Raw genomic sequence first — 72,089 nt, forward strand, 5'->3', positions numbered from 1 at the left:
AAAAAATAATTAAAAAAAATGTTGCACACTATTTTTATTTTTTGTGTGTTCTTCCCCAATTATGTTTAGAGAAATTATTATTAGTCCAATAATTTTTGGAAAAAATAGTTTTTTGTTTTAGAGTCATGTTTAGAAAGTTATGCTACATGGGTTCAAATTAAATTCTAGACAAAGATTAAAAAATTAGTGCCCTTATTAAATAGAAAATGCGAAATGATAAAAAGAATTTATTATAATTTTCACAAGTCTGACATTTGATGTGCACGTAACCATAAATGTCATAAATGTGTTTTCTCGTAATACGAGTAAAAATTATGTATGCATGTCTACGTTAGAATTGAAAGAATCACAATAAATGCTTTGTGTCACCTCAGCCCTGACTCTTATTAAATTGAAATAAAAAAAGAACACGAACAAATTTAATCATAAAACATGATCAAAATTAATCATAAAACATGATCAAAGTAAAACAAGCACGAGAAAATAATACAAATTACAAGTTAAAATAAAACTTAATCCCTCAAAGATTAGGTATGAGGTTATAAAAATACAACTAGTCTGTCGCATACTGTAAATGCCTTCCCTGATAAACGTGGGCGTGGACAGTTCCCTTGGCGTGTTTCAACTTTGAATCCTCTCCCATGTTTCACATTTGACCGAAATCACACCGTCCATCCCATCCTCTACAAAACCCCACACCGATCTTCCTTTATTTAAACCTATACTCAGTCGGTCACCTCTTCCAAGTTGCCCACAATACAACCAACCACTTTCAGTTTCAGAGCGCATCTATCTTCATTCTTCTCTTCTACCTTCCTCGATTCAAAATCCTTCATCAATGGCTGCTGCAATTTTATCTCACAAAACCATCTCCTCCTCTTCTTTCAAATTACCCATCTCATCATCGCCCGTTTCTTCACAAACCCAGAAATACTTAGGCTTTAATATCTCGGAATCCTTCTCAACCCAAGGTCTCAAACTCACAACTACCCATCAAAGAAACACCAAATGCATCAAAACCAAATCTTTCTTCTTTAAAAAAGAAAAACAGAGCACCACTACCCCTGATTCTTCAAGACCTAGTAAGTATATCTCATTAATCTCTCCATCACAAATCACAATGCTTATAACATTATTTACATACTAAAGATTACTTTTATTGTTATTGTTGGTGTGTGAAGCTAAGGTTCAAGAACTCTACGTGTACGAAATTAACGAGAGGGACAGAGGAAGCCCAGCTTATCTTCGATTGAGCAAGAAAGAAGTCAATTCTCTTGGCGATCTCGTACCTTTCAGCAACAAGGCAAGTCCTTTACAAGAAAAAAACCCAAAAGTTTTGTATTAGTTATTATATCCCTTAGTGGTCTAATTTTCGAATCCAAATTTGCAGATTTACAGCGGAACATTGGAGAAGAGATTGGGGATAACTGCAGGGCTCTGTATTCTGATCCAACACGTACCCGAAAAGAAAGGGGACCGATACGAAGCCATTTACAGCTTTTATTTTGGGGATTATGGGCACATATCGGTTCAAGGGGCGTATCTGACTTATGAGGATACGTATCTGGCGATAACAGGTGGATCGGGAATTTTCGAAGGGGTTTATGGTCAGGTGAAGCTTCAACAGATCGTATTCCCTTTCAAGCTGTTTTATACTTTTTATCTTAAAGGGATACATGATCTGCCTGCGGAGCTTCTTGGTACACCCGTTTCTCCATCCCCTACTGTTGAGCCATCTCCAGCAGCCAAGGCGGCTACCAAACCAGAAGCCACTGTTCCTAACTTTACCAACTGAGAGTCTGAGACTTGGAGTGGGTCCCATTTCCAAAGATGCTTTCAAAATTTTTAGAGTATTTCTGTATTTTATCATTTTATCTTAGTAGATAGCACTAAATGCCAAATTTTATCAAATCTTCATTTGGAAAAATGAACATTGACTGTTGGGTCATTGGCGTTGATATGTAAATGTAATGTGTGATGAGTTGAAATTCCACTTGCCAATTTTTTTTGTTTTAATATAATGATTTTATTTTAAGGGACATGGGCATTGATCTTTCTAATTGAATCTATTTATAAGTAGAACGGTGTCCTGTTCCTATAACGTGTGGGACATTTTTATTGGCTACAACTTGATTAAGAGCTTTATGTGTTTCAAAATCTAACAAAAATGTGTCGTGTAGACACCTTACCTTTAGAAGTTATGAACTAATGATAAAACGATTCCCCCACGTGGCATATTCAATCAACCCTTTTGATGTGACATGTGCATTGAACAGTAGATTTGTCTCCCCAGGATTCATTTTATCACGATTCTTACTTTTATCATAGGAATGGTATATATCGTATTACATCCGAGTTTTATAAGAATTGTAGTCCATTGCCCTCTTTCCGTTGTGTTTTCCCTCCATGAGAGTAAAGGATTTTATTTTGGGAAGTGCTTTATTTATTTTTTATTTTTATAAATTATTCTTATTTTATGTGCTATGATTGTAGATGGACTGCTTATATGTAAAATTGTTGTGAGATTTATAAGTTAAACCCTTTCCTTACTAATGTAGTAAGATTTTAGTCTTACTAAGAGTCAATTTGCTCAAATGGATTACCACATCAGAAATTCAACATCACAATCCTCTACGTTGTAGGAAAAACAAATATAATAAAAAAAAAAAATTTTTAAAAATTTCTTTTGAACTAGATCTAAGATTTTGAAAATAAGCGTTTATCGGACTTCCACATAACTCCCAAACTTAAAAATGAAAGTCAATGGTGAAAAATAACCTTTTAAATTTTTTTTTTTTCAAAATTCATAAAATTTTGTCTTCTATAACCCTGAAGCATTGGATCATGTTTTTGAATGCCAAGAGGTGAGCCCAAGGACCCTTAGTAAGGGTGAAATCCTTACTAACTTAGGGGGACTAGATTTATAATCGTTAAGATTAGGGTTAATAGATGGCAATTGGGAATGATGTAGTATTAGCTTGGTAACCTATAAGAGTATATACAAGAAGAAAAAATATCCTACTAAATTTAGATCAGGCACTTGGGATCAAAATTACTTGTCTTTGACTCAGTACAAAGGATGATGAGACCGAGTCCATGTAAGACTATCCTCATTCTCAAACCCTAATCGAACATGGATGAGGGAAAGGTTGAGTACACGTGGAACTCTCCAAACTTTGGGCAAACCTTGAAAGCACCCTCAGAACCGTAGGATAGCGGATCCTTTTTGTTTTTTGTTTTTTTATTTTTTGTCTTTTTTAGTTGTCATCTAGTTTAGATTTCGGAACCAAAAGTTGACTTTGAATGAAAATCGGGTCGGTCTATGACAAAAAATAGTGGGTTAAGGGATCAGATTACAAAATTCAGAAGGTATTAGGCACTGTTTTGCCAGACACTAAGTTAGTATCTACTACAATCCAGGACTATCTTATGGTCAATGGATAAGACTACAACCAAACGAACGATTAAAGTGACTTTAAAATCAACTAGGGGTAACTAAGTCAAGGTTATCCTATGGTCAAAGGTCAACCATTATCATCATAAAATATCAAGCCGACTAATCAAATCCCATGGCTATAATTTTCTCAAATAATAATAAAACAATCTTTTCAAATCATATCAAAATCCATAATTTCTAATTAAATCTTCACGAAAAATCAATTGATTTACAAATTAGTTCTCACGTGGCAAAGACTAACGCGTTAACTTACGCTCCTTATTGTGCTGCCAATAGTGTTGAACCCTCTCCTTACGACCGCACAAGTTAAGAACAATGCACCAATCCCAAATATGAACCAAATGACTAACCCACCCCCTTTCTATATCCCTTATCAACCCCCTGTCCAGAAAAACGTCATTCAAGAAGATAAGTCAAGCTGGGTAAGGCCATCGGAAAGGAATCACGTGGAGGAACGACTGGGTAGCTGTATTGATACTTTAATAGAGGAACTGAACCATATGAAAGGGATTGATTCACAAAAGGGAGTAAGATTTGAAGACCTGTGATTTTACCCTGACTTTGCACCTCCAACAGGCTTCAAATGCCTAGAGTTAGAGAAATACAACAACATTGGATGGCTTTTAGCTCACCTAAGACTCTGTTGGAGGGCCATATTTCAATTCGGAAGGAATGATAAGTTATTGGCGTAGATGTTTCAGGGAAGGTTGATAGGACAAGCATTGAATTGGTTCACTTAGTTTGATCATAACAAGATTCAAAACTAGTAAAACTTAGCCGATATCTTCATGAAAAATTATCGATTCAATATTGACATCGTCAAGGAGTAGAAAAAATAATGAGGAAGCCAAATAAGACCAACAGAGAATACGCCCAAAGATGAAGGGAGTCGATCGCACAAGTAAAGCTTCCCATGAATGGCATTGAAATGAACACCGCCTTCATTTCTATATTGGGACAACATTATTACACCTATCTTATAAGGCACACTACAACGAGCTTTGCATCATTGGTACAAATTGTTGATAAGATTAAAGATGAATTGAGGTTGGGTTTGATTTTTGATTAGTCAGCCAATCAACAAGAGGTTTCGACTAGTGGTGCATGATAGAAAATGATAGTAAATAAGTTGAAGAAGAAAGAAGACGACCAAGTTAATTACATTCAGCTAGCTAAAGTGAAATCACCTCAACCCATTTTCATTAAATAGTGAAGAAGAGTCCGATTGGTAAATGAGGGATTTTTAAAAAAATGGAAGTTGCCACCTAGTTTAGGTTTAGGAAAAAAAACTCCAAATGGATCTGGATCGATCCACGAATAAAAGAAATGTGTAAAGGGTTAGATTATGGGTTTCGGAAGGTGTTAGACACCGAACCTGTTCGATCAAGATGATCGATCTCTACTACGATCCAAAACTATCCTATAATCAACGGGAAAGACTAAAGTCAAACTATGGTCCAATCATCATCAATTTATATCGGATTTGCTAAACGAATCTTATGGCTAAAATCCCTCAAAATATTACATGATTTTTTGAATTTCTCAAAAAGGAAAAACTTTGAAAAAAACCCAAATCATATCATATGTTCTAGAGTTCATATGGTAATATTTTCCAAATCATCTGAAATAGGAACTTATGAAAATTCTCCAAATGGAAAAATTATGAATATGAATTTGCTAAATTAGCAACTTATGAAGTTTTTAAATTAGAAATTTAATTTTTCCTAAATTAAAAATTTTAGAATATATGATGAATTCCCAAATTAGAAGTTTATAAAAATAAATTCTCCAAAATAGAAAATTTCAAAAAAATATAAAATTTTCGAATTAGAAAATCCTGAATTTCCATGAACATGAAATTTCTAAATAGGAAAATGCAAAAACTTCTAAATTTGAAAATTATTAAAATGTGAAATATCTAAATTAGAAATTTATGAATATGTGTTTTCCTAAAATCGAAAATTATGAAATTCTCATATTAGGAAATTTCAAATACGAATTTTTCACAATATAAAATATGAATCTGAAATTTTCAACAAGAAAATAGAAAATATGAACATGGAAATTTCAAAATAGAATATTATAAATTTGAATAGAAAATTTCAAAATAAGTGCAATTTATGAATTTCTGAATTATCAAATCATGATCATGAAATTTCTAAATCGATAAATTACTCACATAGACGAAATTCCAAAATTAACAAGAGATAGAGATATGCCAATTTCTAAATTTTCCAACATTCGTCTTGACTATTCATCAACTTAGTGAGAAAATTATCGCATGTCATTATTTTCAAATCATTGCACAAGTATCACTTATCCCAATCCATCAATTTGAGTAATTATCCATTTTTAAACATGAAAATTATCAAAATAATTTAAATCACTCTAATTTGCAAAAAAATTTAAACAAACACAAAAAAATCAACTTAAGAATGGTGATCATGAATTTCATAAAAAAATATAATTCATAATTCTACTAATATAAGAAAAAATAATGAGAAAGAATAAAAGATCAACAATTTCCTATACCTTAAGCTACATAATGATTATTATTTTAAAACAATAGAAAACACTAATATAATAATAAATAAAATAAAAAAAATAAATGGAAAAGAACAAAGCATGAGGAAAAGGAGAAGAGAAAATAAAATAGAAAAAAAATAAAATTACGTCAGACTTACCTTGATGTCGGAATGGCGGCTAGGTGTAGTTCCTTCAAACAAAACTCATAATGACTTGCGAGTATTGTAGCAATCAAAGATAGGAATTGTAAGTGGTTGTGTGAAGGAAACAAATGAAATGATTCCTTTGTACTCTCCTATAAACTCTTTTTATTATTTTTGTGAAATAAGGAGGTTAATAGGTGAAAGTTGAGATTGAAAGGTAGCTGAGAGTGATGGGTGTTATTGTAATAATGGTGGATGCTGTGGAGATTTGTAAAATGAGGTGGAAGACGTGGTGGATGCTGCCGTGGAGAGATGGATGACAGAAGATGGGATAGTAGAGACTTGTGGGGAGAAAGAACTGGAGGACAGATTTGTTGGAAAAGAAGAAAAAGGAGGACAGAGAGACTATTGGTTTGTTGGAAAATAAGAAAAATGAGGGTAACAGAAAGTTGTTGGTTTGTTGGAGAAAAAAAAAAGGGATGGCAGCAGAGAGTTGTTGGTTGGTTGGAGAAGAAGAAAAGAGAGGGTAGCAAAGAGTTGCTAGTTTGTTGGAGAAGAAGAAAAAAAAGGGCAGAGAGTTGCTGGTTTGTTGGAGAAAAAGAAAAAGGTGGGTAGTAGAGAGTTGCTAGTTTGTAGAGAATTGAAGAGGATGAAGAGATGACTGTTGTTGTTGCTTTGGAGAGTTGGAGATGATGAAAAGAGAGAGAAAGAGAGCATTCAGTTAAAGAGGGAGGTGACTCCAAGAGAAAATATCTGAGAGAAGAGTTTTGCTGAAGCAAAAGAAAACGTGAGGGAATGTAGAGTGTTCCCAACGTGGGCAAAGAGAAAGTCGAAAGAACAACCCCCTCAGCAGTTCGTGTAGAGAATCCCCTTTTATAAAAAATGTTTCTAAATTTTTTATTTCTTTTTTCTTCCCACGGTTTTTTTTTATTATTTATTTTCCTTTTTCTTCTCCTCACTCTCACATTTCTTTTAGGATAATTGGAGTGGCGATCCCACGATACTTGCGACTTAATTGTCCTTATGCGATCGATTCAATTTTCAATTTTTAATTTGATAGGTTAGCTTTAATTTTTATTTTTATTTGATTGGTCAATTTTTAGTTTTGTTGATTGGATTTTAATTCGATTGATTGGTTGGAATTTGATTTTAATTTGATTGGATTTGAATTTCAATTTGATTGGCCGATTGGATTTTAATTTTGCTTTATATGGTCGATTGCATTTTAATTTTACTTTCAATTTATTTGTTGATTGGATTTTAATTTAATTTTTTAAAATTTTTATCATGTTTTCCTAAGAATCAGGTTCTCTAGTTGGACATTGAGAGGTATTTTGATCATTTTTGTGATTTCTCATAAATTTCTCTATTTTCTTCTATTTGGGTTCCGTTATACTCGAAATTATATTCTGAGTGCAATGATGATACTTTCAAGATTTTTCGGAGGTCAAAAATTCATGAGGAGTATTTTCATCATCTTGTTGATTTTTGTAGATTTTTATGAATTTTAACGTGAGGTTTCTTTCAGTCCCAATGTTATTATTTCTAAATTTCAAGGTTGTATTTTCCTAGCGTCTGATGTCTCTAACTTATTGAAATGTGTAGCGAATCTAAGCGTACGTACTTGTTAAATTGGGTGTATGGTGCAGTGATCCTAAGTGTGCGTAAACTTCTATGTCAAATCGTAGCGAGTAGGAGAGATGAAAAGACCAGAAACGGGAGAAATCAAGGACATTACTCACAAGCCTTCGAGTTTTTTGAGCTCATCATTAGGAATACATCGTGACCGGGTGAAAAATTAGGCAGATGCAAAAATGGGGTATCTCTAGATGCCCCTCTTTGGTAGAGGGTGGAAGTAAATTAGGTGGCCAATATATTGTGGTAGATAGTATGACATTCGAATACCAAAGCCAGTGACAGTTCATTTTGTAACCTGATTCGATAATTTGTCGAGGTGTCTAGATCTTTGAATTTTGAAAAATTCTCCTTAACAAATGCAAATACAATGAGAGTGCACGTGTGGCAACAGTGCAATGATGATTTTGAAAAGTCATGCCTCCATTCTACGAATTCATGCTGAGAGGATAACAAACTTAACGATGAAAAACTACGCAAAATCTATATAAAATCTGAGCAGAACCCGAGAAAATTATAAATTAAAATTGAGTGAAATTGAGTAAAATTTGAGCATAAATTGAACATAACCTGAGTATAACTGAGTAAAATCTGAGAAAATCTCAACGGGGTTTGAGCAAAATTTAAAAACAATCTTAACAAGATCTGAGTAAAATTTGAGAAAAATCTTAGTAGGGTCTGAGCAAAATCTGAGAACAAATCTTAGTAAGGTCTGAAAAAAATCTCAATGGGATTTGAAATTTTTTTAAAAATAAATCTCAATAAGGTCTGAGCAAAATCTAAGCATAACTGAGCATAATTTGATAAAAGGTCTGAGAAAAAATTAAGAAAAATTAGAGTACAATCCTACTCCATAGGAACAATTTTTTTGAGAAAGTCCTTAGAAAGAATCTGGGAAAATGTTGAGTAAAACTTGAAGGTTGGGAAAACCTATACGAGACTGAAAATCATGTTTTACATGTTTCAAAAAAAAGTCTGAGTTACCAATAGTTTGAAAATACTTTATCTCCAAACATGAATTTGAATAAACACTTGAAAAGAAAATTCAAAAGCCTTAGAAATTTCTGTTCAAAACATATTTGGCATCTCATTCAATTTTGTCATCTGTTTCAAATAGACATTGGATCCTTCTCTTTTTTCTTTAAATTAAAGAATATCTAGGTTTCTCACATTTTGATAAACCTGATTTGAAATTTTTTGGATTTATTGAGATGGTCAATTTTTATTAGGTCAAGATTGCTCATCAGACAACTTAAACACACGAAACATTACTAACATAACAAGGATTTCTACGATTAAGATGTAATGAACTTTTTCTTAAAAAAGTGCCTTTATTTTGAGATGACAAAGAATAAACAAAAACGCTTGACTCGAGTGAGATCATCCTTTGAAATTCTAAGACTCTTAAGAGCATCATATGCACAATAGATGAATATTTTTGAAAAACTCAAAATTTGATGAACATTGAAAGTTTAGATTTTTCTTTCAATGTTTGAAATTAATATGTATTTCTCATTTTTAGATCATTTGATCAAATGAACTTCCTTTAAAAGTCAGAGATTATTTTTATATTTTATGAGTTTTTATCAGTTTGGGCCTCGATATTTTCCCTTGTTTGAACCTTATATTGTGGCACGAACTTCAAAGGAAGTTTCTTAGATTGCATTTATGAAATCTTCTTTGATAGTGTCTTAACTTTTGCCTAGATCGCCCTTCCTGGTTTTCTATCTAGTAAACTACACAAATTTTTTTATGCTCTTCCTTTTTTCAAATCGCCTTTTCGATTTTTTAGCCTAATGAATTTCAATTTTTTTATTTTTTATTTACCTTGACTTGACTTTTGCCTAAGTTGCCTTTACGGGTTTTCAACCTAGCAGTCTTTTACTTTTTTTTTTTTTCGAGAGACTCTTCTTGGTGATAGCACGAATTTCCCTTGACCATTTTGCGTGATACCTAAGAGGACCTTTTAGGTGGGCTTAGGACATATTTAGAAAGAAATGATATAAGGTTCAAAATTTTGAAAAATGCCTCTAGTCTTACATGTTCTCCATTAACTTTTTTTTTTTTAAATGCCTCTAGTTTGGCATTCTTGCTTTTTTATCTTCTATACATTGGATGAAAGATTTTTCTTTGAAAAATACTTCATTTTTTTTTCTAATTCATTTTTATTGTTCATTTTGGCGAGTATAGATTTTTATATTTTTTTGGAGAATAATATATTTTTTGAGACAGAGCCTGAAGTAACTTCCCTAGTTGCCTACGTACCCCAATTTAGTTTTGAGATCAATTTTGATCATAATTCAAACTACCTTTCCTTAAGTTGGTTTGTGCGGTTTAGAAAAAAAGGCTATCTTTCCATTTAGGATACGAGGGGCTAGTAAAGGAAATTTTTTGAAAAGGGTAAGATTAGGAAAATGCATCGGCCAAAGAAAGACCTCCTTAAATGAGGTATCACATAATCTGGTCTAGGTTGGTTAGTCTCTTTGTCTTGTAAGGTCTCTTTGACGATGACTGGTTTGCTGGGTTGGGCTCAAACTTTCTCTGGTAGAACTCTACATTTTTGGATGAGTGATTTCCTTTTCAACATTGAGTTCTTTAGTTGGCCTTCACCTATAGTGCTAATATTTAATTTTGGCTCTCAGAGGGAGTATTTTTATTTATTTATTTATTTATTTTATTGATACCTAGGATGATAGATTTTGACTATTGTGCCTTGCATCTAAGATGATAGATTCAATGTCTTGAAGTACTTGATCCAATTTGCCGGATTAACTTTGAGTATTTGGATTCATTGGTGATATTCAATTCTTATGAGTACAATTTGTGTTCTGAATTTCCTATCTCTTGATCATGACACCCTCGAGGTATGATGTGTTTTTGAACTGTCAGAGTAACCTTCGATTCTAGGGATACATGTTGTACCCATAGGTGAAATTTTTTTCTGAACATAAATGATTATTGGGCAAGAATATTCACCATTGGAAAATATTGGTGCTTACACTTGGCATATCCTCATAGGATCATGCGAAAACATCTTTGAACTCCTTAAGTAAGTTCATTATTTTCTCATATTCCTCTGGGGATTGGGCAGTTTTAATTCGCACTTCTCAAGAATTATCATTAGTTCAATGTTTGATCAAATTCTTTTTAAAATTTTGAGAATTTGTTACGCACATGATAATTGAAAGATTATTTTATTTCATTAGAATAAAAAGAATCGATTGATAAACCAGAACAAAGACTCTTGTAAAAAGAACTACTCTTTGAAACTTGACACAACTTGAAGACAGACTACATAGGTTGGACATGACAAGACAAAAAAATAAAGAAAAGACTAGGATAACTAGACGGTGCTTTACCCAAAAGACTCAACATTTCAGTTAAAAGTTGTCTTTCCTTTGTCGATGAGATTTTGAATAGCATGGCAGAGAGATATATATCTGTTGGAGTAATGACTTGTAACTTGGTGAAACTCGTAGAACTGGTGACTTTCATGATTGTTTTGAAGGGCACTGGGTACAGACTTAGGCTATAATGATAAGATCAATCATTTCTTTGTCAACATCTTCAAGACGATACTTAAGGTCATCCCAAGATCATCAAATTTTTTTCTAGGCTTGGGTCATTTAATGACATTAATTGTCTATTGTGTTGGATTTGAGTTAGTAACTTTCGGACTAAACTGCTTTATAAACTCTTCTACGATTTCTTTTTAGGTGTGAAGGCGATATTATATTAGGAGGATAAGCCATTCAAGAGCGGGTCCTTCGAGAGTGGTGCAAAACAATTATGCCATTTGTTCACCCCCAAACCTCGAAGATGCATGTCCCTGACATACGTACATAGGTAAGTTCTTGGGTAAGAAATTCCGTCATATTTGGGCATGCTTAGTAATTCATATTGCTTCGAAGGATCGATTCTAATTGTTGGATCTCCTCCATGTCTATCTTTGTTGTCTTGGCATGTCACAATTGGATGGCATTGGTGTACACGATTCATCTGGTTCACAAAACCTTGCATAATTTGACGTAGATTGGCCGTGTTTATGACTGATGGTCCTTGGAAAAATAAATTAAAGATTACGATCAATAAGGGGCAAAACATTTGACTAAATAGACTACGTTAGATGATTCGTTAAATGACTTGAAAGAATGACCTGGGTAGAGATGTATTAGGCAATCTCGACACAAAATGGGATGGCATAGAATGTTTTTGGTTATTCGTCTGGGAGTAGGGCGGATGAGGCCAGTACTTCTCATAGTTGTCCGGCCGAGGACTTGCCAGGCGACAGTGGTGGGAGAGGCAAACGTAATGGCTGAGGCCAGGCAGATAGGGCTGTAAGTGCTGGCAGAGTAGGCCATGATGTTCCTAGGGTCGAGATCCCTGAAGAGGAGAGTGAGAGGGTTCTAGATACCTCTCTTCTTCGTGGGTTAGGGAGACATGTTTCTATGCTCGTTCGCTTGGATATCCCTACGCCTTATCCTTCAACTAGCTTCAGAGGAAGATAGAACGCATTCCTTTCTATTGCTATCCTGTTCTCGGATGACATCAGGACACAGTTTTCTACAATTGTCTTTGGAGCTTTTCTTCAGATCCCCGTGCTTAGGGCGGACAGACCTTTGTTTTTAGCCATGGTAAAGAGATGGTTCCCGGCAACCCATTCCTTTCATATGCTAGAGTCCCTACCTCAATGGTGGGGAAGATGTGGCGTATTAGCACAGAGTTTTGATGGGGCTTCTGCTGATAGAGGTAGAGGACGGAGCTCTGCCCACTTATAGAGAGAGATCGGCCCGCTTCGGTGACCGTGATTTAGACATCATTTTTCGCATCTGCTTTCTTCTCCTCATTGGCAGTTACTTTTTTTTGGAGGATGATTCTTCAGTTTCTACCACCTTCCTTTCAGTTATGCACGACATCAACCACATTGGTGATCTTGACTGGGGGAGCTTGATTTACGGTACCATTTTGGCTGGACTGGATTGAGTGGTGGAGGGCATCACTGTGTCCTGTGGAGTTGGTATCTGCACTCGATTCTTTTGGCAGTTCATGAGGTAAACTAGATCCTGACTTTGCTCTTCAGTTGTTTCTTTCCTAATATCCTGTTTATGGTCTGACATTCTACACTATTTCTTTCAGATTTTTGTCATGTGTATTTTTTGTTTTATCTGCCCACCCGTAGTCATCACGACGAGGGTTATCCATTGGGTGCTTTTTGGCCTACTAGAGACGCTAGGGCTATCGGGAGCAGCCCTAGGAATGCTCGAGCCCACATTGACCGATGTCGTTTCCGAGATGTGAGTATCTGAACCTTTTCTTTTTATTTTATTTTGAAGCTGTTTGTATTTGTTGTCTGACTATTTCTTTTGTAGATCTTCTCGGTTACGTTTTGAGACCTTCCTCGCACTGTCAACGGGAAGCAAGAGGTGCGGAACGCTTACAAGCGTAACACCAGACGACAGCGTTACCCCTACTTTATTGGCGAGCATAGATACACATTCTATCTAGGGGAGCGTCTGTTTTTCCAGCACAGTGGGAGCCTTCGCAACCTTGTCTCTCCACCTGAGCCTATCTCGGGTGCTATGACGGTGGATGAGTATCTTGCCCAGGCGAGGGGCGTAGATGCTGTTGGGCTGGTGAGGGGCGGTGACTATCAGGCCTGGTTCCGAGAGGCCTCTATTGGGTGCATCATGCCTGCAGTCACTGCCCGGGCTGGGATTACTAAGATTGGAGGGGTCCTTCTTCAGGAGCACGCTGTTACGGTATGCATTCTATCATTGTCTCCTTTCTGTAGGGCTTTCTGGTTCTTATCATTCTCACTTGGTCGGTGTTTTCGCTTTCAGGCCGATGATCTTCGTCGTCTTCGAGAGGGCTACGATGTGATCAAGGCCCAGGCAGCGAGGGCTGTGGAGATGGAGAATAGGTGGAGGTCCTCTAGGGTTAAGGTAGAGGAGTAGGCTGCTCTTATCGAGGAGCATGAGGCTCGTATAAAGGTGCAGGCAGCCAGGATCCAAGAGTTAGAGCTGGAGATGTCGCTGCGATAGTCACGTCTACAGGCTGAGATGGTATGTCGTTTCTTTTCCCTTTCCCTTTCATTTCACATATTGTAGTTCATAGGTATTCTGTCTTGATTGGTTCTTCTTATAATCTTTTTAGGACTATCATCGACGTCGAGACAGAGCGAGCACCTTTGCGCGGCCTCCAACACCTCCCAGGGTATGTATTTACTTTTAGTTGTTCATTTTCCTGCATATGCTGTATATATTTCTGCCTATATTTTGATTTGTTCTATTTTTTCATTTTCAGGCTTCCCCTCCCACTGGCCCTTCTGTCCCTGGCGCTAATCTCGCGGGTACCACAGAGCAGGATGCTACCCCTGGACACAGAGCTATTTTTCACAGATTCGGAGGGACGACTGCGATTGCACGGTCTACCTTCTTCTGGGGTGTCTGGCTCGGGTGTAGTAGCTGGATCTTCTTCCGGAGCGATCCCAGAGACTTAGAGTGCCTGGGACGATGCTCCCCCCTTGTTTTGATTTTTTTGTACCTAGAAATTTTATGTTAGATTCAGACATTTTTGTAAACATTTTAAACTTTTATATGTGTATATATATATATATATATATATATATATATATATATATATATATATATATATTTGTCAATTATTTCTTATTGTTCATTATGATAATGTGTTGTAATTGACTCGGGCCCTAACAGGCTTCTTGGGCGTGATCATCAGGGCTTTTGAGTCCCCTTGAGTGTTGGTAAGCTTATGAGTGGGTAGAGGGTGCGATTAGAGTCCCAATGACCCTTCGAGTATGTTCTTGAGTGGTGTGAGTCGTTTGGGGTCCATGGTGAGTGAGGCGGCCCTTGGAGGTTTTATCTGGCCTAATATGATCCTGACGAATTCCTACATGCTCGGTATACATCTTGAGAGTTTTCGAGAGTTTTGAACGTGTTTATTGAGCATGTAAGAGTTCCTGCTATTTTTTATGTGATTTTGAGGTTTCAAGATATGAGGTGCCTGTTATGTGGTCCTGAATCTTTTAGAATTCACCTGATCCATGTCCCTAAGGCTAAAACCTTCTGGTCCATGTTCTCAACGCGGATAGATTTTCCCAGCTTCATCTGTGCCAGGAGCACGGATGAGTCATTTTTGCTTTTATCTGTGCCTTAAGCACGGATGAGTCACATTTTGCTTCATCCATGCCCCCAACACAGATAAGCTAATGTTGATTTTATCCGTATTTTGGGCACGGATCCCTTAACATTTGTCCTTATCCGTGTTTCAAACACGGACCAGTATGATTTACTTTCCACTTTAAGCCTGTTTTAGCTTCATTTTACCCTAACATTTCACTTTTCACGATTTTTTTACTTCCCTTTTTCACTTTTGGCCGATTTTTACTCTCTTTCTTCTTCAAAACTTCTTCTCAAGCTCCATGGAGGTGCCCTCTACTCTTCCCAACTTGAAAAGGTATGGCATTGTTGATCTTTTCTTAAGTAGTTGGATAGAGAGTATGGATAGTGATGATAGAGCTCAATGGTGTTTGAATAAATTGGGGTTCACTCTTTCTTTGCCCAAGGTTCCATTGCAATGGGGTTTGATTGAGGAAATGTTAGGGTGTTGGATCCCTGAGCTCAATCTCTTTCAATTCCGGGAGCATGAAATGACTTCCACCATTGAGGAGTTTGAAATGTTATTGGGGCTTGAGATATCGGGCCTAGTTGTGATTCCACCATTGCGTGATGGATACCGAAGTGAGGCTTTCGACTTCTTGGGGGTAAGCCATAAGTTTTTGAAGATTCTGGATGGTGGATCGATTTTGAAGACCATGTCCAAGTCTTTCTTGATTGAACGCCTCACGGATCCCTCGAAGCCATTGATTCTCTTTAATGTTTCACTTTACTAGTGGTGAGTCAACTTCTATTTTTGGGTGGCGGCGACATCATGGACCTTTCTCTCATTCACGTGATTCAACAAGTCCGAGAGGGACGCCGGTTGGCATCAATGTTTTTGAGCGAAATGTTCCAATATCTCACGGCTTGCTTTTCTGGTCGTGATCGGATTTTTCGAGGATGTGCTCCACTCCTCCAAGTAAATCCCAAACTTAGCTTAGATTTAAATTTGAATTTGAATTTACTAGTTTCCAAAGTTTAGAATGCTCCTGTTATTGTAGCTTTGGTTTATGGATTATCTGGCTTCAACTGAAGTGGTTAATTATTCATTTTGCGTTAATGCCAATCTCGTACTCATGATGTCGAGACGAGTTGCTCCATTCGTTTCGGGTGGCAAAGAAGAGTGGTACTCCTTTATTGGCAACTTTGATGATGAAGAAGTGAGGTGGATTGGTACCTTCCAACCTCGAGGGTCTCCCGTGATTGCATTTGATGGTGCCCGTTTCCTTGTTTTGATTGGTCTTCACGAGGCAACTCATTATGTACCACTTCGGGTTCTTCGTCAATTTGGTTATGACCGGGGTGTGCTCATCCCCGAGAATTTCAATGAGTTGGTCAGTCCTTTGTCGACTGCACTTTTGAGTCGACTCGTAAAAGAATGGGGTCGAGTTGAGGTTCTGAGTCGATCCATCTTTGTAGCGCACCTATTCCCGGCATACTTGCATTGGATTCGAGAACTCGTTTCTGGGAGACCCTCGGTGTTGATAGTTCCTCGAACGCGCCCTGGTGCTTCATTTTTCTTTGATTATCGAGATCGAGTTGAGGAATCTTAGACTGATCATCATCGAATTCAGGCTATCTGGCTCAAATCCGATAAGAAAATACAGAAAGAGATTGTTCGACTGACTTCTGCCCTTACCTAATCCAGATGTAATGATGGTGGCGAAGTGGCTAGGCTTCGAGCTGAAGTCGCTGAGGTAAGGGATTGGCTTGCCCAATGTCCTCATTTTGAGGACTTTGCAGCATATTTGGTGAGTCGCGATGCTTTTGATGCCGAGAAAGAGATGATGAGCCAGGCTGCCCGGATCCGTACTTTAGAGGAACGCCTTGACTCTTTTTTCATTTCTCACCATGATGTTTGATTGACTGTGTTGTATTCACTCTTTTTGTATTTTATTTTCATTAAGTGAATGTATGCCAAAAAGTTGAAAGATTAATGCAAAGAAAATATGTTTGTACTAACTTGGCCTCAGGTGTATCTATTGTTCCTGAAAACACGAAGTTTTGAATAAGTCCTAGATTTTTCATCATCAGCCAAAATAGTAGTTTTTGAAATCTAATGAAATGTCTTTATCAAATGAGTATGATAAATTCAGAGTTTGCAAAATCTTTGGTTGTGACGATCCTGGTGTTTTTGCCACATATAAGGGATATAAGTGCCAATTATCTTTTGGTTCCTTTAGAGTCATCCCTAGTGCCCTAGTATTGGAAGACTGTTATCCACTTGGACCACGAGTTTTGGGAAAGATTTTTACTGTTTACAGTTTATACTCTTGCGGGCCAGGAGTTCTTTTTTTTGTTTTTGTTTTGTTGTTGTTTACCCTAATTGCCCCTGGTGCCAATTACGATTTTCACCATACCCGGTTTCCATGTTTTTGCGCATCGACGTCCTTTTTAGGATTTTCATCATGCCAGTGACTTTGATCTTGTCATAGTTTGATTCTTTTAATCATAGCGTCCTTTCAGGCTTTCACTATGCCCTTTCAGACTATGCTTGTATTTTTAGATTTTTACATTACGGTTTTATTTGGAGCCTTTGTGTCTTTTTGGCTTGGTGATTCAAGTTGAGCTGCGAGATTGGCGACTCTACTCTTGTAGTAGCACTTTTTCTTGAGTAATCGATCTAGATTCCCCTATCGAGTTTGTTGACGACTATTCGTGATTCGGCAACTCAAGTTGAGCCGCGATATCGGCTACTCTACACTTCGACTACTTTTTTTTTTCGAATATCCGACTTGGATTCCCTTCTCGAGTCTTCAAACAACTAATAAGACTTGATATCCGGACCAAGTCGCAAGATCATTGGTACTGCTATTGTCATTATATTGTCCTAGAACATTCCCTGATCAAAAAGGACTTTAAGTAGGACGAAATGTTGGCTTAGGCTAATGGTGGTGGAACGATACAAAAAGGTTAAGGTCTGGATGTATTTAGAGTGGTTTAGACATGGGGCTTGTCTATTTTTATTTTGAAAAGGTGATCTATGTCTCCTTCCAGCGTCTCTCGAACTTGTTTAGATTGGAGATTTGGGTCGAGCTTAGATCAAGTGTCCGAGTTTTTGACCTTTTTGATTTTTTTTGTAGTTTTAGCCGTTTACAGTTTATCCTCATGTGGCCAGGAGTAATTTGATACTTTTGATTTTTCTGATTTTCTCTTTGATTTTCTTTTTTTTTGTCACCTTTTTTTTGTATCATTTTGTAGTTGTTGACTTGCCCCAGTCTTAGGTTAAGAAATGAATGTGATGGCTCAAAAGGGTTGACTAGGGTTAGATAGTTTATTTAGGATAGCAAAGATGGCCTTTTGTCATCTCAGGATCAGTTCTTAGGCGTAGTACTTCTTAACAGTATTAGCATTGATTGGTTGCGGGAAGAATTGTCCGTCCATCTCCGTAAGGATCAGAACTCCTCTTGTCATTACCTTCTGCACGATGAATGGTCCCTCATATTTCGGTTTGAATTTTCCTCTAGCATCTTCTTGGATTGGCAAAATTTTCTTCAGAACAAGGTCTCTTGACAAAAATCTCTAGGTTTGACTTTCTTGTTGTAGGCACGAACTATTCGTCGTTGATAGATTTGTCCATGGCAAATGGCTGCAAGACGTTTTTCTTCAATTAGATTCAGCTGATCAAACCGAGCTTGAATCCATTCAGTTTCATCTAACTCTGCTTCTTTTAAGATCTGGAGGGAGGAAATCTCAACCTCTACGGGTAAGACTGCTTCTATTCCGTAGACCAATGAATACGGAGTTGCCCTAGTTGAAGTTCTGAACGAGGTTTGATAAGTGTGAAGTGCAAAAGGCAACATGTCATGCCAATCTTTATACATAACTGCCATCTTCTCGATAATTTTTTTGATATTCTTGTTGGTCGCCTCGACTGCTCAATTCATCTTAGGTCTGTAGGATACAGAGTTGTGATGAGTGATCTGGAAATCTTTGCACATCTTAATCATGTCTCTGTTCTTGAAGTTCTTGGCATTGTCAGTCACTAGTCCACTGGGAAGCCCATATCTGTAGATAATGTTGTTCTTGACAAACTTCAAGATGTTGTCTTTTATAACATTGGCGTAAGAGGCCGCTTTTACCCATTTGATAAAGTAATCAATAGTGACCAGGATGAAGCGGTGCCCATTTGAAACTTTTGGCGAAATCTGCCAGATGACGTCTATGCCCCAGAGCGAGAAAGACCAAGGAGTAGTCATATTATGGAATTCTGATGGTGGAACGTTGATCTTGTTGGCATAAATCTGACATAGATGGCATTTGCGAACATGCTGATAGCAGTCACTCTCCATTATCGTCCAGTAATATCCCATCCTTTTGATTTTTTTTGCTAGCATATGACCATTCATGTGGGATCCACAAACTCTCCCATGTACAGTCTCAATTAGTCGTTTCACTTCTGTTTCTACCACACACCAAAGTAAGACATCGTGGTGTGATTTTTTATACAGGATACCATTGCTAATGAAGAATTACCCTGCCAATTTCTAAATAGTCCTTCGATCATTTGGCGTTGCATCTGAGGGGAGGGTTCGATCTTCGAGATATGCCTTGATGTCTGAGTACCATGGCTTTTCTTCAGATTCTTCTACTTCGACGGGTAGACAGTAAGCTGGCTCGTCTTGAATTCCAATCTCGCTCGGATCGATGACCAAGTCTTCCGAAATACTGATCATAGAAGCAAGCGTAGCTAGTGCATCTGCAAACTGATTCTTAGTGCTTGACATGTATGTGAATGAAATTCTATCATTCCTCCAGATACTCTTGGTAAGGGACCAATCTCTGCTCTCGGGTCTTCCGTTCTCCAGTCGTCTGATAGACTACTAAGATTGAATCTCCGAAAACATCAATCTCATCTACCTCGAGATCTAGTGCTGTTTTCAACCCTGCTATGCATGCTTCGTATTCAGCCTCATTGTTAGAACATTGGAATTTCAATTTAATGGCGATGGGCACGTGAGATCCATCCAGTTTGATTAAAACTTCCCTATTCCATTTCCTTTCAGATTTGTTGCTCCGTCGAAGTACATTTTCCAGCCCGATTCTTCATCATCATCATCGTTTTCAATCTCGATAAATAGTATGGCTTCATCTGGAAAGTTCGTTTTTAATGGCTCGTAATCAGGCAATGGGTGCTCGACTAAGTGATCGATGATAGCTTGCCCTTTGATGGCTTTTTGAGTGACATGGGTGATGTTGAACTCAGATAATAATAATTGCCACTTCGCTGTACGATCTGTTAATGCCGATTTTTCGAATAGGTACTTCAGGGGTCCATCCTGGCTATAAGCATAGTTGAGTAACTAAGCAAATAGTGACGTAGTCGTTGAGATGCCCAGACTAATGCGCAACAAGTTTTCTCAAGCATTGAATATTTTACTTCGTATTCGATAAATTTCTTGCTGAGATAGTAGATGGCCTGTTCCTTCTGTCCCGATTCATCATTTTTTTTTTCTAGCACACATCCCATTGACGTTTTTTTGCACTGAGATGTACATCAGTAGAGGTCGCCCTGGAGTATGAGGGACTAGGACTGGTGGATTGAGTAGATATTACTTGATTTTATCGAACGCTTCCTGACAGTCCTTGTTCCACTTCTTTGGTGTGTCTTTCCTCAGTAGCTTGAAGACTGGTTTGCAGATAGGTGTGAGTTGAGCAATAAATCGACTGATATATTGTATTCTCCCCAAGAATGCCCGAACATCTCTCTCTGAAACGGGTACTTTCATCTCGAGGATATACTTGGTTTTCACCGGATTATCTCGATGCCCCTTCTACTGACGATGAACCCGAATAACTTGCCCGATGTTGCCCCGAATACACATTTTGCTGGATTGAGCCGTAAATTGTACTTTCTCAGCCTGTCGAACAACTTCTTTAGATTCACCAGATGGTTTTATTCGATGCCAGATTTAACAATCATGTCGTCTATGTAGACCTCTATTTCCTTATGGATCATATCGTGAAATAGTACAATCATTGCCCGTTGGTAAGTCGCCCATGCATTCTTCAGCCCAAATGACATGACTTTGTAGTGGAACGTGCCCCATGGTGTGATGAATGCTATTTTTTCTTGTTCTTCTTCTACCATTTTTATCTGGTTATAGCCTGAGAAGCCATCCATGAATGAGAACATGCTGTGTCCCGCTGTACTGTCGACTAGAGTGTCGATGTGTGGTAATGGAAAATCATCCTTAGGATTGGCCTTTTTCAAGTCTCGATAGTTAACACACATGCGCACCTTCCCATCTTTCAGGGTACGTAGATACTGTAAGAAATCCTGCTTCGAATTGCTTCATAATCTCATCTTTGACTTTGAGGGTCCATTCTCGCTTCAATCTTCTTAGTTTTTGCTTGATTGACTTACTTCTAGAAGCAATTAACATTTTGTGTACAACAAGATCTGTATCTAAACCTGGCATATCCCTGTACGACCATGCGAAGACGTCTTGATACTTTCATAAGATTCGACCATTTTTTTTTCTGCTGTGATGTTAATAAGGCTCCAATCTTGACAATTCGTGGGTCCTCTTCGGTACCAAGATTGATTGAATCTATATCCTCGATGTTTGACTGAACACCTTTCTTGTGACATTTTACCAAGTCTTTGATTTCTTTAAGTGGGTATTCTATTTCATCCTCAGATTCTTCTTCGATCCCCATGAGGTCGAAGTCGAGTTCAAGATCGAAATCATACTCGTCCCTTTCAAATTCTGTTTTATCAGGATACTCATTTGATTTAGACAAATCCCTTGAAAACTCTTTTTTTTTTTTTTTTGGAAAATATCTATTTTTTTTTACAATTTTGAAAGATTTTTGATATTTTTGTCTTTTGAGAAATTTTTGATTTTTTTGGTTTTTGAGTAATATTTATTTTTTTTTGTGATTTTCTGGATACCTGAAATAAGAAGAACAATCATGTAAATTCGTTAATACAGATAGGGAGCCCCCAAAACAGTCTTTACCCTAGGACAAGGGCTCGTTATGATCCTCGGGCAAACTAGATTTGACTAATGGCATTTTTTTTGGAGGCCTTAACAGCCTCGGTTAATGGGAATTGCTCCCAATTGTTTAGGATTTTTCCTTCTCTGAGGGGGTGGATGAGATGAAAGAGTGATTTGTTGGGTGATTTGATCGTTGGTTCATCAGGATAGGGCATAGCCCTTCCCAAGCTTGGCGGGATGACGACGAATGCCCAGTCGATTCCAGTGGGAAAGGGTGATTCTTTATCTAGGCTTGTGGTGATTTCCACTTTTGCAGGCTCTTGGGTAGTCTCTGATAGATTTTCGTTGGAATCCCCATTGAATAAATATCAATGCCTTCTATGAAGGATGGTTGGGATTCTACAACTGAGTTTTCATGAATGTGCACAGGTTTGAAATTTACCACTTTTGGCCTTTTTACCGATCTTGTTTGCAGCGATTCTGATAAACTGTTGGGCCTAATCTACGATTTTGGGAAGCTGACACTGATATGAGGAACTCTGCCCAGGTTCCAAACATTCGGTTTTCGGTTTTGCCTTCTTGCTAGTCGAAGCTCTCTCTTTTTGTCGTTCATTTCTGCTATGTCCTTTTTCGTGGGTTTAAACCCCAAAAAAAAATAAGGATCGTACTTTTTTTTCTTCAACCGGTGTAGCTTTCCCTCTTCCTCCTGGTCCCAACCCTTGCCTGGGTCGGTAACCTACTCTTTTGAAAATTCGACCAATCATTAGATTTGTCTATGATAGTTCTGCCTTTACTTTCTCCTTCCCTTTTTCCACGTGGTTGACAGTAACAAATTGATATGAATGATAAAGTGCCTTGTCCTTCATCATTTCGATATCGAAAAACGGCATATCTAGAGCTCTTTCAGTTGGGATAAGATTTTCTGCTAATACTAATGTCATCCTCTGCCCTATGATAAATTTGACTATTTGATGCAACGAGGAAGGTACAGCCCCTGCTATATGGATCCACAACCTGCCCAGTAATAAATTGAAGGCTGTCGATATCTCCATGACCTCAAACGTTACCTCGAAGGTGCAAGGACTTATTGTGATTGGTAGGTCAACCTTTCCCAAGGAGTCTCTTATTGAACTGTCGAAGCCTCCGATAACCTTGTTGTTGGGCTTGCCATGTGACCAATCAGCATTGAGTTTTCGGAAGGTTTCAAACAGACAGACATTGAGGGTCGAGCCGTTATCAATCAATACCCTGGCAACCATTTTGCCTTTGCACATGACCATGATGTTTAACGGTTCTAAGTGTCCCCGCCCTTCAGGCACAAATTCACTTTCAGTGAAGATAATGGGATTGGGGGCATGATCTGACCAACAGTTTGCTCCAACTGTGCTGGTGAGGTAGTTGCAAATACATGTGATTTTCTCAGAACTCTCAGTAATGCCTCTTGATGTTCCTCCGATTTTTGCATCATGCCCAGAATACTGATTTGAGCTGGCTGTTTGTTCAATTATTCTATTATATTGTGCTCACTCTTACGAACGAGCTTAATGAAATCTGCAGCTTCCTTGTCCGTCACCTTCACTTTCTTTTCTATCTTGTCATCTTTGTACAACTTACCCTTTCCTTTTGCTTTCCTTTTTTTCTTCATCTATCACCTTTTTTGCAGTCTATTTTGTTTCTTCCTTGATGCTTACCCCCTTTTCTGGTATTTTTGACATCTCCCTGCCCTTATCATATGGCCGATATCAGCCACCATTACTTTCTTCATGGTTTCAACCCCTGTGGTTGTGGTGATAGTAGTCTCGTAGCTCCAGGCACTGCTTGGTTGGAGCTGTAAGAGAATGGTTTAGGTGAGTTTATGGTCATGGGGGGTGGATCGGGGTTTACATTGAGAATGAGGGGTGGTGGTGATGATTGAGAAGTAGTGGTGGTAAGAGGAGTTATTTGAGGAGTTGATGGAGTATATGGAATGACGAGCGGTGGATGTGAAGATGAAATGTATGGTATATGAAGGGAGTTCGAGTTGATCCTTGAGAATATGGTAGTGTGTAGGGTATAACCAAAGGAGGTCGGGTCGAATTTTGATGGTTTGGTGATCCGTAAGGCATAACTAAAGGCGGTCAGGTAGTAGTATTTTGATGAGTGGGATGGATAGTGAGATCGGCCATTCTGAGAAGTAGCTGTGAATTTTACGATGAATTTGTTGTATAATGGTTGACTGTGTTAACCGTTGACGTCCTTTGGTTTTTTTGTGAAGTATACCCTAATTTTTACCCCGATAGGCACTATCAAATCCGAGGGATTGAAGTCGAGTTTTCCGCAAACGACGTTTACCCTATTCCCACTCCTCTCCCCATTATGAGTAGGTAGGGGGTTTTGATTGATATTCTGTTGTTGGGGAGGGTTAGCAGGTCTATCTAGGATGAGAACCTTTTTATCGATCAAATTCTGTACTTAATGTTTGAACAGCCAGCATTGGTCTATAGAGTGGCCTGGTGCATCTATGTGAAATTCGCAGAACAAATTGGGGTTGTACCCTGGCCCTTTAACAACCTCAGGATTTGGCGGATATTTTGCAAGATACTCACCCCTGAGCAAGATTGGCAGTAACTCCAATAGTGTCATAGGTAACCTAGTGAACACTCTATTTACTCTGTTGGGCCGTGCCTGCTGATTCTGCCTATATAGTGGTGCCTGCTGTGCAGCTGGTGGAGAATTTGCTCGAAATGGATTCTGAGGTGGATGGTTCCATGTCGGTGTTGGAGCCCATGAAGTTGATGGTGCTTGTGGTCTTGGTGCTGGTGAAGGGATGAAGAGGGGTCGGTTTGGCTGTACGTTGTTAACTTGTGGTTCTTCCTTCTTCTTTCCCGTAGGCATTGGCATTCTTTGAGAGGGGATTCCTATTGTTGCCCCTAAACTCGTGAAATCAAAGATCAGACCGGTTCGGATCCCATCTTCGACTCGGTCTGCTACCTGTACCAGATTTGAGAATGTGCCTGTGGTATGCCCCACCAGATGAGTATAGAAGGCGTGCCTAGTATTAAGATAAACATGGTGTTCATCTCTTGCTCGGTCATTGCTGGCCTTACTTCTAAGGCCCACTCTCGCCATCTCTGTGCATATTATTTCACCGTTTTCCGTTGCTTTCTTGTCATCTTGGTGTAGACACCTCATTTTTGCACTCACCTGATTAATCAACTCGTCAACCCGATCGCAATGATTCCCAATGATGTATGTTATTTCCATTGCTTTATTTTGTTACTAGAAATGTTTCAGAAATCCGGATGAGGTATCTCGAACTGACAAAACCTTAGAAACCACACTACGCTAGGAAAATACGACTCCAGAAACATAGAAATCATCATCTTATAGACCCAAAAAGAAGCTCACGATAAAAATCACTAAAAATTGATCAAATTACCAAAATACCCCTAACATCGAAACAATCCTAAAGCCTACGTTACGATTAGGAAAATCCATTTAAACACATAAAACAACAAATCGAAACCAAATAAATCATTTCGCCAATTTTCACAAAATTTGACAAAATTATTAAAATGCCCCTCATAAAGTTCATGACCATTTCACATAAAAATTTCATAAATGACACAAACCAATATTTCCATTGAATTTCTTACGAAAAATTGATTCTAAAACATCGTGGAACATAAAAAACCGACTTAAAACGTGAAAAGTCCTCTTCAGGGGCAAAACGGTAATTTCATAATTTTTATAATTAAAATTTTTGAAATTAATAAATAAAACATTAAGTAATTAAAATGAAACATTAATGAAATTAATTTAAAAATTTGAACCTAAAAAATCGATCAATCGGGCTCTCATGAAAAATTGTTGAGGGTTCGTGAGATATTTCTTTAAGGACCCCTCCATTTGGGGGTCTAAAGAATTAAAGATATAATAGAGGGGGGTTCTCCAAAAATTTAAAGTCAATCAAGCAAGACTAAAGTCAAGGTATTAAAGTCAATCAAGCAAGACTAAAGTCAAAATTAAAGTCAATTAAGCAAGACTGAAGTCAAAGATATAAAAAATCAATCAATTAAGACTAAAGTCAAAATATTAAAAGTCAATCAAATAAGACCAAAAGTCATAATAGAGTTCTAATTAAATAATAACTCAATCTAATAGAGTTCTAACTAAAACACAACTCCACCTAAAACAATTCTAATTAAAACACAACTCTACCTAAAACAATTCTAATTAAAACACAACTCTACCTAAAACGAGACTAATTAAAACACAACTCTAATTAAAAGAACTCTAATTAAACACTAACTCTATCAAAATCAACCCTTAAAAAAATCTATAAATAGGGGTGCTCACACCTTATTTTCATATCAAATCATAAACCCTAAGAGAAGTAGGTCTAAAAGCCCCCTAGCCTCCCATAAACCCTAGTTTTGGAGCCCCAACTCCTTACCTAACATCCCTTCTTCGATTTTAGCCTAAAAAACACATACAAACCCTTTAAAAATACCCCAAAATCCATTAACAAACTCGAAGAATTCAGATCCAAGAAAGAAGAGATACCTTGTCTCGGAGATCGAAAATTAAATCCGGAGACAGAACGAAGCAAGAAGTACGGTACAAGGAGCAATTTTTGTCGGATCTAAGGGAACAAAGTCTTTGCTATCGGAAAGGTGTAACTTTTATTTTTTATTTTTTTTATATCTAGGTTTTTTTAACAATATAACCTATTTGGAAAGTTAGTAGAGATCGGCTTTGGCCGGGTGGGGTTAGTGCCTAACACCTTCCAACCCCGTAACATGATCTCCGAATTCAGTTTTTTCTGTTCTAGATTAGTTCTTTATTTATTTAGAGTCATTGATCGGTTCCTAGACCGTCATAACTAGGTGGCGACTCCCAAACCTCAAGGGTCAAAAGTGGATCCGTGCACCCCACGGATCGATGGCGCTTTGAGTGGCGACTCCACTGGGGATCATTGAGGATCAAACTTGAAAAACCCCAAGTATGGGATGCATTGCTAGTAGGACCTTTTTTTATTTTATTTTATTTTTTATTTTTAGTTATTTGTTTATTTGTTATTTATTTATTTTTATCATTCTCTTTGACATAATTATGGATCATTTGTTTGGATTTCGAATACTTTATTTTGGCACATTTTCATGGTTCAAGGTATGATCATTCGGACTAACCCTAAATAATGTAGGATGTCAAGAGGATAATTGTGTGAAAAAATGGTTGTTGAACCATTTTCATTGTTTGGTTTATTTACTATTTTTGGGTTGTATTATTTTTCTTGGCATTATTTGGATTGCTTTTGCGTATGTCATTTTTGAATATTACTTTTTAGGATTCAATCTAGGGTCATTTTGGGATGACCCTAAATAATGAAAGATTCAAATTGACATAAATTGAGGATAGAATGATGGTGGTTGGGATGAGAGTTATGACTTTTTTTTTAAAAGGAAGAAAAAAATAATTTTGGATGATTTGTTTTAGCACGTTACTAGGCATATGTGGCGAATTGTGAAAATAAATTATTTGTGAGTGATGTGGTAAGAAATAAAAAAATTTCTTTTTTAATGTTGTTCATGATGAGGAGAGGATTTCAAGAAAAAAAAATCAGAAAAAAATCGTAAAAACAAAAAAATCACGTGGTGTGCCATTAGTAGAAAACAACTTTTGCTGTTTTTATCATTTTCTCCATGTGTTTAAAAACGAAAAAAAACAGCAAGAAAATAGGCGTTTTTTCCTCTCTCTCTCTCTCTCTTTGATTTTAATGGAAACATCACAACAAGTGATTAAGCCTACAATGGCAAAGAGAGAGGGAAGGAACAGTTCTTGATCCCAAAGCTTGAGAAATATGGACGGATGGAATCCAATCTGGAATACTTCATGGGAGGAAACCAATACATATTCTTCTTGAAGGGACCATGCATAGGTGGAAGAAGAGGCCCACTCTACTGTAGCAACATAACATCAGATAACCCAGGATGGGTTTTGTGATAAAATGAAGGTTACATACTATAGTGGTCCCACAAGGACTGCGGCATCACAGTCTTGTTCGACTCGTGGAAATCTAATCCATGGCTGAGTTACGACTCTACTCGTTTGCTCTCTCTTCTTGATATTCTACCAATACATGGAAGATCGATGGATCAGATTCAAGATCATCATAAAATAAAAGCCAACTCCTCCATTGATCGGTACTCCTATGTGGTTCTTGAGGATCAACATTGAGTAATCTGATGAGATTTGGATTGGCTGTTATGTTTGGGGTCAACTCGGCTATTGGATACCTTCTAACGTTGGTGGTCATGTCGTTTAATGAAGGTATTTGTTGCAGTTGTTTTGGCACTCACGTTTGAGTTTTTTTTTGTATAGGAGCAGCGATGAAGATCTCATTGTTCTAGTAAATCCATGTGCGTGTGCTGGAGAAATTGAGAAGATTTCGATCTTGATCTCTCTAGATCTATCGATTGATGGATGAATATTTGGATTTTGATCTGATTCTATCAATCCGAACCTTTTTACTTGTGCTCATCGTTTTTTAGTTTTTTGCTTTTAATAATTTTTCATATATAATATATAAAAAATTTCTTTTCTTAAAAAAAAAATAAAATTGCTGCATGTGTGTTTTGCTGGCAGCATATTGGTTGGATTGGCAGCAACAAAATTGGCGTGTATTAAAAAAAAACAAAAAAAAAAAAAGAGAGAGTCTGTGCTATTAGCAACAGCAACAGTGAAAAAAAAAACTTTGGTTAGAACTAATTTTAGGAGACATGCTATCATGACTCACTTAGTAAGATAGTAAATCTTACTAGATGTCATTAGGTCCACTTGGAACATCAAATTAGAAATTTGACGCGGTAGCCTTTTAGATTTCGTGAAAAAAACTTAGATTTTAAAAATAAAATTGATCTTAATCTTCGATGTTGAAAGTGGATGACTATGATCTCCCAATTTGAAAATCGAAATCCAACGGTGAAAGTTGATCATTTTTCAAAATTCTTAGAATTTATCCTTTATGATTGTATATTTCATAGAATTTTAATTCTAAACTAGGGATTTTGATGGAATTTCTTAGCCACCCATTTTCAAAACTTGGATCCAAATATTATTTTTAAAAATTGAATTTTATTCTCGGATCCAAATTTTTTCCATCAAATCTAAGAAGACTATGGTATTGGATTATCAATGAGGGAACCACGTGGCCTAATGACCCTTAGTAATTTTGAAATCTTAATGTGTTAGTCGAGATAACCCAAGTCCTCATTGAGAAATTTGTTGAGTCCTAAATTCAAAAATGCAAATAAATTTCTAAAATTTCAAGGAAAAAAAAAAAGAATTTTTTGTGCATTGGATCTGATCGATTATTCTATGTTATGTTCATTGATTGATTATCTGAAATGCCATGATCTTAATGGATATATACATGCTTTGATTTTGAATTGGATATTTTGGATATTTCTGTATTTTGATCAATATTTATTCGATATCCATATGTTGATGGTTTGATTGGTTTGATCTAGCCCATGGGCCCATTTATTCAAAAAAAGGCCCCGGGCACACCCCACCCTGTTTTTCACACACCACATGCACGTTTACTGTTTTGCACTCTTGCACGTCCTATATAGCCAACGTGGCACTAGTGTGTGGCCCGGTCTCTTCTGAGATGCGACGTCATTCATGAAAACCACAACTCTAGTCACGTACCTTAGGGTATATCAAACTGGGGCATCAATACCGTTTGATCAGGTGATTCTGAGAGGTATATTGATACACCTAGGCTGGAGCGACCTAAGCCTTTGACCTATTGTAAGCCACACAATCACATGTCCTGATTGCCAATGTAGTACTAGTACGTGGTCGGTCCCCTCGTGGGATGCCAAATCATTTATGAAAGCTACAATTCTATATAAAAGATAATATAAGTATATCAATTGCACTTCTTGGTCAAAACAAGTGCCTAAGCGAGATCTTGCCCCACTATTCCCTACTGTACGAGGGGGATAGACTATGTCTATTCTAGACGAGAGGTATTTAAGTGGGCCCTTGCTCAGCATTGTGCGCCACCTCTCAACTGGAGATCGAACTGACTGTTTTTGGTTTCAGAGAAGTGAGTTGAGGTTTCAGATTATCACCTATACGGTATATCAAACCAAGTCACCACGTATCGAGAGGTATATAGGTGTACTTGGGCAATGGTGGCCAGATAAAAATGCATTGCACATAGTAAGCTTAGAGTCTAGAAACCTTCCCTGTATGTCACGACTCGAACTTATCGTGGGTGTTCCCGGGTTGTTTATTGAATGAAACCTTTTAATTGATGAATGTCTAAGAATGATGAATGTATGGTTGTCCTCAAGGATTAAAGTTTTTCTTTTACCTGATTAAAATGGGTGCACCAACCTAATAAAGAATCCATTTTCATAATGACCCAGTCCATCTCGATCCAACAATCATGATGGGTCAAACCATTCAAATCAAAATGGTATTCAAACTTTTTGGTGAATTCGGGCTTCAATCCATTTGTTTTTTTAAAAAAGTGTGGTTTCCAAAAGAAAATATTTTTCCAGAAGAAAAGTGTTTTCTAGAAAAAATATTTTCCAAAAGAAAAGAGAAGGAAGGAAAAATGATTTACAAAAGATATATTTTTGCATGAACCTTGGAAATTTTCTTATTTGCATGGATTTTGAAAAATTACTAAAATATGTTTTTCTAAAAAGAAAATGATTGCAAAAAATAATCAGAATTGTGAAAATTATTATTCAATAAGAATATTATTTTTCAATAATTTTCAAGAGTGTAATAAAATTATTTTCCTTCTGAATAATCATTGAATGGATGAATTGTTTGATGGATTGAATTCAATAAAATCTCAGGGTTTGTTTAAAATGTTATCAAGGGGGTGACACTGAAACTGATTAAATTCACCTTCAATGAGGTTTAAAGGTTATCATTGTACCTAAGCTCAATCGTCCATCATCTAGCTAGGGTTGTAAATCTGGTCAGTTACAGTAAACGTCAATATCAAGTCAGCAGTCAGAAATGACCTCAAAATTTTTCAACATCGTCCAATTGTTCTTTGAAGATCATAGTGCTTCAATCCTACCGGTTGTAAGCAATATCTCAGTCCTCAGTCCTAATCAAACTCGTGTGGGTACTTGTCTTGAGTTTTCATGAGTCATTTGGGTTAGCTCGAGTCCTTTTTTCCAGCAAGGTCATGTCTTCCTTAGATTGAGCTTACTCTTTCCTATTGAGTCAAGTTAGTTCATCGAGTCTATAGAGGTGTCTGTTGCCCCATCTGAAATTGATCGAATAAAAGAAATTTTTTAATACCTCGAGCGCATTAACGAATTAACTAATAATTTGATAAATTTCATTTTTGAACAAGAAGATAAGAGTCGGGCTCAACTTTTAATCGAGAAAGGAAAGGTCTTTGATCTCGAAACAGAAAATAATTCCTAAAGAGATTCAAATAGAAACCATCTTATCCCTAGTAGAACACGAGGGGATAATGAATTTACTCAGAAATTTCAAAAGACTTGTTCTCGTGATCATATGAGGGTATGTTAGGTACAAGCTTGGGTGTTGTTCAACATGAAATAGATACTCGTCTATATCAATGGAATCAAAGAAGATGTTATAAAATGTATCAGCGCTATCCTCACAACATCTTGAGTTGCAAATCACATATTATCAGTCAATATGGGGATACCTTTTGAACTGATATCTGATAATGGGTCGTACTTCAAAGCATAAATCATTACTCTGTGTTTAAAGTTGAAGATCCGGAATCACAAATCATCCCCCTACCGTCGTCCTCAGATCAATGAAACGTTTGAAGCAGTTAGTAAGAGTCTCAAGACTATCATCAGGAAAATGTGTCAATCACATCAAGATTGGTCAGAAAAATTATCAATCACGCTTTGGACATATCGAATTCCAATTCGATCCTCTATTGGAGCTACTCCCTACTCCTTAGTGTATGACATGGAAGCAGTCTTGCCAGTTGAAATGAAAATTCCGTCTCTCAGGGTCTTGTTGAAAAATCATTTGTTAGAAACAGATTGGGTTCGTCAACAGTATGAAGAATTAAACTTGATCGAAGAAAACGAGTTAAAGCCTTGTACCACGTGCAAGCTTATCTAAGAAAAGTCACCCGTGCATTTGACAAGAAGGTCAAAGCTCATCATTTACAAGTCAAGGATTTAACTATCAGACTTCAAAAAAAATGAACACTCCTCCTCAACTATAGGAGAAAGTCTGAGCACAATTGGAGAAATTCATTCATTAAGGAAATACTGTATCGAAAAGTTGTCAGACTTCAAAATCATTAGGGAAGTGAACTACAAGAACCAACCAACCTTGACCAGATCAAGCAGTACTACATTTAAGGAGGCCATCTTTGGCCGAATCAATTCTCCTATTACCCAGTTCAATATAACCTTTCTCAACCCTTTTGCAATCTTTTCAAAAAGAAAAAAATTATGCCTTCTTCTTTCTCAGCCCGATCACCTAACTTAGGGGAGGGAAAAATTCGAACTACGTTTTGCTCTGATCCCAACAATTTGGGGTACGTAGGCAACCTGAGAAGTTTCTTCAGGCCCGACCACATCAAAAAAAAAAAATAGATTTCCTGACAAAGAAAAAATCTAAAAAGAAAAAAAATTCAAAAGAAAAAATTGTCAAAGTAGGGAAGAAAATTCAAGAAAAAATAAAATAATTTAAAAGGAAATACCACACAAGAGGCATTTGGGTTTTTGAGCCTCAAGATTCTTTTCTTTTTATGCCTAGTCCTAAGTCTACGTATAAAAGTCCTCCTAAGTATCGTGTGAAAAAAGTTAAGGAAGGTAGCAAAGCATGATCAGACAGCAACTCCAGAAATTCAGACAGGAAGAAAAAAAAAGCCTGCTAGGTTGAAAACCCAAAAGGGCAACTTAGGCAAAAATTAAGGCAAGCTCGCAAGGTTAAAAATCTGAAAGGATGACCTTGGCAACAATCAAAGCAAGGAAAAAAGAAAAAATTGTAAGCTCGCTAGATCGAAAACCTAAAAAGGCTATCTAGGCAAAAGCTAGATCATGCTCGCTAGATTGAAAACCTGAATAGGCAATCTAGGCAAAACTTAGAGCTATCAAAAAATAAAAGAAAATCTCCGTTGAGTTGAGAAGCTGAAAAGGTAGCCCGAGCCGAAATATCAGAAGTTCGAATGATCAAGTTTCAATACCCAGTTTGAACCAAATATAGACTCAGTGGATACAAGTATCTCATCTATGATCTGAAGAGTTTCATGTTTCTAAGCGAACCGACGGGGAGAAAGAACAAATTCTATGATGAATTTCAGAAAGAAATATTTTGTTCCAATTTTTTTGAGCCTGACTCAAAATCTTCAACATAAAAGGTCAAAATTAAAAGTTAAACCTTTATTGCACTTGCGGTAATCAAGGATTTCAAACTTTCATAACAATGGCACTTCCTTTTTCTAAAGAATATAGTTTCCCCCTATACTAGGGGCATTTGTTTTCAAATTATGTTCAATTATCCCTAGTGTAATATTCCTGTCAATCTAGGGGCATTTTGGTTCTGAAGCCTAGTCAATTTCAACCCCAAAGGATAAGGTGAACTTTGAATTAAAGGTTACCCTCTTAATAGCAATTTTGAAAACTCTTTAGATTCAAAGAGAGTTAAAATGTTTACCGGACCTTCATAAATTCAATTTTTTATTTAAAAAAAAATCAAATGCGGTGTAAATCCCCCATTTATCCCCAAAAAATTAGTTCATTACTCTTTACCTTGAGCAGGTAGAGTAGGACTCCCAAAAAAATTAGTTCATTACCCTTTCACTCCGAGTAGGTAGAGTAGAACTTTCCCAAAAAAAAAAAAATTAGTTCATTACTCTTTTGGCCTGGGTAGGTAGAGTAGGACTCCCAAAAAAATTAGTTCATTACTCTTTTACTCCAAGTAGGTAGAGTAGAACTTCCAAAAAAAAAAATTAGTTCATTACTCTTTCACCCTTAGCAGGTAGAGTAGGACTCCAAAAAAATTTGTTCATTACTCTTTCACTCCGAGTAGGTAGAGTAGAACTTCTCAAAAAAAAAATTAGTTCATTACTCTTTCACCCTGGGCAGGTAGAGTAGGACTCCTAAAAAATTAGTTCGTTACTCTTTCACTTCGAGTAGGTAGAGTAGAACTTCCTAAAAAAAATTAGTTCATTACTCTTTCACCCTAGGCAGGTAGAGTAGGACTCCCAAAAAATTAGTTAATTACTCTTTCACTCTGAGTAGGTAGAGTAGAACTTCCCAAAAAAAATTAATTCATTACTCTTTCACCTTGGGCAGGTAGAGTAGGACTCCTAAAAAATTAGTTCATTACTCTTTCACTCCGAGTAGGTAGAGTAGAACTTCCTAAAAAAATTAGTTCATTACTCTTTCAAAAAAGTAGAGTAGAACTTCCCAAAAAAATTAGTTCATTACTCTTTCACCCTGGGCAGGTAGAGTAGGACTCTCAAAAAGCTTAGTTCATTACTCTTTCACTCCGAGTAGGTAGAGTAGAACTTCCTAAAAAATTTAGTTCATTACTCTTTCACTCCAAGTAGGTAGAGTAGAACTTAAAAAAAAATTAGTTCATTACTCTTTCACCCTAGGTAGATAGCGTAGGACTCTCAAAAAGCTAAGTTCATTACTCTTTCACTCCGAGTAGGTAGAGTAGAACTTCTCAAAAAAATTAGTTCAGTACTTTTTCACTCCGAGTAGGTAGAGTAGAATTTTCCAAAAAAATTAGTTTATTACTCTTTCACCCTGGGCAGGTAGAGTAGGACTCCCAAAAAAAAAAATTCATTACTCTTTCGCCCAGAGTAGGTAGAGTAGGACATTCAACTTTTTCCCAATTTTTGTTTAGATTTGTCTCAAATCTCATTCAAATTTTCTCGAGTTTTGTTTTACTCAGATTTTGCTCAGTTTCACACAATACATACATTCACACTTGCAGTTTTTAGTCAGGGAGAATTCTCTAAAATTCAAGGATCTGACACTGTCAGTGAGAGCTTACGCTCGAGGACCTGACAACTTTTTAGTTCGGAGAGAGCTTTACGCTGAAGGATCCGAACACCTCGACGAATTGCTAAATCAGGCTGCAAAATGAACTGTCACTAGCTTTTGGCATTCGGATATCGCACTATCTACCAAAATAGATTTGCTATCAGTTTGCTTCAACCCTCTGCCAAAGAGGGGCATCTGTAGACACCTCTTTTTTGCACTCGCCTGATTAATCAACTCGTCAACCCGATCGCAATGATACCCAATGATGGATGTTATTTCCATTGCTTTATTTTGTTACCAGAAATGTTTTAGAAATCCGGATGAGGTATCTCGAACTGAAAAAATCTTAGAAACCACGCTACGCTAGGAAAATACGACTTCAGAAACATAGAAATCATCATCTTGCAGACCTAAAACGAAGCTTCACGATAAAAATCACTAAAAATTGACTAAATTACCAAAATACCCCTAACATCAAAAAAACCCTAGAGCCTACGTTACGATTAGGAAAATCCATTCAAACACATAAAACAACAAATCGAAACCAAATAAATCATTTCGCCAATTTTCACAAAATTTGACAAAATTATGAAAATGCCCCTCATAAAGTTCATGATCATTTCACACAAAAAATTTCATAAATGACACAAACCAATATTTCCATTGAATTCCTTATGAAAAATCGATTCTAAAACATCCTGAAACATAAAAAACCGACTTAAAACGTGAAAAGTGCTCTCCGGGGGCAAAACGATAATTTCACAATTTTCATAATTAAAATTTTTGAAATTAATAAATAAAAAATTAAATAATTAAAGTGAAACATTAATGAAATTAATTTAAAATTTTGAACTAAAAAAATCGATCAATCGGGCTCTTATGAAAAATTGTTGAGGGTTCGTGAGATATTTCTTTAAGGACCCCTCCATTTGGGGGTCTAAAGAATTAAAGATATAATAGAGGGGGGTTTTCCAAAAATTTAAAGTCAATCAAACAAGACTAAAGTCAAGGTATTAAAGTCAATCAAGCAAGACTAAAGTCAAAATTAAAGTCAATTAAGCAAGACTGAAGTCAAAGATATTAAAAGTCAATCAATTAAAACTAAAGTCAAAATATTAAAAGTCAATCAAATAAGACCAAAAGTCATAATAGAGTTCTAATTAAATAATAACTCAATCTAATAGAGTTCTAACTAAAACACAACTCCACCTAAAATAATTCTAATTAAAACACAACTCTACCTAAAACGAGACTAATTAAAACACAACTCTAATTAAAAGAACTCTAATTAAACACTAACTCTATCAAAATCAACCCCTAAAAAAGTCTATAAATAGGGGTGCTCACACCCTATTTTCGTATCAAATCATAAACCCTAAGAGAAGTAGGTCTAAAAGCCCCTTAGCCTCCCATAAACCCTAATTTTGGAGTCCCAACTCCTTACCTAACATCCCTTCTTCGATTTTAGCCTAAAAAACACCTAAAAGCCCTTCAAAATATCCTAAAATCCATTAAAAAATTTGAAGAATTCAGATCCAAGAAAGAAGAGATACCTTGCCTCGGAGATCGAAAATCAAATCCGGAGACAGAACGAAGCAAGAAGTACGGTATAAGAAGCAATTTTTGTCGGATCTGAGGGAACAAAGTCTTTGCTATCGGAAAGGTGTAACTTCTTATTTTTTATTTTTTTTATTATCTAGGTTTTTTTAGCAGTGTAACCTATTTGTGAAGTTAGTAGAGACCGGCTTTGGCCAGGCGGGGTTGGTGCCTAACACCTTCCAACCCCATAACATGAACCCCGAATTCAATTTTTTCTATTCTAGATTAGTTCTTTATCTATTTAGAGTCATTGATCGGTTTCTAGACCGTAATAACTAGGTGGCGACTCCCAAACGTCAAGGGTAAAAAATGGATCCGCGCACCCCGCGGATCGAGGGCACTTTCATTTGGCCATGTCGTTCCGATCTAGACCAACATCTGTATTGAACCGGTAATTTTGCCAGAATATCTCCGCCAGGTCCTGGCAGTTCTTAATGAGGGTGTGGTCCAACCTGGAGAACCATTTGAGTGCCGGCCCTGTCAAACTTCTCTGGAACAACTGCACCAATAGCCTGTTGTCCTCGCCATATTGGCACATGGATGCACAGTATAACTTTAGATGCGACAGAAGACACCCTACTCCATTATATTTCTCGAATTGTGGACACTTGAACTTAGCCGACAACTGTGCATTTGGGTAAAAGCAGAGGTCCTTAAATCGAGTCCCGCTCATCGTGTTGAGGCCCTTCATTCTTCTCATCTCTTTTTGCAGAGACTCGATTTGTTGAGCCAATTTTTCGTCTATTGGGCTTTTGGCCTCTGTGGTCCTGTACTCACATTTGTCGTCAGGAATAACCATAGGGGGTGGTCGATTCTGTGGGATATAGAGCGGGTCCCCTTGGTATTCAGGCATTGCAGGAGGCATTGTGGTCTGTGGTCCCTGTGGAGGTTGCTCGTGTAGATCTTGATTTGATCCGGACGCATGCTATTGTATTGTTTGGACTTGTATGATGCTGGCGTTGGCTAATACAGTACTTACTATCTTTTTTTGTCTCTCGATTATCTTCAATAGTGCTGTTATTTGTGGATCAATACCTGACGTTTCGGTTACTGGGAGTTGTGCTGGTTCAGAAGAACTCATGGTCACTGTAGATGATCTCAAAAAATATGGAGGTACCTCTGGCTGCTTGTATTTCTTTCGCTTGGCCACCTGTGGGTACAGAAGACCAAACGTTACTATCTTGTTTAGAAAAAATGAAGATGCATGATATTTTATTAAGTCGGGTAAAGTTATTTATTATGAGTTTTAACGAAAAAGTAATTTCTCGACGCGGAGCCGACATCAACACGGAGTTGGTAAAATGTTTTACAAAAGAATTACATCAGCACGGAGCTGGCATCGACACGGAGTCGGTAAAATATTTTTGAAAACGGAATTAACTCAGAGCGGAGCTGGCATCAACATGGAGTCGGCATCAACACGAAGTTGGCATCAGCACGGAGATGGCATCGACACGGAGTCGATAAATTATTTTGTTTAAAAAGGTAAATTCATCAACACGAAGTTGGCATCGACACGGAGTAGGAAAAACATTTTGAAAGTGGAATTATCTTAGCACGAAGCTGGCATCGACACGGAGTCAGGAAAGTATTTTGAAAATATAATTTTATCAGCACGGAACTGGCATCGACACGGAGTAGGGAAAACATTTTGAAAAAGTAATTTCATCAGCACGGAATTGGCATCGACACGGAGTAGGAAAAATATTTTGAAAAAGTAATTTCATCAGCATGGAGCTGGCATCGACACGGAGTCAGGACAATATTTTGAAAAGGTAATGTCATCAGCACGGAGTTGGTATCGACACAGAGTCGGAAAAATATTTTGAAAAGGTAATTTCATTAGCACGGAGCTGGCATCGACACGGAGTCAGGAAAATATTTTAAAAAAGTAATTTCATCAGCACGGGACTGGCATCGACACGGAGTCGAGAAAATATTTTGAAAAAGTAATTTCATCAGCACGGAGCTAGCATCGACACGGAGTTGGGAAAATATTTTGAAAAGGTAATTTCATCAGCACGGAGTCGAAAAAATATTTTGAAAAAGTAATTCCATCAGTACGGAGCTGGCATCGACACGGAGTCGGGAAAATATTTTGAACAGCACGGGGCTGGCATCGACATGGAGTGGATAAAATATTTTGAAAAAGTAATTTCTGAGATAAATCGAGTTGAAATAACTCATGTTTTTGGCAGCCTCCAATTCAGTTATCTGAAATCACCGTCGGTCAGGCAGATCTCCAAGGAAGAGGCGGCGCATAATGGCATTCTTAAATCACCTTATTCTTTTAATAGATGTAGTCTATCCCCCTCGTATCAATAAGGTTAGATCTTTCTAGGCACTGACTTTGATCAAGGACTGCAATTGGTGCTTTTTTAAATCTGTGTTTTTTTTGAAAGAATTGAATGCATTTGAGTTGATTGGTCGATTGTTATCTTTGTTATATATGAACTTGGTTCGAAATTGGATATGGATTCGATTTGTATTGGATTTGGGTTTGAGACCCAGTCGAAACGGATTTGGGTTGTGGTCTCAGTTAAATATGGATATGGGTCGTGGACTTAGTTGGAATGGATATGGATCTAGGTCAAGGACCCAGTTGGAATAGATCTAGGTCGTGGACCTAATTGACATGGATATGGATCTGGGTCGTGGGCCCAGTTGTAGTGGATTTGGGTCGTGGACCCAGATGAAATGGATCTGGGTCGTGGACCCAGTTGTGATGGATTTGGGTCGTGAACCCAGTTCTAAACAGATACAAGTCAGGACCCGGTTCACAAAATCGTTTTGATTTGGGAAAATCCGCAAGTTCTTCCCCTTTTCTTTTCTTCACTCTATTTTTTTTGAAATCATTGATTAACAAAATCCATTTCGCTTAATTTTTTCAAAATTTGGGATTTTTCTAAGGGTACCATCACTATTTGATCAATAGTAAGTGGGCCTCTTCAAAAATGGATTGTCGAGTTCATTCTGTGGGCTCGAGTTCATTCTGGTCCGTATTAATGGCACAGATGTAATTATCCTTCTGCTATCCGTGTTTTGGACATGGATGAGACATTTACTGTTTCAACCGTGCTCAAAACACGGGTAAAGTATTCATTGCTTCAACCGTGCTCCCAACACGGATGAAGTATTCACTGCTTCAACAGTGCTCCCAACACGGATGGGGCACATTTTTGTCTATCCGTGTCATGGACATGGACCAGAAAGAAATCCAATTTCTGAAAATTCACAGAACTGTTTTCTTTGCCCATGTTTTTCATGTCTCCCCTGTTTTTAAGTTTTTGGCTCACTATTTTTCTTGTATTTTGAATGATGCCATGTGCACTACTCCCTTTTACCTAAGGGAGGATAAAAATAATTTGAAAACATCTACCTAATGATCTGAGGGTGCCCCATTAGGCTTATAACTTGGGCTTCGAGGCCCGACAATAACTTGTACAATTACAATCTTGCTTGGGGGCTGATGTAACATTGAAGACTTGTGTCCTAGCATTGACTAATCAGGCACATGCATGCGGCTAGTGGGTGGCTTTATGATTACCCGATCTTCAAACCTCAATGCATATCGAAGTACGTACGTCGTTGGTTGGTGATCGGATTTGATGTGTTCATCCCTGACACTTAAAATAACGATCTCAAGTCGTAGAACTACTAAGCATCGGGGCTAAGTATATTGAGGGTGGGGTGGCTTGGAAGTGAGGCTCTGCTTGCAAGTGCACACGTGCATTTTCATTTATTATAGATCGTGTAGATACGTGGTTTTCGTCATTACGACGGCCACATCTACTAAGAATTGGAGTCGCCACCATTTATGTTGTAAGTGGGTGTGAATGGTCACCCGATGTACATTTTTCAAAAAATGATATTTTTGGCTTATAGTGACTCGTGATGGATAAGGAACTAATTGAACCTAGGGATCGGGATAAGCGACTCGGTTAGAGAAAAGGGAAGGTGTTAGGCACCCTTATCTCCTCGCCAAGTGGCGATAACCTCAAAGAACTCGATTATTTTGATTTTTAAAAAAATAAAAAATTAAGTGCCACGTGTGTGCATTTGTACCCTAAGTAGGGATTTACTTTCGGCTCGATCATAGGATCATCTCATTGAAAGAGATGCTCCTTATGAATCATTTTCCTTGAGGTCCATTCATCCCAAGTCCATTTAAAACAAAGTGAAGAGGAGAGGAGATGATAGAAGAGGGAGGAGGAGAGGGTAGAGAGAGATGGGGGTTATTTTTGTTGCACCCACCTTGTATCTTCAATCTTCTTTTCTTCTTCTTATTCTTCTTTTAACTTCTATGTCTTCTTGAATCCTTAGAGGAATGTGAGAGAGTGTGTATATCTTTTTAGAAGATTATTGTGAGAGTAGGAGAGTAGATGAGAGATAAGTAGAGATTATATTTTTTTATTATGTTTATTAAGACTTAATAACCATTTTTGGAAGGAGGGGAGGGGTATTTATAGATGCTTAGAGGATGTTTAGGGGTATAATGGGGTGAAGGTTGGGATAATAAAGAATGGCATGGATTTTAGAAGTGAAGGATATGAAATTTGGAGTATAAGTGAGGGTAGTTGTGTAATGAGGGAGATGAGTTGTATTTTAACCCAAATGGTTTGGATCTTACCCAAATCCATTTAGGTAGAGTGTTTGGTGGGATGAGATGAGTGATGGTTGATAGGAGAATGGGGGTGCAAGAGGATTGTTTAGAGAAGGAGTGTTAGGTTGGTTGAAGTGGTGATGTGTGCAGATTTGGGAGAAGAGGTTGGTAGATTGATTTTTGGAAGGATTAAGAGGATGAAGACATGTGGCAATCATGATGAGAGGGTGAGGTGATGAGATTTGTTGATTGGTTGATGGTGATTGTTTGATTATAGAGAAGGGTATGGGTTAGTTAGTTGATGATGATGGGGGTATGGGTTGAGATGATTTTGTTGGAGTATTTTAAGGAAAGTGATGGATAGAGATATGGGTTGTGATGTGGGTGGTTGATGATATTAGAGAATGATGATAGGTTAGGGGGTGTAGGGTATGGGTTGTGATGTGAGTGGTTGTTGATGTTAGAGAATGGGGATAGGTTAGGTTTGGTTAGGGTATGGGTTGAGGTGATTTTGGAGGGAAGTGATGTGGGTTAGATGAATTGTTTAGAGAATGGTGATAGGGGTAGGTGATTTGATGAGGGAGGTGAAAGGGGATGATGACATTTGTCATCTTTTGATGTTGAGAGGGTGATTGGTTGATGTTGGTAGTGGTTAATGGGTTAGGGTTGTGGGTTGGATAATGAATTGGGTATGGATAATAGTTAGTGGGCTTTTAGTGTATTGAGCTTGGGTTTAGGAGGGTTGTGGGTTATTTTGGCTTGGATAGGGTTTGTCTTGGATTTGATTTTTGAGGGTGGGTAGGTTTTAGGGTTTAGGTGATATGGGATTAATTTTAGGTTAGGGTGTAAGGTGGAAATTGGTTTTTGGATAATTACAGGTTTATGGGCTTTGAATGGGCTTGTGGATTTCGGAAGCGAAGCGGTGAAAGTAGATGAGGGGTAGGCATCCCAAGTCTCACGTTTAATAATTTTTTTTTAATTAATTTTTTTGAGATTTTTGCAATTGTTAATTCGATAAAAAATGCCACGTGTTGGCAAATTGGGCTTTTTAGGCCCGTGAGAGAATTTTATCGAAAATTTGGTATTTTTTGATGCACGGGCGGAGCGGTGAAGGTTGTGTTAATTCCATATTTTGTCAATTACAAGACATATGTTGAGTGTCGGATCGATTTACCATTGAAGACTAATGAAGACTCCGGTAAAGCTTCTCAACTGCATGTGGCTCGACAAAAACCTCTATTGTGTGTACAAGAAGCCCAAAAGGTAATGAGACCACCCAAGACTGTTTCCCAACATTAAGATGAATGATAGGTCGACCCATAATTATTAGGAAAACTCGTTTTTCGACCTATTCTATCATCGAACTTTTCGGGAACCAAATAGCCATAGAGGGGACATTAAAGATTTGACCACCCTAAACCCAATTTCTATCCTTGGTACTTTATATGTGTCATTATATAGGTAATACCTAGCACACCTTTGAACCGTTTCAACCGTTTCAACACCAACCTTCCCGATAGCTCGATTTGACCCAAAAAGGTAAAAAGGCTTTTTCGAGAATCGAAAAAGACTACAGAGGGGACATTAACAATTTAGCCATCCTAATCCCATTTTCTGACCTTGTTGCTTTTTAGGTGGCATTATATAGATAATATCTAGTACACCTTCGAGCCGTTTCTGCACCGGTTTTTTTGAAAGTCCAATTTGACCTAAAAAGGTAAAAAGGGTATTTTGGTCATTTTACTCATTATTCTTAGATCTAACCCTTACTTTCTATTTGGGGATGTTCTACATAGTAAGATCTATCACCTTCCCGAAAGGCATGCAAAACAGACTTACCGTTTGGAAGTTATGGCCAAAATATCCCTCCAATGGCATTTCTGTACTTTTCACGGTGGCATTGTTCATTAGGCACGGTGGCACTGGCAGCAACTACCATTCGAAAATGACTTTAAAAAGGTATTTTTGCCTCATTTCTCACTTGGATTTGATCCCTAGAGAACTTGTGCTCTCATCTCTCCCATCTAAAGAGCTTTCTCTACACTTTGGAAGGTGCAAATATTAATTGAAGCTTCATTCAACCTATGCCCTTCTTTTGAATCAAACCCTAGAGAAGATTGTCTCTCCACCCTCCATACTTTGAGAGTCTTCTCTATTCTCATAAGAGTCTAACTTAGGTGAATCCCTATCAATCTTTCTAGACTTATCTCTTGATCCCTCTCCAACCATCAAACCTCACCTTGCACACACATTGGTACATTCTTCAAGCAAAGATCAAAAGAAGATGATGGTAGGAGTAATTATAAGGAGCTGACAATCTCGAGAGTTTGATTGGAAGATCCAACCGTCGAGACGTACTTGTGAGCTCAAGGACTCGAAGAACTTAAGATCTCCATTGGCTAACCTTATAGAGTTGAGTGAGTCTTTGACTTTGTTTTTAATTTTAAAAACATATGTATGTGGTTACTTGGTTCAGCCCATCAAAGACCAAGCTCTTGTTAGAATCAAGAATTCTTGACAAGAGTAGAGGTTCGTGAGTTTCCGAGGAATAAAACTCATAATTTCGAGAGGATGCGTTCTCTCGATGTTAAGGTTTTAGAATTTAGCCTAGGTATAAAAATTCTATGTAAAAGGTTCGAGGTGAACCATAAAGCTCATTGATAGTGAACACCAAGTTTTTATGTAAGAACCTTGGGAATGGATGTAGGCACGTTGCCGAACCACTATAAAATGCTTGTCTCATGTTTGTGAAAATGCCTCTATCAACTTATACTTACATGAATGCATGTTATGAATGAACACTATACTATGTATGTCATACCATGAATGTTTAGATTCTAAGTAAACTTCAATTACATTGCAAATTAGAGAATAGTTGTGAGAATGGATGTAGGCATATTGCCGATCCATTAAATGCCTTATGTCTCGTGTATGTTTTCATAACTCCGCAATTTACACTTGATTGTTTTGAATGTCATGAGATGCCATGAATGTCGAATAGGTAAATCATATTTGAATGTGCCATTGAATGACATGGTTAAATGAATGTTTAAATTTCAAGTGTATTTTCATTAAATGCAAATTAGAGACATGAGTGCAAAATCGAGGTTAGGTGAATGACTTAGAACATATAGTTAAGTTATCAATCTAAGTTGAAATTTGATAAATTGAAATAAATTTTAATTATCCTATTCACCCCTCTCTAGGACTAGATATGGTACGAAGCACGTATTTTCAGGTTGGACAAGTGTAGGATGGCTCGAACCCCTTTGGTGGGTCCCTTAGACCATTGGGTGGTCTTAGGGGCCTTGGCTCAATCGAAAATGTCATTTTTCACTGATTTGGGCCTTTGAGGCCCATTGACAAATTTTGTTGGGAAATTGATATTTTTGGATTTTGAGAGTGGAGTGAGGTATATGGAAGTATACCGGATCTTTCCATGTGGGCCTGTTAGACCACGAGGTGGTCTTAAGGGCCTCAACTCGATCAAAAATGTCAAAATTTTGTGATTTGGGCCTTTGAGGCCCATTGACACCTTTTGTTTGAAAAACTGTTATTTTTTGGTCCCTTTCGAGTATGGGCCCGTTCAAATTTGGGTGTCTCCAGCTCTAAAACCTAAAAAGGCTATTTAGGCAAAAGTTAGAGCATGCTCGGTAGATTGAAAACCTGAAAAGGTATTCTAGGAAAAAGTTAGAGCAACTAGAAGAAAATCTTCGTTGATTTGAAAATCTATAAAGGTGGTTCGAACTGAAACATTAGAAGTCCGAATGACCAAGTTTCAATACCCAACTTAAACTAAACAAAGATTCAGAAGCCACAAATATCTTGTCTATGATTGATCTAAAAATTTTCACTTTCCTAAGTGAACTAAGAGGGAGAAGGGTGGATTCTATGATGACTCTAAAAAGAAAATATTTTGTTTTCTTGAGTCTAACTTAAAATCTTCAATGTAAAAAAGTCAAAAATTAAAAGTTAAATCTTTATTGCGCTTGTGGTAGTCAAAGATTTCAAACCTTCAAAACAATGGGCACTTTCCTTTTATAAAGAGTATAGTCCCCCCTTACACTCGGGACATTCGTTTTCAAACTATCCCTAGTGCATTGTTTTTTGTCAAACTAGGGGCATTTTTTTTTGAAACTTGATCAATTTCAACCCCAAAGGATAAGGTTAATCCCTGAATTAAAAGGTTACCTTCTTGATAGTAATTTTTGAAATCCCCTAAGGTTCAAAGAAATTTAAGATGTTGACTTGATCTTCATAAAATCTAACTCTTTGCTTAAAAAAAACATCTTGAAGCAGTGTTAATCTCCCATTTGTTTTTCGAGAAAAAAAGTTCATTACTCTTTCACTCAAGGCATGTAGAGTAGGACTCATAGAAAACAAGTTCATTACTTTTTCACCCAGGGCAGGTAGAGTAGGACTCCTAGAAAAATAAGTTTATTACTCTTTCACCCCGAGCAGGTAGAGTAGGACTCCCATAAAATTAGTTCATTACTTTTTCACCCTAAGTAGGTAGAGTAGGACTCCTAGAAAAATAAGCTCATTACTCTTTCACCCCGAGCAAGTAAAGTATAACTCTTAGAAAAATAAGTTCATTACTCTTTCACCCCGAACAGGTAGAGTAGGACTCTTAGAAAAAATAATTCATTATTCTTTCACCCCGAGTAGGTAGAGTAGGACTCCTAAAAAAAAGTTCACTACTCTTCCACCCAAGGCAGGTAGAATAAGACTCCTAGAAAATAAGTTCATTACTCTTTCACCCTGAGTAGGTAGAGTAGGACTCCCACAAAATAAGTTCATTACTTTTTCACCCACGGTAAGTAGAGTAAGACATTCAACTTTTGCTCAGATTTTTTTCAAACCTCATTCAAAATTTTCTTGAGTTTTACTTTGTTTAAAGTCAAATTTTTTTCTTAGGTTTTACCTAGATTTTATGTTTTATTCAGTGATTTGACTCGATTTTTTTCATGAACGCGCTAAATGAAGGCGTAGTTTTTCAAATTTATCATTACACTATTCCATAAACATGCACATTCATTACATTTGCATTAGTCAGGGAGAATTTTCCCAAAATTCAAGGACCTGACACCGTCAGTAAGAGCTTATGCAAGAGGACCTGACAACTTTTAGTTTCGGGAAGTTTTATCCTCAGAGATCTGAATGCCCCGACGAATTGTTAAATCAGGTTACAAAATAAAAAGTTACTAGTTTTGGCATTCGGATATCGCACTATATACTAGAGTATATTTGCTATCTAGTTTGCTTCAACCCTCTTCCAAAGAGGGGCATTTGTAGACATCCTACTTTCGCACTCGCCTGATTAATCAACTCGTCAATCCGATTGCGACGGTTCCCAATGATGGATGAATATTCCAATGTTTTTGTTACAAGATGTGTTTTTAAAGTCCAGATGAGGTATCTCAAGCAATCAAAACTTTAGAAACCACGTTATGCTAGGAAAATATGGTCCAAAAATATATAAATCATCATTTTAAGACAAAAGGAAGTTTTACGAAAAAAATCACTAAAAAATGACTAAATTATCAAAATACTCCTAATATCAAAATATCCCTAGAGCCTACGCTATGATTAGGAAAATCTTTTCAAACACATAAGACAAAAAATTAAAATCTAATAAATTGTTTCACCAATTTTCACAAAATTTGATAAAATTATAAAAATACCCCTAATAAGGTCTACGATAATTTCACGTCAAAAATCCATAAATGACACAAATCGATATTTCCATTGAATTTCTTATGAAAAACTGATTTCAAAACATCCCAAAAAGTAAAAAAATCAACATCTCTATTCAAAAGTCGTCTTTGAGGGAAAAATGGTAATTTTTCAAACACTAAAAATCAAAAATATGAAATAAATAATTAAAACATTAATTAACTAAAAGTGAAATCTTAATAAATCAAACTAAAATTTTTAAACAAATAAAATCAATTAATTAAGCCTATGGGCCAAATTTTAAGTGGTGTCCCATTTACTTAATGTGGCTCACAAGATATTTAATAAATATCCCAAAGAATTAAAAATATAATTAGGGGGTTCTCCAAAAAGTTAATTCAAAATCTTAATTAAACAACTTAACTTTATCTTGAAGAAACTTAGTCAAACTGAAAAACTCTCAAAAAGTTCAATAAGAAGGAGTCTCCACTACCAAAATTCACAAGTCAAGAATAATCTTAGGAAAAAGAGACCAGATTCTCTTCCTAGCCTTCCCAAAATCCTAAATCTTAAGTCTTAAGTCCTTATCTAACACCTAGACCCCATTTTTTACTCAAAAAACATCCAGAAATATTCAGAAAATGACTAGAAACCCTCAAAATACCTAAAAAATTAGAAAAATACTCAGATCTAAGAGGAAAATACCTTATCTTGGAGATCGGAAGTAGATCTAGTAATGGAGACAAAAATAGGAAGACTCACATGAAGAACGTTCTCTGCCAGTTCTTAGGGTATCGATCGTCGCAATCACCCGGGTATGTTAGGTTTTTTATTTTATTTTATTTTTTAGGTCATTTTTAGCAATGTAATTTGTGGAAAAAGTAGAGATCGACGTTTATCGGGTAAGATTGGTGCCTAACACCTTCCAATCCCGTAATGTGATTCTTGAAGTCATAATTTCTTTTTCGCAGTTCAGTATTATTTATTTATTTAGAATCATGATTCAATTCCTAGACTGTAAAATTAGGTAACGACTCCCAAATACCAAAAAATGGATTCATACAAGTGGATCGAAGGCGTTTCAATCACAGAATTCAATGAATTGACTATTCTCAAACTCTTCGCCATAATCACTTTATATCTGTCCAACAACGGACTTTATTTATATTTAAAGTTGCTTAACAACTTTCTTGAATTCATCAAATGTATCTAATTTTTCCTTCAAGTAAGCAAATCCAACATAATATGGAATGATTATTAACCACTACTAGAAAGTGTCTCTTAACTCTTAGGATTTGAGATAGCGAGAGTGTTTGTCTTTTTGTGGGTACTTCGAAGTTGTTTACCAACCTAGTTTTTCCCACATATATTTCTAGTTTTATTTTCTAGTTTGAGCAACTCTTTGGTTAATGTTTTTTGAAGCATGTCGAGACAGATTCTTGTAGTGAACATGGTTAAGATGTTGATGGCACAACTGGATCTCGTTAACTTGAATCACATTACACAAACATAGAATGGTGGTTTTTTCTATGTCTTCGATAATGTAACAATTATTGGATATGCTGAGACCTCTCATAATCAATTTCCTATTAAAATTGGAGATCTTACATATTTTGTTCTTGAAATTCACCAATTGTTCTTTGTTCTTTGTCGCACATTTGAGATATGTTGAGGATGTTATGTTTCAAACCATCTACACAGAGGACATTTTCAACCTTGGGCATCCCCAATCCACTGATCGTGCCACACCCAACAATCCTAGCGTATTACCCCCACCAAAGGTGATAGAGCCTCCATTAAGCGCTGCCAAGTAACTGAAATAACTTCGATAATTGGTTATGTGTTTGAAGCATCAGCTATCTAAGTACCATTGTGTGAAATTTCTCACCTTATGAATGGTGTGAATCACGAGGTACTTGTTATTCCTAGATTTAACTTTTCAGTTTAAAATAGATTTTTGAGATGGATGATTATTTTTAGGAAAAAAAGGAATTTTTCTATTAAACTTAGATTTCTGCTTCCTTGGTGAGTTTTTAATGGGAGACCTACATTTCTTAGGTGAGCTTGAAGGTGATTTCTTTTTCGAGTTCCTTCCTGCACCTTGATTACTTCTACTTAATTTAAAAGACTCTTGGGCTTTTAGATTTAGGAAAACAACCTGTTTAAATAAGTTCCTCAAATTATTGTTCACTATAGGAAGTGAAGAATTCCTCACTTCCTTGGATTTGGAGGGCTCATCTTTTTTTACAAATAGTTCAACTATCTGTAAAGGAGTGTATCCTATCTCATGCAATTTTTTTTTCTACTACTGAAAATTTACCAATAGGGATTAGGGTAGTCTTGGAGTAAATGGTCTTGTTTATCTTCAAATTTAATGTGACCAATTACTCTATAGAAGTTGCACGTGCTCACTTTCTTGGAACCTTTATTTGAGTAAGAAAAATCTCTAAAAATGGTGACCTTCTTGGAGTCCTTCTTAGGATTTGAAGTGTCTCTAGAAGTGATTGCTTTCTTGGAGCTCGAAAAGTCTCTAGAAACAAACACTATGGAATGAAAGGAGACATAAAATTATACCTATCATAGCCCGGACTTCCCTTATCCCCAAATGATTTTCCTATATCCAAGATCTTTTCATATTTTTCATTATCCTGGGTATAGTTACGCTCAAGTCTAGCATAATATGATTCTAACTCAGAGATAACAAATTATAAGATTCTATTTTCATCTTATAGATTTACCAATTTAGTATTTTGATGAGGTATAGTTGAGCTTGCCATGTTGAGTTGAGTTCACAAATGCTGAGATTTAGAGATTAAGTCACCCCTCTCTCTCTCTCTCTCCAGCAACTCATGTGTGCTAAAATCTCTTTGAAGGGACATTTTAAGTTTAACTTTCTAATTTTATAACTCAATCCCTAAGTAACGTTTTTCTACAACCACTTACTCTAGGAGATCCATTAATCTCTCATTTTCTACCTAGACTATATTTTTTAATTGGTGCAACATGTTTCATAAACAATTAATCGAAGGAAGATTAGAGGTCCAAGACATCTTCTTTGACTTCCTTATTTTTATCATCAAAAGAGGAAGCTACTTGAGGAAAAGATTGATTTACCAATATCTTTTCCTGTTCAACTTCATCCACATCAGGGATAGAGATCATGGTGGATGCCATATGGGTCCTAAAGGTATTACAATCTTCAAAATTTGAAAAAGTTTGTTTCTCACCCTCTAACTCATCTGAGTCATCCCACGTTGCTTTTGCAACTACTTTTTTCCTTGCACCTAGATTTTAGAAAATTAGTTATTCTAGGTTTCGAGGGATACATTGTGGAAAAATAACCAATGCCTCCATAGTTATAGCCTTCAATATCATCCTTTGATCGTCTTTTGTCCTCAGGATTACTCATTTACTAAAGCTATGTGATCCTCTCTACTAATAAACTATCTTATAATTTTTTTTCCATCAAAGCCATGTTCTCAATATCTAGGTTACTCTCAATATTTTCTTCATGGATAGTTTTATGAGTTTAGAAGGAGGAATGAGATGACATGTGATTTAACTATTTAGGGGATGACTTCGAAGAAGAAAATCAGAACCACCGTCTACCCTTTTTAGGGAGGACCATCAAGATGGAGCTCAAACTTAATGAGTAAGCCAATGAGTTCTTCAATACTCATTATTTTCACATATATGAACTTCAATTGAGGTCGCATTAGAAGTGAACCTCTTAGGAAGGGACCTAAGAATTTTAATGTAAATTCTTCCTTCTGGAACAAGCTCTCCTAGAAAGTACATGGAAATACAAAAGTCTTTAAGATTTGTATACAAACCTTGGACATAATTGTTTTATCCCATCCTAATGTTCTCAAAGCAGTTTATTAATATTTGAAGTTGAATTTTTGACAACATAGATTTCTAGGGTAAGCCAAGCTTGTTTTGCCGACCACCATGAACACATTCAATTAAATTCATTATGTGATATGACCGTGTAAATTGTATTTAAAACTTTCATGTTTTTGAAACTTTTGGTCTTCTTTTGATTAGGTGGCTCATACCCTTCCTCTACTATGTTCCATACATCACGACATAAGGGAATTGATGTAGATTTTCATCCTAATTTATAAATATGCATAATTGAACTAGTGAATAAATGGGAGGTCTAAAGCGTGACCATATGTTGGAATTAGACATGGCTTGAGCCTATCACTATCAAAGAGGTTTATAGTTCACCTCGAAACTTTTGCATAGAATTTTTATACCTAGGCTAAATTCTAAAAATCTTAAGATTGAAAGAAACACATCCTTTCAAAATTATGAATTTATTCCTTAAAAATTCATGAACCTCTTATCTTTTCAAGAGTCCTAGAACAAAAGCTTGATTTTTTATGGGATTAACTAAGTAACCTCATACATAGATTTAAAAATGAAAAGGCAAAATCCAAGGACTCACTCAACACTTAAGGTTTTGCTAATGGTGATCTTGAGTTCTTCAAGATCTTGAGCTCACAAGTGTGTCTCACTAGTTGGATCTTCCAATCAAGCTTTCGAGTTCATCGACTTCTTGTGATCACTCCTTCCATCTTCTCTTTTTTCTCTTTGCTCTATGAATGTATCAATGTTTATGCAAGGTGAGGTTTGATGATGGGAGTGGGATTAAATGAGAGGTCTAGGAAGGTTGAAGGGAATCACCTAAGTTAGATTCTTATGAGTATAGAGATTTTTTTCAAAGTATGTAGAGAGGAGAGCTCAAGTGCTCTAGCATTTAATCAATCCAGAGATAAACTCAAGGGTTGAGTTTTAAAGACATTTGAGGGTCAAGTTATACATACCAGTGGCGTCGGTAACTCCAACGATCATATTTTTGAATTTTTGCACCATTGGAGAGACTCTACCGGTGGCCCTGGTGTAACATGGGTGCTTACTGCTGAGGGCCTTGAAAAAATACCAAGGGCGCTTAGTTTAATTACCAAAATGCCCTTCTAGGCCATTTTGAGCTCCTAGGAGGTCCCATGAACAAGTAGTTTGGAGATTTTGTAAATCTTACCAATATAGGATCATCAAATACTCACAAAAGGATGAGACATGGCCTAAGGGTGGTAGAATTACCAAAATGTCCTTATTGCCATTTTGACTCCTGAGAAGCCATTTTTGACTCCCGAAAGATCTGATGAATCAATGAATCATGGAATAAGATTTCTTTACCAATATAAGTTGACTTAACAATCATCTAAGTATTGGGAAATGGTCTAAGTGGTCTTATTACCTTTTAGGCTTTGTGCACACACATTTGGTGTATTTTGTTGAGGTGCTTGAAATTGAACGACTTTACTAGAGTCTTCACATGTTTTCAAATGCAAACCGGTCTGACATAAAACTCTAGTCCTGGGATTGAAAATATGTAACTAACATTTTTATGTTCTTATTAGGATATGTCGAGACTCAACATTGACCTAGTTCTTCGTCGTTTACTGATCCTTCCCGATTGAAGGCTTATTAAGTAAAAGCTTCGTTGCTTAAAACTAGAATGGCCAATCAAAGTAAAAAAATGAGGTTGTGAAGCAGTTTTAAGATAATTTTCAAGCAGTGTCTAAGTATTTAGAATGGCTTGTGAACATAGTGCATGTACCAAAAAAAGATGGCAAAGTCAGATTGCTTGTTGACTATAGAAACTTGAACAAAGCTAGTCCAAAGGATGATTTCCCACATCCACATATCGAAGTTCTCATTGATAATACAATATGGCATTACATGTTCTCATTTATGGATAGATCCTTTGTATACAAAAAGATGAAAATGGTGGAGAAGATCAAGATAATACAACTTCATTACACCATGGGGAACTTTCCATTATACAGTGATGCTTTTCAGTCTTAAGATTGTTGGGGCAGCCTATCAATGGGCTATGATTGCACTATTCCACAACATGGTACATAAGGAAATGAAAATTTTCGTGGATGACACGATTTCCAAGTCCAGCTTGGAAGAATACCACCTCATCAATCTACACAAATTTTTTGAATGACTAAGAAAATATAGCTTGAAGCTTTATCTTTCGAAGTGTGTTTTTCGAAAAATCTCTAGTAAATTATTGGGCTTCATTATAAGTAGAAGAATTTAAGTAGATCCAGCTAAAGTAAGATCGATCATTAAGATGCAAACACCTAAAATAGGGAAGGAGATAAAAGGCTTTTTGGAAAAGATTAAATATATGAATAGGTTCATCGCACAACTTACAACCATTTGTGAACTTATTTTCAAGCGTTTTAGGAAGCATGAACTGGTAGAATGGAGTAACGATTGTCAGGAAGCATGTAACAAGATCAAAAAGTACCTTATAAGTCCATCACTCCTAGTTTCTCCTACTCCAATTACTTTTCTTGATATAATTTTTAGTTCTTGAAATGTCAATGGGTTGCGTACTAGAGCAACATGATGAAAATGGATGCAAAGAAAGGGAAATATGTTAGCTCAATAATAGGTTCACTAATTATGGGCCAAATATTCTCCATTCAAGAAGACGTGTTGTGCCCTAGTTTTGATATCTCAAAGACTACGATACTATTTACTTAGCTACAAAATGTTACTCATTTCCAAAATGGATCCATTGAATTATTTGTTCGAGAAACTCATTTTCACTGGTTATATTGCCAAATGGAAATTTTATTACCAGAGTTCGACATCAAGTATGTCACTCAAAATGCGATCAAGTGGTAGGCCATTGTAGTTCATTTGGCAGAGCACCCTCTATTGGATTATGAGCAATTAAGGATGAATTTCTTAGATGAAGCTATAGTGTTTGTAGAAGTTGATGATGAAGAAGATGAACCAAGGTGGAAGCTATACTTTGATGGTGTAATGAATTAGAAAAGTAACAGAATTAGGGCTGTCCCAGTCAAGCCAGACAGTTCTCCAGACTACCAGGGAATAGTAAACGTGATTACAAAAATTGATATCGTTTCACGAATACATTGAAGAATTAAACGCTAACTTCTTTTGCATCACTTTTAGTACATGCTAAGGGTTAAAAACTAATTTGCAAAAACACTTGCAACTCTCGCATCTATGATCAATTTATCTAAGGAAACAACAATCGATCCCTTAGAAATTGTGATTCAAGATGAACCAGCCTACCACTTACCTATAGAGACGGAGAATGAAGAAGAGATCCCAAGGTTATTTGATATCAAAGCTTATCTCAAAGATATAACCCTCCCTTTAAAAGCTTCTAAAATAGAGAAGAACACGATCTAGAGATTAGTCGAGTAATTCTTTTAAGTAATGGGACACTCTACAAAAGGTCACACTATAAGGTTTTACTTTAGTGTGCGATAGAAATAGAAGCCAATCACTTTATAAAAGTTGTCCATAGAGAGATTTATGGTCCTCACATGAATGGATATATGTTGGCTAGAAAGATCATGCGTATGGCTTACTAATGGAGAGTGATTGTTTGAAATAAGTCAAGAAGTGCCATCTCTATCAGATTTACGTCCACAAGATCAATGTACCATTGAAGGAACTCCATAACACCATGACCCTTCTCATCATCGGCCCAATCAATTAGAAAGCATTAAATGGTCATAGAATTATCCTAGTTATGATATCTACTTCACCAAGTGGGTGGAAGTTATGTCTTATGCAAATGTAATCAAGGGACACGTTACCAAATTTGTCAAAAGAAACATTATCTATCGATATGGCCTACCCAGCTATATCGTATCTGATAACGCCCTCAATATGAATAAGAAGGATATGTGGAAGCTTTATGAAGACTTTCAAATTACATACCATAGTTTAGTAGCTTACAGATCGAAGATGAACCGAGTCGTTGAAGTAAAAAATAAGGATGTCGAAAAGTTTATTGAAAAGATGGTAATGACCTACAATTATTGGCACGAGATGTTATCATTCGCTCTTTATGCTTATAGGACATCAAACAGAACCTTTATTAGAGAAACGCCTTTCTTTCTAGTTTTAGGGGATGGAAGTGGTTTTACAAGTAGAAGTTGAGATTCCTTCTCTCAGAGTACTCATTGTAGTAGAGTTGGAGGAAGCGAAGTGGGTCATAGTGCGATTTGATCAATTGAATCTAATCGAAGAAAGGAGGCTTGTAGTTTTTTTTCATGGCTATCTTTACCAAAAACGGATGACATGGGTATACCACAGGAAAGTCAGATCAATAGAGTTTTAGCCAAGTGATTTGATTTTGAAGACGATCTTGTTGATATAAGAGGATCCAAGGGGAAAGTTCAGAACAAACTACGAAGATCCTTTCGTAGTAAAAAAAGTAATGATAAGTGGCGTAATGATTTTAATTGAGATGGATAGCAATGTATTTCCTAAGCCAATAAATGTTGGTACAGTAAAAAAGTTTTACGCCTAAATTTCGATACTTGGAAAGATGAAAGATCATCTTTCACTTCTCATAAAACCATTATACCCCTATTCAATCCATTTTGAGCTTAAAAAAATTTTCATTGACCACCTAGCATTGGAGTTTGTCTCAAAATATAATGGGGCAAATTCAAGTAAAATGGGTAGTTTTAGGGTTATTAAAAAAAATTCATTACTTCTGACTAGCACTAGGATAAATTGTGAATGGCTAAAAATACAAAAAAAAAAAAAATCGAAATAGTAGAAAAAAGTAGACTTCTCAATCTCGGACTCAAACTTGCATCTCAAACTTTGAGAAAGCTGATAGGATAACTTGATTGATTATTCTAATCAAAAAAGGTGTAGATTAGGAAAACACAATAAACGCATGCTCCAGTCTCTCCTAGTTCATCTTAGTTTATTTTCAAGTTTTCATTCCTTTTTTTTCTTAGCCCTAACCATAGCCTACAATTCTTTCCACAAGAAAGACCTCTCTGACTGGGTAGAAGATTAAAGGTCATCAATTAAACAGTCAGTTGGTCGGTAATGACAAAATTCAGGTAAAACTTTTGACAATAGAAAAGCAAAGGAGATCTTGGTTTCATGATTTGCCTTGGACTCAAATCACAAGATTTGTTGGAAGAGTTGAGAGGGGAGACTAGATTGAAAATTTGAAAGTATAAGTAACTATAAGAATAGAAGTTCGATCCTATAGCTCAAGTAACGTTGTAAGAAGACTAAATGAGGAATCAAGTTAAATTATTAAAAAAAATGTATAGCTACAAAGTAGCTTTTTCGATCTCGTAGCTCCATTTGAATCATTGGACTATTAGAGTTGTTGAGATTTCGAATAAACACCAGTTGCGTATCTTAAAAAAAAGAAAAAAATATATATAAAAATCAAAACATAGTTTAAAAGGGCATAGTGAAACCTATTAGGGCACTATGAGTAAAAATATCAAACTGTGGCTAGATCAAATATTATCGACACAATGAAAACCCTGAAAATAGCATTAATGTGCAGAAAAGGATAGAAAATCAGAATTGATGAAAATTTTAATTGGAGCTAGAGGCAAAAATGGTAGAATAAATAAAAAAAAAGCAAAAAAAGAATAAAAAGAGTAAAAACAGCCAAAGTTTCCCAAGTTCCAATCCTACAAACCCTAATGTACCTTCGTTTTCAATTACTCCAAAAAAAACTTTCCTATCATTTTAAATCCAACTTCCAATTTGGCTTGGGGATGAGTTTAGATGGCCTAGATAGAGACTAGAGGATGAATCCAAATTATTTGTTCGATACACCACACCCCAACTCTTACAGATCGTATAGAAGAGTTCCCATGTTCATACTTTAAACATTATAATTTGTGTACTTTTCGCAAACTTTTGAAAAATACCAAATATATATATATACATTTCCTTTTGGTTTTAATTTTTTTCATATATTCAAGCTTTTCGTTCTATCATACCTTCAAAAAAATATATAAAAACAAAAAATGCAAACAAAGATTATTTTCAGGCTATGATGAAAGATCTAGGATTTTGATTAAAACAATACTTTTCAAATAAAATATAGATATATCTGAGGCCAATAAGATAAAAAAAACTATTATCTTCGTGTATTGCATAAATTTTACATCATTTGCTTAAGCGTGTATGAAAAGATAAGAGTGCAAGAAAGCAAAAGTTACGTGAAAAACCAACATATCTTTTTCTTTTTTTGTTGAAATTACTACAAAAGACATTCATCCCAAATGAAGTATACTCTATAAGATATCAACTGATTTGCAATTACAATCACAAGTGCCATGCAAGTCAAAATATTCATAGATATGTGCCATACATAATAAGGTTGACACAAAGAGCTCTGAAGTTATCGTTGTCATCTCATCAGAAATTAATATTTACACTCTCCTTAGGTTGTGGGCAAGTGAGGGATGGAACCCAAGAGAAAGGGGGGGTGTTACCAAGTTAGCAAGGAATGAAGTTAATCTAGGTTATAATTCAAACCTATTTTTGTATTTTTTGTGAAACCAAATGGAGACTAAAATATTGTTGGCAATTAAAACAATAGGAGAGGATATTATACTACGTAAAAAAAAGATAAAACATTCATTAGTGATTAGAGTAACTTAGGATTAACACATAAAATTGTATTTGAGTATATCCTTCTTTGCACTCAACTACAAGGGCTTGGTGTGAGCTCTTTTAGTTGGAAGATATGGCATAAAGCTTTTGAGAAAACATTGTAGTTAGGACTCTTTCACTCACTAATATGTGAAGTCCCTACCACCAAATAACTAATTTAAGTATATTCTATCTTGATCTTATCTAAGCATAGAACATCTAAGTCAAGCACATAAGGTGTAGAGATTCAATTAAAACTTTGATCTAATATAGTTGGATAAACCTTGAATTGTGAAGAATATTGAAGGATAAAGAAATAACATGTAATTAAAGTTTGCTCTCCGACTTCCTCCTCTTAATAATGGAAGGAGTCTAGTCTATTGTCATGGCAATGATAGAAAATAAAGTAAAAGAAACAACACTTGTATTCATGATAATCAAGATATAATATCTCTTTGAGAAATTACAGAAGTAGCTGAATTAAAACCTAACTAGAAAATAAAAATTACAGAGAAAATAAAAAGGACATTGAGGGAGAAGAAAAGAAAGGACAAGAGCCCAAAGACTCTTTATAAATTGGGAAAATGATTTATTTATAGACTTGAGGTATTCTTGAGGTATTTATAGACTCTTGCATATGATCTCACGTGTGAAGCAAATAGAAGAGATTCTAGGACAAACCAATCGAGGTAGATTGTGCCACATTGAAAGTTCACTATGTCGAATTGCTTTTGAAACATTAAGATTTATCTTTCAGCTGGATGTTTGATTTGACCTCTTGATTGTAGTGCACTTTTGTTTAAGTGATGTGGTGTCTATCTGGATGAGTTGACCATTGACCTATACAGTGAACGCACACGATCAATTTTATAAAATTTATAATTATTTTATGCAATTAAGCCTAATTAACATGGTATAACATGAAATATGATAATTTGAGGCTTAACATACTTATTCATCTAAACTAATGAAATAAGGATGAAAATCAAGATAAATGCCTAGGAAGAGTTTCGATAATTCAGTGTTTTGAGATATTGATCACATCCCCAATCTTACCTTTTTTAAGTCCCTTAAAAAAGAACTTTGCCACTTTCACAGGCTTCTCGACTGCATTTAACAAATTTTGCAAGCTCTTAAATCTTTCGATTACTCTAGTGGACGAGTTTGACTTGTAAGGGTTTATAGAGAATATACTCATAAAATTTGAAATAATTTTAGAAGTAATAATGATCAAAATCAAAATTTATATCTGAAAACACAAGTTCTTTTAATATTTGTTAGTCATATGGAAGTAATACTTGATATGGTGTCTCAACTCTTATTTCTCTATGACAAAACTTAGACTTAGGTTGACATTTAAGATATAGTAATTCTAACTTAGAAACTTTATAGATTCGATTTCCTAGAGTGAGTTTCAACCTTTTAACTAATTTGGGATACTTGGATCAACTTAGGGTTTAGTTCTAAACTTATCATTCTATCTTGGGTAGTGAGAAGTGTATATATTCACTTTAATACCTCGAAGGGATTTTATCTGTGATATTCCAATATACTGACATTTTTACTCTTGATGGCTTTAATTTTACTGAAACTCTAAATTTTTCTATTTTTGATTCTTGTGAATCTTTCTTCTTTTTTGCTTTAAGGGATCTTTTTCTCTTTCTTACTCTTTTATTTTTTCTTTCTCTTTTTATTTTCTACTCTTTTTCATTCTTTTTTCTAAGAAAAGTAGGTAGTCCTTTTCAAGGTACCCAGTCTAATTCAATGGTTGTTGTTCAAGACATATTCAACCTAGTTTTGTTTTTCTTTTAATCAGCTAACAAAATAAACAAGGAAGTCAAGGTTCATCAAATCTGATTTTTCCTTATACTCTAAGTACAAAGAAGCTAACAAGCTGACTCAATTAAATCTTGACTCTTGGTAATCTTATTAGAAATAACTATAAACAAGAGGTAACTTTGCTCTAACTTTTAGCTTAGAGAAACACAAATGGAGATTCCAGATCAAAGTTTCCAACTAAAGACTAATTTAGTAATTTTTGACTAAGTGCTTAAAAATACAACAAAGTTGAAAAAATATTTTTCAAATTTTTATGATTTTTGAATAAAAAAGAAAATAAAAGAAAATAGGTGGCAATCTGACCCTACACCCCCAAACTACACCCCTAAACTTAAACATAATATTCTCCTCACTATTTTAGCATGCATATGCAAATGCAAAACTAAAATTGACAAAAGGAAATGAAGTGATTTGGATAACACTTAAAAATGATCCTTCAGTCTTGTGATATTACACAATATCCCTTGAAATGAGACAACACACTACTCACCATTGTTGCAACGTTGATTGTATCTGTTGTATAAATCGTGATCATGTTGTATGATGCTACAAGCACCACGAAAGATACTATGACCATATATTAGGTAATTGGTTCCTAAGCTATGTCAGAAAAATACACACTAGTATTTTCAACCTACACTGTGTAAACTAGCACAAGAAAAAATAGTTAAAAAAATACTTTCTAAAAAATACGACAAATAGAAATTATTTTTTGAACAAAACATGGATAGTACAACATTCAGATAAAACAAAAACTACTTAACAAGGTAAAGTAAACCTAATAGCATAAAAATTAAATAAAAACATCTACTCAAGTGTCTAATCCCTTCAAGATCTGCCCCTAGCAGTGACTGTCTCGAATTCTCTCTCTTTTATTTTTTTCAGCTACATTGAGTCGTCGCTCTAAAGTCTTTTGTCCTCTATACAACTTACCCATCCCATTGAAATTTTTTGTAAATGTTTTTTGTAGGAGGCATTGTTTGATATCATCCATGAAGGATGTGTCATAAAAATCTGAACTAGACTAACTAGCTTCGCTCATTTTAGCTTCATCAAATTCTTGTCCTGGGTGCTCATAACTATGAGGGTTTCCATGCTCCTCAAAGTGTGTTGGTATTGATTGCATCTGGAAATGACAATACACCCTTGAATTCTAAAAATTGGACCTTCTTGCCTTGGGGTGCTAAAATTACCATTGGCACTCCCATTCGCCTCTCAAGAATCTGATAGATTAAGTGTAAGAAAACTAGCAAACGACCCTTTTTTGGCTTGACACAGGCATCGATCAGAGTCTTTAAGATGAGACGGGATATGCAAAAAGTCGAATCCTTGGTCTGGATCACATGCATGATGTACATGTGCTTTATGAAAAGTAAAGTGTTATTCTGTATCTCGAAAATGTTAGATACCACCCATCACCAAAAAAGATATTGATTAGCTCGAAAGCTTTTTGATAATAATCTTCCACTCCTCTTGTTGATGTGTTGTGACTTAAGACCCAATTGTGTAACAAAGAATTTAAACGGATGATGCATATGAAAAAGTCCATCCTTGACCTCCGTAATTCCTAATACTGCATTGATGTCTTCAAAATCAATGCCAAATGTGATGCTATGGAACTCGATTATAAATGACAGAATGGCAGGATTGCCCGAAATTATGGAATCATAAAATTATCTCACCAACTCCTTATAATAAATTTTGGAACCGGAGTAGAGAAAATTGTTCTACCATTGTTCAGCGATGGTCTCACGAAACCATGATCCGTTGATGTCTCAAAAGTGGGGACCAAAAATAGACTCCTAAAAAATAATTCGTTTGGAAGAAGTCATAGGTATTACTACAATCAAGAGGGAAAAATAATTGAATATCTAAAATTTGAGGTGATTAGTGAAAGGATGACTGCGTCATAGTGAATATTGACTACGATGGAATGAAGATAACGAATTTGAAAGTATAGTGACTATGATTTGATTGTAATTGGATGAGACTGCGCTGATTACTTCAAATTTGCATAAATACAATTAGGAATGCAGATCTGAAAATTGGATCTTTGAAAATTAATGATTTGGTCGAATTTGAAAATGATAAATAGAGAAGATGAGTTAGGGATTAAGCTTGTTATTTGATGTTAGGGTATATGAGAAATTATCATAATACAGTTAAATCAAAATAAAATCTTAATTTTCCTAAGAAAACAATCTTGAACACTAATTAATTACAAGAAAAAATCTAAAAAATATACTAGTTTCGATGGAAAGGTGACTGAGACTATCGCTTGATGTGATAAAGGATCAGTTTGTTACTTTTTAGCATGTAGAGCTTGGGTGTATCAGCTATGCCGTCCTGATTCGTTGGTGACTATTTGAAAAAGGCCAACAAGGGAGAAACCTATCGATAGGTAGACCATTCCTTTATGTTAAATTTTGTACAATGTTATACATATGTGATCAATTATAATTTTTCTTTTAAAACGTACCACTTTAGTTTCGAACTACTAATTGTTCTCGATGAGGGAAATGGCAAAGTTCTATGCCTAACTAAAGTGAAAGATTACAATAGTTATCCAAAAACTTCTAAATCTACTAAAAACAAAACAAAAAAATGGGTTGCCTCCTAGAAGAACTAAGTTTAACATCTTCAATCAAATGAAAACTCTATTAATCTTGATAAATCGACTCATCAAGGAGAATAACTTTTTCTGGGGGTATATGCTCGAGATATGATTTGAAATGCTGGCCATTCACTTTGAAAGTGGATTCGTTTTTAGGATTTCAACAATACCATGGTGGTAAATTTTTTGGATGATAAAAGAACTAGTCCAATGAGATTTGAATTGCCTTGGAAAAAGGTGAAGCTTATTGTTATACAACAAAACTCTTTAATCATGTTTGAAATTTTGTCGAAGAATGTGTTTGTTGTGATACAATTTTGTACGCTCTTTGTAACGTTTAGCATAATCGTAAGAGTCAATTTTGATCTCTTTTAATTCATCAAGTTGTAACTTGCGATGTTCATCGACTTTATCAAAATCAAAGTTGAGGTACTTGATAGCCTAATATGTTCAATGCTTAAGTTCTACAGGGAGATGACAGGCCTTGCAAAAATTAATTGGTAGGAAAACATCCCTATTGGTATTTTGAAAGCAGTTTGATAAGCCCATAATTTATAATTTAATCTCAAAGACCAATCTTTCTGTGAAGAATTAACTATTTTCTCTAGAATGATTTTGATTTTCCTATTAGAAATCTCTACATGTCCACATGTTTGTGAATAGCAAGGTGTTGAAATTTTATGAGTTATGAGGTATTTCCTCATCAACGAAGCAAAGATTTTATTGTAGAAATGAGAACCACCATCACTTATGATAGCTTGCGGAGTACCGATTTTTGATAAGATGGTCTTCTTGACAAAATTGATCACAATCTTGTGATCGTTCATTTTACACGTCACAGCTTCTACCCATTTGGATAAGTAATCAATTACAACGATGATAAACTAGAAACCCTAGGAGATAGGAAAGGGTTCTATAAAATCTATGCCCCAAACATTCAAAATTTCGATAATCAAAATAGGGTTATGAGGTATTTCATTTCTCTTGGAGAATTTTTCTAACTTCTAACATTGAGTACAAGATTTGCTAAAATTATGGGCATTTCGAAAAATGGTTGGCTAGAAGAAACCACACTGTAAGATTTTTACAGTGTTCTTCTTACCACTGAAGGGTCCTTCATAGGCATGATTATAACAAAACTCTGACATATTGACTTGCTAGCAGGTTGGAATACAACATTTAATAATGTGGTCAGAAAAGTACTTGAATAAGTATGGTTCGTCCCAAAAATACTTTTTAGCTTTCGCAAGGAGACGAAGTTTCTCTTGCTAGTTATTGAGACTGGCAATTAACCTATAACTAGGTAGTTGAGAATGTCAACATACCACGAAACCTTAAAATTGGAGATTTGCATAAGTTGCTCATTAGGAAAGGATTTAGAAATTGGTAAAGGTTCCTTAGACTACTTAGTAACATTCCTAGATAGGTGATTAGCTACGACATTTTCTACACCCTTGCATCAAACTCTTGCAAGAGTAGAATCCAATGGATTAACTTTGTTTTAGCATCCTTGTGAGAGAAAAGGTACTTTAAAATAGTGTGGTCTATGTAGACTACGACTTTTGATCCTATTAGGTAATTACAAAATTTATTAATGGCATAGACCACTGCTAGCATTTTCTTCTCTGTTGTGGAATAGTTAAGCTGAACATCACTAAGGGTTTTACTAACATACTGGATAATGTGAGGATGTTTATTGATTCTCTAACCCAAAATAACACCTATCGCATAATCTGAAGTGTCGTACCTAACTTCAAATTGAACTTTCCAATTTGGAGGTTGAATGATGGGTGTGGAGGTTAACTCGGACTTAAACTTGTTAAATGTAAAAAGAAATGACTCTAAGAAGTTGAAAGGAACATCATTGCCTAAGAGTTCACATAAAGACTTCAAGATCTTTCTGAAATTTTTAATGAATCTACGGTAGAAACCTGCATGGCCTAGGAATGACCTAATTTCTTTGACAGTCTTAGGAGGTGATAACTTTTCAATTAACCCTACTTTCATTTAATCTATATCAATCCATTTGGTAAAAACAATGTGCCCTAGCACAATTCTGGATGTTACCATAAAATGGAATTTTTTCCAATTAAGTATTAGGTTGACTTCTTTATAGCGTATGAGAACCAAAGTCAAGTGATGGAGAAATTCCTCAAAACTTGATCCGAATACTAAAAAATCGTCCATGAATTCTTTGAGATATCTTTTTATCATATTTGAAAATATACTCATCATACACCATTAAAAAGTAGTTGGTGGATTGCACAACCAAAAGACATGCGACAATACACGAAAGTTCTAAAGGAACAAGTAAAAGTTAGTTTCTTCTGATTGATAGGAGCAATGGATTTTTCGTTGTACCCAGAGTAACCTTTTAAGAAGTAATAGTGAGAATGTCCTACTAAACGCTCTAATATTTGGTTAATGAAAAATAGTAGAAAGTGATCTTTAGGAGTCTTTGAGTTGAGTTTCCTATAATTGATACATACTCTCCATCTGATTTGGACTCTAGTGGGAATTAATTCGTTGTCTTGGTTCACTATCACAATGGAACCAGATTTCTTAGGAAACAACCTGAATGGGACTCACCCAATGACTATAGGAAATGGTGTAGATAATACCCCGCATCTTATAGTTTAATACTTTACTATGTACTACATCCTTCATGATAGGATTTAGCCATTTTTGAGGTTCTAAGGAAAGCTTAGCGAAATCTTCTAGACCAATGTGGTGCATTACCATAGATGGACCAATTCCCTTAATGTCAATTATGGTCTAACCAATAACTTCTTGATATTTTTTCAAAATTTTTAACAATTTTTCTTCTTGAACTACATTAAGGTGAGAAGAAATTATCATAACAAAAGTTTGATTTTCTCCAAAAAATGTGTATCTCAAAGTCTTTAAAATTACTTTGAATTCTAATGTGGGAAGCTCGATTTGAGAAGAACTAAGAGTAAAAGTACAAACATGAAGATTTTCGATTTTTGCGTGCCAATGCGTAGAATCTATATAAGGAACAAATTCAAGCAAACAATTGATTTCACTTATGAACTTTTTTATGTCAAAATCTTGATCAAAGTGGGTCAAACATCTTTCTAGGAGATCAGAATACCCTAATTCTTGACACTTTTGATTGACAAGTGTATCTAACATGTTCACTTCCTTCACATCATCATCTACATCAATTCCTTAGAAATTGTGGAAGACACTTAATTTGACTTTGTATCCTCAAATGCTAAAGTCATAATCTTGTTTCTACAACGAATGATTATGTCAGAAGTTGCTAAAAATGGATGTCCTAAGATTATAGGAAGATGACTATGTGAAAGACAACTGACTTTGTGTCAAAGACAAAAAAGTCAACTGAGAAATAAAAATCCTTGACTTTTATTATCATATCTTCAATTATACCTATGGGAATTTTGATAGACCTATCGACAAAGCTAAACGTGATATCGGTGGATTTTAAAACTCTCAAACCTAATTGTTTATAAACTGAGTAAGGTAAAATATTCACACTTATCCCTAAGTCTAATAAATATTTTTCAACTACTTGATTTCTAATGTGAATAAAAATTATTGGATATCCAAGATTTTTAAATTTTAGAGCAATCGTTAGGTAGATGAGAGACGAACCTTGGACTACCATGATGGCTTCCCGAGGAAATTGTGTTTTTCTCTTAATTGTGATTGAATCTTTTAGAAATTTTGCATAAGAAGGTATTTTCTTAATGACATCTAAGAATGGAATATTCATGTACACATTTTGAAAATTTTCAAAACCACCCTTGAATTGCTTATTCTTTTTACTGTCTCTAAGGTGATGGGAAAATGGAGCTTTAGGAATTGGTGGAATAATGGGAAATTTTTCCAAATATTTTTTCTTCTCCTTAGGAGATTATACAATTTTTTCTACTTAAATTTTGTATCTAGGACATCATTTTCCTCATCAGTAGGCTGGACCTCGTTGTCTACATTCTTTTCTAACCTTAAAGTGTGGATAGCTTGGATAAAATCTTGAAGATTTCCTAAATGGCTTCCTACCTCGTATTGACTTGTCGGTCCGTTGGGAACCGTATGTTGACCTCTAGGATTGGGAATAGTTTGATTGGGGAATTGTTCTTTCTCTCTCCCTCCAAGGAAAAGAGCTAACTGACCCAATTGAATTTTCATCCTAACTACGGACTTAGCAGTGATCTGATTAATCTAAGTTTAGTTTTGATTGGCCTGCTATTGAATTTGGATGAGCTGTTGTTGTTGTTTCATCAACTCTACCATCATAAATTCTAAAGATGATTATTGTTTGCCAAATAAATTGTAATTGGGCATGAAATATGGAATTATGCATTTATATTCAATAGTTGTCGATATTGATATGGGTCTTGTGGAACAATGACTTAGTTCATAAAAGGATCGACTTCTTTATAATAGCTTCTATTATAACTTGATGGACCACTAGATTGAATAGGTTTATTTAGTTTGTATGAAAAGTTTGGATGAAACCTATTATTTGGATGATATGTTTGGCTAAGTATTCTGAGTGGACTTTTTAAAAGTACTATAACTATTAATAACATTGGCCTGTTCGGCCTTAATATATGACAAGTTAGGACAACATTTAACCAAATGGTTATTATTGTCGCATGAGGCACTTAAGAAAGTTTGCTTGACTGAAACTTATGACACTAAGCTAGAATCATAATGAGGGTTGGATGTTGAGATGTTGAAAGTATTTAGCTTCTTTGTACGACTATGCATACTATTCCCTAGATTGAACATAACATTTTTAAGCTTAGGATCTACCTTCATCTCATATATTCATGACTTCTTAACAAGATCTTCTCTATCAAACTCTTCATTATTAGTACTCTAAGTTTGAGCATTCTCGACTAGTTAAACTAAAAAAGCGTACACTTGATTGGGAGTTTGGTTCCTGAATTGACCTTTATTCATAAACTCAACTAAGGTATGTTGATTCATTATTAATTATCAATAGAAGTATTATACAGACTTTGTTTTGTTGATGTCATGGTGTGGGCATTTGACTAACAAATCATTGAATTTTTTTCATGTTTGAGAAATTTTTTTATCCAGATTCCCTCTAGAATTTTTAATTGCATCATTCATTTTCTCGATTTTAGTCACGAGGTAAAATTTGACCATGAATTTATGAAATTGAGAGCTAGGGAGTTCTATCATGCAGCTACATAATCCTTCAAGGATAATAGAAATAGCATGAGCTTAACATTTTCCTTATCTAAATTTTAGTTTCTAAAAGTTTGACATATGGTCAAGAATTGATTGAGGTAGGTGTACGGTTATTTACACTCTAAACTGTGAAACTTAGGCAGTATGTTTATGGTAGCTGCCTTAATTTCAAATTGAGGTACATTGTTTAATGGTAACATAATGTACTAGGTGGGGTAATAGAAACAGGAGCGAAGAGCTCATTAAGAGTTCTCTCACGATCACCCATCATAGTTAATGATGATCTCTTACAAATTCTATTGATGGTACGCTCGATCTCAAGATCAAATGGTTCTAATGTGTTACTCATAAATCGTTTACCAAGCATGCAATTTAAAAAATATTTCAAATAATCACGAAAGAAAAGACTGAATCTAGATAGGTTGCCTAATTCTAATAAATTTCTAACTAGTTAGAAATTGTGTAACTAGCTTTCCAACTCGGTTCTATGAAATTAGATTCAAATCATTTGGATCTCTAGATCTGAGGTGGCGCACAATGCATAAGTAAGGGCACTTTTAAATCACCTTCCTTTCTCGAATAGACTGAGTCTATCCCCTTTAAATGGCAAGATCTTACTGAATGTTAAATATGATCAAGAAGCACAATCGGCACAACTTGAAGCGAATTTCTCCTATTGAGTTCATGGGCCCTATAATCAAGTTTAATAGATTTTAATTAATTTGATTGAATGATTAGTGAATTAATTCTCGTAATTAGAGTAAGAAATTGGTAATCACCTCCAATACTTATCTTATAGTGCCATCTCTAGACGAGGAGTGCTCTTTACTAAACTTAATTAACTAATCCATGTGTGTGGAAAGTAAGAAATAACAAATAAAGGCAAGAAGTAACTCACTAGCAATAAGAAGCGTGGTAATTTTTAATTTACCTCTCATACTGGATGGGACGAAGATAAGTTGAGTCGACTTAGGCCACCAACTCTAATTTTGGTGTTTGAGCTTAAGAAGTCATGACGGTATTGTTGAACTATCATCCTTCCTTAATCTATTACAATCTAACCTTCTTGGATAATTAATGAATTAATGAAAGTTTTACAACATTTCTAATACAAATGGATTTAAAAGAGAAAAGAAAACCTAACTAAAATAAAAGAAAAACTCAGTAAGATGGAATGAATCTTGCATCTAACGGATTGAACTTGATCTTTTTGTTTAAAAATTCTCCAATCTACAAAAGAAATGGAATGTTAAAAACTGAACAAAATAGAAACGAAAAAATAAAAACTAAACTTACCACTACAATCTAGAAACAAAAATAAGGCCAGTGTTAAAATATGGAGTTTCAATTCTATAGACTCAATGTTGGTAGTGAACAGTGCACTGCGTCATATTGAAATCTAGGGATTCGTATATAAAATTTTCACACTGATGTTAGTTTGTTTTCCTGATTGTAATAATGACAAATTTTTGTGATTTTCTAAAAAAATTTGGATTGACAGAAAATAGAAATAAAAATAAAATAAAATAAAAAAAGAAAAAATTAACTTCAACCAACTTAGAACAACTACACTTTTCCTTGACAACGGTGCCAAAATTCTGATGTTGTCATTGTCATCTCATCAGAAATTAATATTTATACTGTCCTTAGCTTGTGGAAAAGTGAGGAATCAAACCCAAGAGAAAGGGGGGATGTTACCAATTTAGCAAGAAATGAAGTTAATATAAATTATTATTCAAACCTGTTTTTATATTTTTGAAAAACAAAATGGAGAGTATAATGTTGCTGAAAATTAAAGTAGTAGAAGAGGAAATTATGCTAAGTAAACAAAAGATAAAACATCCCTTAGTGATTAGAGTAACCTATGATTAACACATAAAACTATATATGAGTTTTTCCTTTTTGCACTCAACAATAAGGGCTTAGTGTGAACTTTTTGAGTTGGAAGATATGACATGAAGCTAATTTAAGTATGTTCTATCTTGATAGGATATCTAAGTCAAGCATATATGGTGTAGACATTCAACTAAAACTTTGGTCCATTAGAGTTGGATAAAACCTTGAAGTGAATCTGATAAACATTATGAAAAACATGGAAAGATAAAGAAATAACACATTATTAAAGTTTGCTCCTAGGCTTCCTCCTCTCATTAATAGAGGGACTCTAGCATATGGTCATGGCAATGATACAAGAGAAAGTAAAAGAAATAACACTTGTGGTCATGATAACCAATATATACTATTTCCTTAAGATATTATAGAAGTTACTGAATTAAAACCTAACTAGAAAATGAAAATTACAGAGAAAATGCCAAGGACATTGGGGGAGAAAAAGAGAAGAGACAAGATCCCAATAACTACTTTTAAATTGTGAAAATGATCTATTTATAGACTTGAGGTGTTCTCGAATGATCCAAATATAGCCACCATCAATCTTGTATATGATTTCACGTGGGAAGCAAATAGGATAAATTTTATGGCATCCAATCGAGGTGGACTGCTCCATATTGAAAGTTCATTGCGTCCCATTGCTTTGGAAGCATTAAGATTTCATCTTTTGACTGGATGTTTGATCTGACCTCCTGATTGTAGTGCACTCTTACTTGAGTGATGTGGTGTCCATTTTGGATGAGTTGATCATTTACTTGTATAGTGAATACATGGGATCAGTTTTCCAAAAATTATAATTATTTTATGCAATTAAGCCTAATTAACATGGTATAATCTAAAATGTGATAATTTGAGGCTTAACATACTTATTCATCTAAACTAATGAAATAAGGACGAAAATCGAGATAAATGCTTGGGAAGAGTGCAGATAATTCAATGTTTTGCGATACTGATCAAAGCCACATACTTTGGGGACTACTCTACTAGGACATCCTCAAGCCTCAAATCCTTGAATTTTCCACTTGTCCCCCAACATAGCCTCATCATTTTGGGGACGACTTTCCTTTTACCATTTTACCCTCATTTTCATTATTATATCAATTCACACCTTAGCTTTACGATCATTTTCCTACTATATTACCTTTATCCTTGATCACCATAAGAGAATGCTCTTGAATCTCTTGTATTTTTACCTTTTTAACGCTGTGGAATCTTAGTTTGTTAGACTCAAGGCCATTGAAAAAGACCATGAAGTACAAGGGCACATGAGAAAATCATGACACCCATGGAGGTTTTGTTGAGAATATTATGCCATTGAAAGACTTGTGCCTCATTTAAAACACCCTTGACCTATAGATGTAGATTAGGTTTTGGGAGTCACCATCTAGTTTAAGTCTAAAAATCATTAAATGACTCAGAATGGAATCTAGGTAGATCTACGATAAATACAATGATTAAGAGGCCAGACTGCGTGTATTAGAATGTATTAGGCACCAAACCCGCCCGATTGAAGTAATTGATCTCTACTATTATTCAAAATTATTCTACGATCAATGGGTGAAAACTAAAGTCAAATTATGGCTAAAGTCAAAGCTATGCTAAAGTCAATCAAATGTAACTACGATCAAGGTCAAAGTCAAAGGTTGGCCATCATCATCATACTATGCCAACTTGGCCAATCGAGTCATATGACTTAAATTTTCCAAAATTGGATTATGTGATTTTCTCAAATTTTGTATTTTTAGGAAAAAAAGAAACAATTTCCCAAAAAGCTTAATTTACACCCAATATGGCAAAAATTTAATGAATCAAGTCATTTGCTATTTTATGAAATCCGCTTAGTTCCATGGGCACAAAATCCATGAGTTAACTTGATGACTTATTTTTATAAAAAGAAAATAATTATTTTAAGTGCTAACGAGTCAACTCGAAGTGAATTAAAAGAAAGATTCGAAAAGTAAATTGATGAATAAAAAAAAAATTATTTTATCATGGTTGGGCCTGAAGTGATCTCTTAGGTTTTTTACATGCCTAGATTTCTTTTGGAATCAAACCAAATGTAGTTCGAAAAATACGCATGAACTCTAAAAAATATTATCAAAATCAACTTGTTGACTTGAGCCATTTTAAAATCCGGTAAAACTTGAATTAACCTACTTCAAAAAATATTTTTTTAAAACATCACAACATGGATTATAAAAAAAGTGAGTTGTTTCACATTTTATTTTTTAAGAATGTCACTTTTCCAAAATTTACAAAATTGATGGGTCAATAAAAAAACTAAAAAACTCAAAACAACTTACGTTGACCGTGTGATGAAGACCTGGTGTTGTGGTACCTTCAAGCTACATGCATATTGTTCTGGTCATGAGAAGAAGATCAAGAGGAAATAGGTTGAGATGACGTATGTGAGATCGTTAGTGAAGGAATGGTTCGGCTGAATCATTAATGAAAGTGTGAGGTTCGATTGAAGTATAAGTGAAGAAAGTGAAGCTCGACTAAAACATTAGTGAAGGAAATAAGGATTGGCAGAAATATGAGTAAAAGAGATGAGTGTGGCTTCTATGAGGGGGTTGTATGTATGCGACAAAGAGGGATAAGGAAGTATGTTTATAGAGTGCGAAGAAATTTGGTGAGGTGAGCATTTTATTTCTTCATTTTGTTGTTCTTGTCAGAAAGAGGTTTACAAAAAGAGAGGAAATAATGAAAGAGAGGAAGGGAAGGTGGCGTTGTGAGGAAGGTAGGGATGCAAACGGGCATTGATTGAAAGGATGGCAAAAGAAAGATATGGTTGAGGAAAAAGAATAGGTAGAGAGAATGGAATTGTGCATCGATGATGCTTGATGGTGGAAGCGATGAAGTCAGTAGTGGGGTTTGCAATTTGAAACAAAGAAGAAGAAGATGAAGATGGCCGAATGGGGAAGGTTGTTGTTGGGCTAAAATAAGGTGAATTGAGGGAGGATTTGGGGTTGAAAAATAACGTGGAAAGATAAGCTTTGATGATAGAAGAACAAAAAGAATAAAGAGGCTCTAATGGCTACAAAATAGAGAGAACGAAAAGACTTTAATGGCTGCAAAACATAACTGACGGAGGGGCTTTAATGAATGCAAAACAAATATGTGAGGAGGTTAAAAGTAAGTTTGGGGTGCTGCTATATTTTTATTATCTTATTTTCCTTTTTCTTCTCTTGTTTTCTTTTCTTTATTTAATCGCCTCGTCTAAACATGGATGTGGTTACCATATATAATAAC

The 72,089-nt window shown here is 35.7% G+C and overlaps 1 protein-coding gene across 1 annotated transcript; it reads left to right on the plus strand.

Moving 5' to 3' along the window:
• Positions 1-561: 561 nt before the first annotated feature.
• Positions 562-2,035, plus strand: LOC147406022 (allene oxide cyclase, chloroplastic-like). Its single transcript, XM_086433942.1, has 3 exons — positions 562-1,082; positions 1,182-1,303; positions 1,391-2,035. The coding sequence occupies exons 1-3, from the start codon at positions 839-841 to the stop codon at positions 1,793-1,795; spliced, it is 771 nt and encodes a 256-aa protein (XP_086290068.1). The 5' UTR covers positions 562-838; the 3' UTR covers positions 1,796-2,035.
• The last annotated feature ends 70,054 nt before the right edge of the window (positions 2,036-72,089 follow it).

The sequence above is a fragment of the Akebia trifoliata genome, chromosome 3 (genome assembly GCF_017979445.1).
Source record: "Akebia trifoliata isolate Shusen 1 chromosome 3, ASM1797944v1, whole genome shotgun sequence".
In the NCBI taxonomy this organism is placed as follows: Eukaryota; Viridiplantae; Streptophyta; class Magnoliopsida; order Ranunculales; family Lardizabalaceae; genus Akebia; species Akebia trifoliata.

Bases quoted from the DNA above. Each gene is read 5' to 3' on its own strand.
- LOC147406022 (XM_086433942.1), top strand. From the start codon at position 839: ATGGCTGCTGCAATTTTATCTCACAAAACCATCTCCTCCTCTTCTTTC. The intron at 1,083-1,181 runs GTAAGTATATCT...TGGTGTGTGAAG, and splicing joins CCCTGATTCTTCAAGACCTA to CTAAGGTTCAAGAACTCTAC. The intron at 1,304-1,390 runs GCAAGTCCTTTA...CCAAATTTGCAG, and splicing joins TCGTACCTTTCAGCAACAAG to ATTTACAGCGGAACATTGGA.